This window comes from Papaver somniferum, chromosome 2, assembly GCF_003573695.1.
Source record: "Papaver somniferum cultivar HN1 chromosome 2, ASM357369v1, whole genome shotgun sequence".
Taxonomy (NCBI): Eukaryota; Viridiplantae; Streptophyta; class Magnoliopsida; order Ranunculales; family Papaveraceae; genus Papaver; species Papaver somniferum.
The window spans coordinates 104,220,863-104,292,951 of NC_039359.1; the positions used below are offsets into that span (position 1 = coordinate 104,220,863).

Below are 72,089 nucleotides of genomic sequence, written 5' to 3' on the forward strand. Positions count from 1 at the left end.
TGAGTATCAATTTGTTTCTGGTCAAATCATTAATAAAAACAAAAACAATCTCTTTGTGGACGACACTTCAAATTTGATAAGACAATTGATCAGTGACATGATAAAAATGGAAGTGGCCAAATTTCCTGACAAATATTTGGTAGTATATCTTGCTCCAGGAAAAGTTACATCTGCAATGGTTTGGCATATAGTGGAAGTACTTCAAAGAAAAATGGCATCTTGGAAATATAATTTACTATCTTTTCATGATAGATTGGTGCTAGTTAAATCTGTTCTATGCAGCTTATCTATCTACAACATGTCAGTTTATAAATGGCCTTCATCTGTGATTAAGATATGTGAAAAAATCATAAGGAATTTTTTGTGGATTGGTGATGGAGATACAAGAAAATTAAAAACTATTTCATGGAAGAGAGTTTGTACCCCTTATGAGGAAGGTGGTCTAGGTATTAAAAGATTAAAAGTAGTCAACCAATCCTTGTTAATGAAGCTAATGTGGAGAATTTTTAATTCAGCTGAAGAATGGGCACTATTTTTATCTGCAAAATTTAAAGATAGATATGGCCAATGGACATCCAATTGGAGACAATCAACAATTTGGAAAGGACTGAAATGGGCATAGAATACTTTAAAAGATGATATCATGTGGAAAATAGATGATGGCTCAAATATTTCAGTATGGTTTGACATTTGGTTGGGAGAAAATCCACTGATAAATGAAATTGGTTATACAGAATATGTCAAGCGAAATATTGGTCTGAAAGTGAATGCTCTACTATCTGCAGGTTAGTGGCACATTCCATTTGAACTACAACAAATTATCTCCAATTATCAATTGCCTGCTATTAATAATGGAGTTGATCAAAGATTATGGAATTCTGATAAAAATGGTAAATTCTCAGCTCATTCTGCAGTTGAAAAAAACAAGATATAAAGAACCAGTATTGCCATGGACAAAATACATTTGGCAACATTTTCTTCACCCTAGCATTGCCAGCAATGTATGGAAGCTGCAACAAGAAGTATATGTAGATGATGTTATTATGGAGAAGAGAGGATTTGAAATGGTCTCAGTCTGCTGTATTTGTTGTGCAAAGCAAGATAATATGAACCATACTCTATGGGAATGTGACTTAAGTATTGCACTATGGGATTGGTTGACTTTGGTTTTTGGATTTCCATAGACTAAATCATTTGAATATGTTTTTCAGGTGGCAAAACACAAAGGTGAAATGGTAAAACAGATGTGGATGAAAGCTGCTTGTGCTACTATGAAAGAACTATGGTTTCATAGAAATGCAAGACTATTTGGTGAAGCCTAATATTACTAGATTTGAAAGCAGAATTATTAAGCATGTTCATGAAGGTGGTTACAGAATGACAATAAGAAGGTATGGGCTACCATATGAGAGCCAAATTATGAACTTTTTCAAGATTTAAAATTTTGTTAGCTTGTTTTTCTTGAGTCTGTAATTTCTGATTTTGTTTTTGGAATAACTTTGAGTCAATCATGTATTTAGTCTTTTGATTTTGCTTTTCAATCAATAAAAAATGGGATTCAGCAAAACAAAAAAAAGTAACTTGGGAAAAAAAGACTTCTGGAACCTTCTCTCGGGCTTATCGGGCTTGATTAGCAAGATTTCCGACAATTTTATAGACGGTACAAACACCAACATAGAAATCATTTGATATATATATACCGTTCTCATTGACCTGTGATTCTTTTGGCATACAACACTGTCTTGGATTTCTCAATAATTGTTGTAAACATAATCCTTTTATGTAAATTTGATCCTCTAATCAACCGTCTCAGACACCTGAATCTCAATCTACACCTCAAACTAATGATATAAGTATTACAGTTGATGATGCCAACAAGAATTCAGACTTAAATATGATGTATTGATGTTCATTTCTTGTTGCAGGCAACAAACTTATAAAATGGAATGGAAGTGTTGTTTTTCCTTTTTTTATGTTGAACACTTGAACTTCGTTTACATTATTTAAACTTTTGTTGGTTGTGTATTGTTTTCAAATTGTTTAGGAGTTTCAACATTTAAGACCCTAAGTAGTTAAGAACCATTAGTATATGTGCATCAAAGTTGTAGGGGAAAAAATGGCAGAAAAAATATCAGGTGAAAAAATCGGTTCAAGTTAGTTGATCCAATCCCTGAATCGAATATTTATTTACAAGATTATCACATGTACAAAAGTAAAACCAAACCAGGCCGAACAAAACCGGACGATTCAGTCTTGGTATTATATTGAAAACCGGCTATAGGCCGGTTCGACCCTTGGTTTAGTCAAACACCGAGTTGAACCATATTGCGTGCACCCAAACTCCAACCATTGACCACTTAATGTTTTTTGATAAAAAAAATTTCTTTGGAAAACCTAACATAACTAAAATGAGTAACCTCAGGAATATTATGTACATAATATACAGAGTTCTCAGGAAAATGCAGATAAACTACAAAAACTCATATATTCACTTCAGTAAAGACATACAATAGTTGAGAAAGAATGTCATTATGGATTTGTTTGAGGGTGATAGTGGTTTCTCCTGATTTTGGTGATTTTGGGTGTGTGGGTGAGAAACAAATTTAAACCCTAAACAATGTAGTGCAAGGGAGTACTTTAGATTCGAGAGATTAATCTGTACAAATACGGCCTAAACCAAGAAATGTTCGTTCCAGACTTGCTTCGGTCACAAAGTGAAGGAGAAGGGTTGGTTTTAGGGAGGGAAGCGAAGAGAGTGTTGAGACCAGAATAGTTGATTCTGGAAGAGTAGTTGTTTTACGACTTATATCAGAAAGTGGGAAGCTAACTGATGGGAAAGCTAGCAAATGTTTTTCTGCCTGTTGTATGCTCCTGACCAGAACTTGTTGTTCGGTGGAAATAAATAAGACCTATTTATAATAGTCGAAGTGAAACGTACTTTGGTCTCGTAAGAAATGGAAAACAGATGAGTAAATTGGAGGAGGTGGTAACCGGTAACTCCTGGAATTGATGTTCCATAAAAGAAAGCGTTTTACCATTACTCCCTGTATTTACTAACCGCCTCATCCTTATGACACTATCTTGTAACGGGCGTAGTGTACGCCCCACACTGTAAATCGCCAAACCAATACCCAATGAGCATCCCCCAGTTTGTGACATATGTTGATGTCTCGAGTGTTTTCGTGGAAAACATGTAGCATGTTATTGTTGTTTGGAAAGTTGAGCTTGGGAGACTTGTCGTCTCGGTGGTGACCTTCGACGGTCGAGATTTTGCATCTTGAGAGGAAGGGTAACCGTTGATTATTGCAACCCTTCGTTTGGTAGCCAATGGCATGAAAGCATGGCCGACATGGCTTTAATATGGCCTAGTTTAGGCGTGGCCAAAATCTAGGGTTTTGGTATTGTTTGGGCGCGACCAAAACTAGGGCTTGGCGTCGAGCCAAAAGGTTGCCCTGCGTTAGCTGGTAACCTTGGACGGCTAAGATCTGCGTCTTAGATGGAAATGTAGCTGTCGATTGTTGCAAGCCTTCATTTTGGAAGTCGTGAAGGGAAGGCCGGAATGGTATGGTTTAGGCGCAGCAAGGTGGCTGGCACGGCATTCCATTAGCACATATGGCATGGTCAGCATGCCTTGGCGCGGTTTAGGCGTGGCCAAAACAAGGATTTTGGCGTTGGACCAAAGGTTACCATGCGTTGGTTGGTGACCTTGGACGCCTAAGATTTGCATCTAAGATGGAAGGGTGGCCATTGATTGTCGCACGCCTTCGTTATGGAATCCATGAGGGGAAGGCCTGCATGGTATGGTTTAGGCGCGGCAAGGTGGCTGGCACGGCATGCCATTGGCACATGTGGCATGGTCGGCATGCCTTGGCGCGGTTTAGGCGTGCTAGGGTTTTGGCGTTGGTCCAAAGGTTACCATGCGTTGGTTGGTGACCTTGAACGGTTAAGATTTGCATCTAAGATGGAAGGGTGGACATTGATTGTCGCACGCCTTCGTTTTGGCAGCCGTGAGGGGAAGGCCGGCATGGTATGGTTTAGGCGCGGCAAGGTGGATGGCACGGCATGCCATTGGCACATGTGGCATGGTCGGCATGCCTTGGCGCGGTTTAGGCATGGCCAAAACTAGGGTTTTGGCGTTGGGCCAAAGGTTACCATGCGTTGGTTGGTGACCTTGGACGACTAAGATTTTCATCTAAGGTGGAAGGGTGGTCGTTGATTGTCGCACGCCTTCATTTTGGCATCCATTAGTGGAAGGCCGGCATGGTATGGTTTAGGCGCGGCAAGGTGGATGGCACGGCATGCCATTGGCACATGTGGCATGGTCGGCATGCCTTGGCGCGGTTTTGGCGTTGGGCCAAAGGTTACCATGTGTTGGTTGGTGATCTTGGACGGTTAAGATTTGCATCTAAGATGGAAGGGTGGTCGTTGATTGTTGCACGCCTTCGTTTTGGCAGCCGTGAAGGGAAGGCCGGCTTGGTATGGTTTAGGCGCGACAAGGTGGATGGCACGACATTCCATTGGCACATGTGGCATGGTTGGCATGCCTTGGTGCGTTTTAGGCGTGGCCAAAACTAGGGTTTTGGCGTTGGGCCAAAGGTTACCATGCGTTGGCTGGCGACCTTGGACGGCTAAGATCTTCATCTCAGATGGAAGGGTGGCCGTTGATTGTTGCAACCCTTCGTTTTAGCAGCCAGCGGCATGTAGCGGGGTCGGCATGGCTTTGGAATGGAATCCTGGCTCGCATGGTTTGTCATTGGAACGGTGGCGCGGCTGGCATGGTTAGAACGCTTTGGCACGGAGACGTTGCTGGCATGGTTTTCCATTGGCACGGTGGTATGGCTGGCATGGTTGGCATGCCTTGGCGTGGAGACGTGGCTGTCATGGTTTGGCATTGGCACTGTGGCGCGGCTGGCATGGTTGGCATGCTTTGGCGCGGAGACGTGGCTGGCATGGTTTTCCATTGGCACGGTGGTGCGGCTGAAATGGTTGGCATGCCTTGGCGCGGAGACGTGGGTGGCATGGTTTGCCATTGGCACGGTGGTGCGGCTGGCATGGTTGACATGCCTTGGCGCGGAGATGTGGATGGCATGGTTTTCCATTGGCACGGTGGTGTAAGAATTTAGGTTTGGTGTACAAAGGTGATTTTAGTCAATACTAAGGGTTCTACCGTGGAACATGACACATATATATATGTATAAAAAAGGTACCCTGGTAATTCTTACGTAGGCGTGTTGAATGATTCAATAAATGCGCTAGTGGTCCTAGTGACGTCATGTCAGATGTAAGGTTTTACGATTTTAACCCTAAGCTAAAAACCACCATCAACATTAAGTCCATTCTTATCTCGGAACATGAGCATTGTTGCGAGGTAAGCATAAGATGGTGAAAGGCGAGGATAAAATCGAAATGACAAGTCGTGAAAAGATGGTCCAGAAGACCCGACTAACCTTTTTCGAGAGGTAAGGAGAGTTCGTGATTCTCGTGTTGGCGGCCTTGCATAGATTCTACTTGTGGTGTTGCTGGCTAGACCGTGAAGTGGTGAGATGTAGATTGTCGGCTTGGAATGGGAGCCGCAGGCATTGGTCGGCTTGGAATGGGAGCCGCAGGCATTGGTCGGCTTGGAATGGGAGCCGCAGGTGTTGGTCCGCTTGGAATGGGAGCCGCAGGCGTTGGTAGGCTTGGAATGGGAGCCACAGGCGTTGGTCGGCTTGGAATGGAGGAAACTGGCTTCGGTCAGCGGAATGGTGGAAACTGTCTTCAGTCCGCAAAATGGTGTAAACTGGTTTCAGAACTTCGGCTACCAAATGATGGTGATGACGCTAGAACTTCGGTTATGAAATGGTAGTGATGGCGCCTGGCAACTTTGTTGAAATCAGGGTTTGGGATGCTGAAACCCTAATTATTGCTCCTTACTAAAATCGTTGTAGAATTCTCGTACGAACTCGGATTTTGACGTTCCGCCCCTCCATCGGACCGGAAAAGAATTTCCTATCTCTTAACGCGGGGATATTTAGGTTTTGAGCTCGTTTAGGAGGTGAAAACGTCCCGATAGTGAAACTCAGGAAGAATTCAGGAGGGATGTTGCGGGCCTGGGGTAGCATAGTCGCGCCGAGTCATCTTTTCCCGTTCATGGAGCAAGAAGGGAAATTTATTCTGTGCAAAACTCTAGAAACTCTGTCCGTATGAAAATAGGTATTGACCTTCTTATATTTTTTGTTTCTCGTTTGTATCCGCGCTTTCGTCTGCAGTGTCTCTCCAGTGGATTCAAAAATTTACCAAACTCCATTGCATTCTTGGGAAGAATGGATGGAATATATACTCGGCAACGATCATGTGAGGGTTAATCTTGGAGATTATGGTTGTGGTGTCGGTTCATCCTCGGATTTAGGTTATTCAGTGCCTGGACCTTCTGATTGTGATGATGATGTGATGTGAATGCTTGTACGGTCGAAAACTTCTGGCGCCCCCGGATGAAATAGGGAGACGTTCCGTTGCCGATGTGCTGCTATCAAGTCTTCCATGACTTTGTTCCAAGCGACATCCTTCGAACCATCTTCTGAATCTTGGACTATCGTATGGAATGAGATGTGGTAAGAAGTCCCCAGTTATACTTCGGTTTGATCCGATGGAATGGATGAATATGTGAATGTATCTTTGTGGCGTTCTCTTGAAGTCTTCGGTGTACATGTACGGCTTCGTGTTGAGAAATTCCTGCGGCTCGTGAAACTTCGACAATGATGATGTTGAAATCAGAAATAACCTGGTTGAGGGGAGTGAAAGCATCTCATGCTGGTAGTCCCCATGTGTATCCTATTTTCATTACATCGTCTTGAATCCACGTCCACATGATTTGATACAAGCTTATCATACTCTTCTGGATGTGACGTTGGGATGCTTAGGATATCGCATAGACGAAATATTCTGGATAGTGAAGATGTAGGAATGAGAGAGTTATGTTGTTTATTATGGCTCCCTATGTTTCTTCAAGAAAATGTTTCAGCCGCGTCTCTGGAGTTATATCATGAGTATTTGATGGTCGTCGATGGACTGCGAAGAGAAGTCCCCAGTTGCATTTTTCTTCAGTTTCTGAAGTTTTTTTCCTCTGAGCATGCTTGGGATCCTCCGCGTCCTCGTAAAGTCTTGAAGGCGTCTCTAGACAGAGAGGTGATGATATTCTTGCGCTGCACCCTTGAAGAGTAGATGACCTTGTTACGGCTATGGCCTTTTGGTTGACTGTGTCTTCTGAGCTTTGACAGTGAAAGGATTCCGTGTATATCCTCAGTCCTCAAGTATGGTTTACATGTTTCCATATTTTTAGTGATTTCTGCTGTGGTGAAGCTCTGGCTGGTATCAACAGATGAGCGATTACAATTTTTGGTAGCACATGTAATCATAAGAGACTACATTTTCCTGGTAACAAAGTAGGTTGGCTGGAATTGTATGGGCATCCGTGGAAGTAAAAGGATTGGCTGGAGTTGTACGGGCATCCGTGGAAGTAAAAGGATTGGCTGGATGCGTAAGCGAGCAAACTGTCCATGACTACGAAGATTGGTTGGATGTGATCATGATCCTTGACATGGGGGCCGTGGTGGTACGACCCTTTGCAGGAAGAAGCGTCGTTGAAGCAGCTTCGGCTCTTGGATAAGATGTTGAAACTTAAGAAGCCGAACGCTGAAGCCTCGTCTTCGGATCCTGGAGAAGTTTATGGAGAGAACGATGAAACGGAGCGGTTGTCAGAGTGATCGTTGAAGCGGAGTCGCTGCTGGAGGATGTTGAAGCGGAGCGGCTGCGTTAATTAGTGTGCTGTCAAACTGGACACTCTTCAAGCGAACAATGGTTAGGAGTCCCCAGTTCCATCTAGAAATCGTGCTTTCCAGGAGAGGTTGGGGTTTGAGAACGACTTCTCTGGTTGGAAACAGCTGCTTCCCTGATGCAGTGCGGTTGAGGGCTGCAAATATGTCTTGATGTTGCGCCTTGGGGAAATATAGAGTCTCACATAAATGTTTCATCATAGACTGCACGATTTTACGGGCGAAGTCCCCAGAAATCATGCATCTCCTGACAGGGAAAAGAGTCTTTGTGAACTCAGGGGGTTGCTGATTTTTCTTTGCTTCGATTTTGGAGAAGTCATTCATGATCTTCTTGTGTAATGAAATTAGATTGCTGATTCCCTTCTACTGGGCATTCAAGAGCAACGCTGGAAGGATGCAAGCTGCTGGCGCAGGGAAGATGCAAGTTGTTGTAAATATGCAAGTTGTTAGCGCTATAAAGAATGCAAGCTGCTGGCGCTGGAAAGATGCAAGCTGCTGTAAAGATGAAAGCTATTAGCGCTGGAAGGATGCAAGCTGCTGGCGCTGGAAAGATGCAAGTTTTTAGCGCTGGAAAGGATGCAAGCTGCTGGAGCTGGAAAGATGCAATCTGCTGTAAAGATGCAATTTGTTAGCGTTTGAAGGATGCAAGCTGCTGGCGCTGGAAAGATGCAAGTTGTTAGCGCTGGATCGGCTTGGAATGGGCGCTGGCTTGACGCTGGCTTGGCATGGAAGCTGGCTTGGATTTGGTATGGCGCGGACTGTCGGCTGGGCATGGCGTGGACTGTTGGCTTGGCACGACGTTGGCTTGGGGTGGCGCGGACTTGTTCTTATGGGCCCAGTTGCCTCTTTCCATATGTAGCTCAAATAGGAAATCATTTCCTTATTCAAATTCCAAAAGTGTTATGCGTATGAAAGGGGTTGGCTCTCCTTTTTATCTCGTATCTTTGTTCTCACGTCCTGGTGTTAGCGGTAGCGCGGTAGCAATAAAGTGGGCAAGCATATTCCAGCTCTGTACTCCAGCGTTTCTCTTTCAATTTATTTTGTTGTTTTCTTGTGTTGGTGCAAATCCTAGCCATAGGTATGCCTTCCATAAATCTGTAGAAATATTGTTCTTCCGAACTGGTGTAAACCCTAGCCGTGGGTATGCCTTTCATAAACTTGTAGAAACACTTCGTCATAAACAATTCCTCTTCGAATATCACCGTAGTAACGTCGGCCACCTCATGAATAGTGACGGGTAATCATTATTATACAAAGTAGGCACGTACGGGTAGGTGACTGTTTTTTTTTGAAAGACAAACAAAGCGCTTGGTTTATGGTTTTGATTATCTGGATTTTTGGGTTGATAGACAAGTATTACCCCTGAGGGTTTTGGATTATTATTTGGAATGAACTGTTTTAGAATATTGATGTTTTTGGTTATGAATATAAGTGGCATGAGTACCCCAGGGAAGTCATGGAATTGTGAATGTTGTGCGATAGTATAAAGCATGAAACACGGAAAAAATATGGCTATCGGTTTTTATCTCCCCTATAAAGATTTGAAGTAGTAGACCATGTATTTTGTCTAGCAAGACTTACTCGGTTTTTCGGATCTCCTGATGAAAGGAATCTCCCGGGTGTAAGACCGGGTTTTTTGGGAAGCACCGTCGTGATTGTGTAAAGTCCCCAGTCATCCCTTGTTGTGTCATGACTGGTAACCGGGTCGTACGGTAACTGATCCTTCGATACCTGGGCGGGTCGTTTGGATTCTACCGTCCTGACATCTGGGTCGAAATATGAGATTGAGGATTGAAAGTTGACATTGTAAACGAAAGATCAATCTCCCACTGTGGTTGCCAATTGTTTGAGGGTGAAAATGGTTTCTGCTGATTTTGGTAATTTCGGGTGTGTGGGTGAGAAAAAAAATTTAAACCCTAAATAATGTACTGCAAGGGAGTACTTTAGATTCGAGAGATCAATCTGTACAAATCCGGCCTAAACCAAGAAATGGTCGTTCCAGACTTGCTTCGGTCACAAAGTGAAGGAGAAGGGTTGGTTTTGGGGAGGGAAGCGAAGAGAGTGTTGAGACCAGAATAGTTGATTCTGGAAGACTAGTTGTTTTACGACTTGTATCAGAAAGTGGAAAGCTAACAGATGGGAAAGCTAGCAAATGTTTTTCTGAGTGTTGTATGCTCAGAACTCGTTGTTCGGTGGAAATAGGTAAGACCTATTTATACAAGTCGAAGTGAAGCGTACTCTGGTCTCGTAAGAAATGGAAAACGGATGAGTAAATGGGAGGAGGTGGTAACCAGTAACGCCTGGAATTGATGTTCCATAAAAGAAATCATTTTACCATTACTCCTTGTATTTACTAACCGCCTCATCCTTATGACACTGCCTTGTAATGGGCGTAGTATACGCCGCACGATGTAAACCGCCAAACCAATACCCAATGAGCATCCCCCAGTTTGTGACATGTGTTGATGTCTCGAGTGTTTTTGTGGAAACATGTAGCATGTTGCTATTGTTTGGCAAGTTGAGCTTGGTAGACTTCCCGGCTCGGTGGTGACCTTTGACGATCGAGATTTTGCATCTTGAGAGGAAGGATAGCCGTTGATTATTGCAACCCTTCGTGTGGTAGCCAGTGGCATGAAAGCATGGCCAGCATGGCTTTAATATGGCCTAGTTTAGGCGTGGCCAAAAGCTAGGGTTTTGGCATTGTTTGGGAGCGACCAAAACTAGGGCTTGGCGTCGAGCCAAAAGGTTGCCCTGCGTTAGATGGTAATCTTGGACGGCTAAGATCTGGGTCTTAGATGGAAATGTGGTCGTCGATTGTTGCAAGCCTTCGTTTTGGAAGCCGTGAAGGGAAGGCCGGCATGGTATGGTTTAGGCGCAGCAAGGTGGCTGGCACGACATGCCATTGGCACATGTGGCATGGTCGGCATGCCTTGGCACGGTTTTGGCGTTGGGCCAAAGGTTACCATGCGTTGGTTGGTGACCTTGGACGGCTAATATTTGCATCTAAGATGGAAGAGTGGTTGTTGATTGTCGCACGCCTTCGTTTTGGCAGCCGTGAGGGGAAGGCCGGCATAGTATGGTTTAGGCGCGGCAAGGTGGATGGCACGGCATGCCATCGGCACATGTGGCATGGTCGGCATGCCTTGGCGCGGCTTAGGCGTGCTAGGGTTTTGGCGTTGGGCCAAAGGTTACCATTCGTTGGTTGGTGACCTTGAACGGTTAAGATTTGCATCTAAGATGGAAGGGTGATCATTGATTGTCGCACGCCTTCGTTTTGGCAGCCGTGAGGGGAAGGCCGGCATGGTATGGTTTAGGCGCGGCAAGGTGGCTGGAACGGCATGCCATTGGCACATGTGGCATGGTCGGCATGCCTTGGCGCGGTTTAAGCATGGCAAAAACTAGGGTTTTGGCGTTGGGCCAAAGGTTACCATGCGTTGGTTGGTGACTTTGGATGACTAAGTTTTGCATCTAAGATGGAAGGGTGGTCGTTGATTGTCACACGCCTTCATTTTGGCATCCATGAGGGGAAGGCCGGCATGGTATGGTTTAGGCGCGGCAAGGTGGCTGGCACGGCATGCCATTGGCACATGTGGCATGGTCGGCATGCCTTGGCGCGGTTTTGGCGTTGGGCCAAAGGTTACCATGCATTGGTTGGTGACCTTGGACGGTTAAGATTTGCATCTAAGATGGAAGGGTAGTCGTTGATTGCCGCACGCCTTCGTTTTGGCAGCCGTGAAGGGAAGGCAGGTATGGTATGGTTTAGGCGCGACAAGGTGGCTGGCACGGCATGCCATTGGCACATGTGGCATGGTTGGCATGGTTGGCATGCCTTGGAGCGGTTTAGGCGTGGCCAAAACTAGGGTTTTGGCATTGGGCTAAAGGTTACCATGTGTTGGATGGCGACCTTGGACGGCTAAGATATGCATCTCAGATGGAAGGGTGGCCATTGATTGTTGCAACTCTTCGTTTTGGCAGCCAGCGGCATGTAACGGGGCCGACATGGCTGTGGCATGGAATCGTGGCTGGCATTGTTTGCCATTGGCACGGTGGCGCGACTGGCATGGTTGGCATGCCTTGGCGCGGAGGTGTGGCTGGCACGACATGTCATTGGAACATGTGGTGTGGCTGGTATGGTTGGCATGCCTTGGCCTGGAGACGTGGCTGGCATGGTTTTCCATTGGCACGGTGGCACGGCTGGCATGGTTGGCACGCTTTGGCCCGGAGACGTGGCTGGCATGGTTTTTCATTGGCACGGTGGTGCGGCTGGCATGGTTGGCATGCCTTGGCGCGGAGACGTGGCTGTCATGGTTTGCCATTGGCACGGTGGCGCGGTTGGCATGGTTGGTATGCTTTGGCGCGGAGACGTGGCTGGCATGGTTTTCCATTGGCAAGGTGGTGCGTCTGGCATGGTTGGCATGCCTTGGCGCGGAGACATGGCTGACATGGTTTTCCATTGGCACGATGGTGCGGATGGCATGGTTGACATGCCTTGGCGCGGAGATGTGGATGGCATGGTTTGCCATTGGCACGGTGGTATAAGAATTTAGGGTTTGGTGTACAAAGGTGATGTCGGTCAATACTAAGGGTTCTACCGTGGAACATGACACATATATATGTAAAAAAAAAGGTACCCTGGTAATTCTTACGTAGGCGTGTTGAATGATTCAATAAATGCGCTAGTGGTCCTAGTGACGTCATGTCAGATGTAAGGTTTTACGATTTTAACCCTAAGCTAAAAACCACCATCAACGGGATGAAAAATAAATGCAGGTGGATGAAAAATATTTGGGAGCCTATCATCTTCAAAGTGATCATAGAGTCAATATTATTGATTTCCTTAAAACTTTAATATTAAAATGGGGATAGAAGCAACACTAATATTTGACTGATGTTAGCAGAACTATTCTGTCTAAAACCAATCTTTCTTCGATTCATGTTTTTTATGTTGTTTTCGTTGGCACATGCTTACCACCTAAAGGTGTGATACAACAGATAAAGAAAATTCAATGTTCTTTTTGATGGGGTCATAATGCAGATTAAAAAAATAAAACATTACATGTTGTAGGTTGGAAGAAAATACATAAACACAAAGGTGACAGAGGTATGAGAACTACACTTTTAAGGTCAATAAATTAATTATACAGTAATTTGGAGTTCTCCTTTGTTGTTGTTTTAGGGTAAAAACTGATTCGGCTGGTTTTGGTAAATTTGGGTGTGCCTCCGAGAAACGAATCTAAACCCTAAACAAATACACTGCACGGGAGTACTTTAGATTCGAGAGATCAATATGTACAATTATGGCCTAAACAAGAAATGGTTGTTCCAGTTTTGCTTCGGTCACAAAATGAAGCAGAAGGGTTGATCTTAGGGAGGGAAGCGAAGAAGGTGTTGAGATCAGAGTGGTTAATTTTGAAGGTGTGGTTATTTTATGACTTGTATCAGAATATGGAACTGGTTTGCGGAATGCAAGCTATCAGTTCTTGGTATTTTTCTGGATACTTGTGTTGATAACCAAAAACTCTGTTGTTGATTGAAATAGGTTGAAAACCTATTTATACAAGTCATGATTGAGCACCCCTGATCTCGTAGGAAGTGGAGACAGTTAAGTAGTGGAGAAGTGGAGTTATGTAAAAAGTGGTGATCATCACGTTTTCATCATGAGGGAAAAATGGTAAGCCTTATACCCACTACTTTTTTACTGCTACTAACTGTTCGCCCTTTACTGACACTTTCTCGTAATGGGCGCGTTGCATGCTGCACGCTCTAAGCCGCCAGACCAATACCCCAGTGAGCATCCCCCAGTTTGTGACATGTTTGATGTCTCGAGTATTTTCTTGGAAAATATGCAGCAGGTTGTTGAGTGGGTCTTGTTTGCAATACCTAGTTATTATGACGAATCACGCGCAAGTTAGGTAGCGGGTAGTCATGTGTGACGAGCCAAGTCATGAGGCTTGCCACAAAGAATAACATGTGACGCTATTAGGTTAAATAACTAAGTTATTTGTGAAGCTGATACTCATAAAATGTCGTATGTATTTGATGCATGTAAAGCATCGCTTTTAAGCAACCAGCTCAAAATAATTGATGCATGTAAAGCATCGTTGTATAAAGCTCGCTTAAATCAGTCGCGGAGCTTAATATCTTAAAGGAAGCGTGACCGAGAATTTTCATGAAGCTGCCATGAGCCATTCACGCGCACCAAAGGCAGGCCGGTCGGTCTCTATAAGAGAGTGATGGCTGGCGACTATGGTGACATCTCATTGGACGACCGAGATGATTTGCGGCAGTTAATGGCTGCCTTAAAATTCATGTAAGCGGCTCGACCAGCACCTTTTGGACGATCGTTTGGGATCCATATGGGGAGGTCGTGGCTTAGCCGATCACGGCTTATGGAAGGGGAGTGTCCGTTGAACATGACCTCATCTTATTGGCTACCTAAAATAGGAGTTAGGCCGGCCAATTCATCTAGCGAAGTTGGGCGTCCGAGATGATTTGCGGCAGTTAATGGATGCGGTTGATTTAATTTAGGTTTTAAAATGCCGCGCGGCCAACCTACTTTGGGTAAACTTTTGGTGGCTCTGCTTGCGGGTTGGAAGAATTCCGTTTGGCCAAGTAGTGGGACCGCCGGTGTGTATGGTGATGCTTTTCCGGTCGCGTTAGGGAGCGGCTAAGCTTGATAAATCGAGTGGCCAAATCGTACAGTGGTGATCGTTTTAAGACTGTCATGGGCAGTCTATATTAAATTCCTTAAGGAATTTAGGCGCATCGATCAGCCAACTTCCATTTTTATTTAAAAGTGTGTGTGGCGGGTTTAAAGCGATCTGGTTGGTCGATGGGAAAGGGGGTACGGCAAGCAGCAATATGGAACGTGGCCAGCCGGCCACAGGTGGCGCCTGCTGAAGCCAATCGGTCGGCCAAGTGGCGCGGCCACGCCTCCTTTTTCCACTGCTCTTACTTTCCGCGGTTCCTCTTTATTTCTTGTTTCCTGATATTGGTAAGATCTTGCTCCTACTAATCCATGGCGGATTAATTTCCTAGCTTATCTAGGTTTGGTCTCGACCAATAGAATTCGAGATATCGCTCGAGGCGCAAAAACCTAATTTTTGCAGATAGGTAAAATTAGGTTAGAAAATTGGATTTCGTGAGATGACACAAAATAAAACAATTTTCGATAAATTATCTGTACATTGGCACAAGAAATCTCTTTATCAGAGAGTGGTACAATTTGCGTGTTCCTGAGTATTTTCATGCAGATCTTAATACTGACACTTCGGGAAATTCATGCTACTCCGCTGCGAGTGAAAAGTAATTGTCATGTCGTGCCAATATTAAGAGTTCAGCTGGGGAACATAGCATAGGAAAATAATCGACAGGCTGTACATTAGTGAATAATGCAAGCGGGAGTTTACTAAAATATATAGAATATTTGGGATTGTTGTTACATGTACCATTCTGGATAAATTTTATATACATATACTGAATTGTTCAATACATATGTAAGTAAAGAGGCCTGGGTACTCATCACTCTTAAATGGTTTAGCTTCTTTGCAAAACGACGACGCATTAAATACAGGGTTTTACAATTTTAGTCCTGAACTAAAAACCACCATCAACAGTTGCAACAAGTATTTTCTCATTTTGGTTTCTTTTACAAATACTTTTAAAAAAAGAGGTGGCTAAAGATACTTAGTTTGGTCTAAAATTAATTCTGGGAAATTTACTGCAAAATCTCATTGTAAATTTCTAGCAAATGATATTCAACCTATTTCTGTTATAAAACATATCTCCTAGAATTCAGGTGTTCACATGGAAGCTATTGCATAATGAAGTTACAACTGAGTTTTAATATCTTCAAATTTGTTAACAACATTGATGTCAGTTGCACTTTTTATGGCCAGAAGTAACTATATAACATTTTTTTCTCTCCAGAAATCACTGTTCTAAAATGATTTTGATATGTCTCCCAGATTTCCAAATATCTCTGACAGTAGTGATCCGATAATTATCATACAACACTTTTTAAAAGAAGATGCATATCAGAATTTCCAATGGGTTCATCTATCCTTTGGAATATTTAGAAATCGTATGATGATATGAATTTCAAGAATGGTACTTTTTCCAATGATTATTAAGCTGGCCTTTCAAGACTTCAGTTTATTCAGTCATCATCCTCTGGATATATACCCAACTATATCCTTAAATGATCATCAGCAAAAACCAAAGAAATTTTATTTCAAGATCAATATTGATGCATCTTTCTCTACTAACCAAGGTGTTGTTGCATCCATTGCTTTTGACAGTCGCGACAGATTTTTAGGCTGAGGCTTATGCATATGATCACGTTGTTTACTTGACAAATAAACTTCAATTATCAAAATTTATCATAGAAGGATATATCTCCAATATCCCTAGTGCTATCGCTGGTGAGTTTTAGGATATCCCTGGAATAATTCGAGAAACTATTCGGCGTATTAGAAACAAGAGACACAGCTTTATAGACATTAAGTTTATTGTAGTTCCTAGGCCTATCGACTATATATCCCATGAGTTGTGTCAACTTGTATTTAACGAACATGTAACTAGAGATTAGTTTACACATGCCCCTCCATCATGTATTTTTTTCTACTTCCACTTCTTTGAGGAGTAAGTAATCATTTATTTAATGAACCTATTGATGATCTATATTCCTTTTTATCTCTCTCCTAAAAGAAAAAAGAAAAACATTGACGGGAAAAAGAAAAACATAGGCGTCTTCTTGTTCGGATCTGATCTTTGATCAGATCCGAGAATAGATTTCCCTGCATATTTTTAAGTTATTGTTTTAATAGATTTTTGTTATAATCCTGTTTTTATAAGAAAACCGATTTAGAGATTTGAAATTTGAAATTTTCTCATTATGACTTGAAAAATTTTAGGGAGGTTTTTATTTTTATTTTTTTTTATCATATATCTGTTTGTTTCATCAATATGTGTGACTGGTGCATTTGAAATAATTAGTTGGTGGCGGTGGCGATTCGTTTAAGGTTTTGTTATCAACTGCTAAACTTTCATTTCAAATGCATTTGTTAAAGCTTTAACTAATGACTACCAAAAAGATTTGGATGCAAACGGGTAGATCAGTTTTGATAAAATCCGATTATCTATAAAAGATTAAAGATTTACTCAACCATCTATAAGTCAAATCCTGATGGTGATTTCCATTAGATCTAGTCAGTATCAATTATGTGTGGAGCTTTGTAATCTTAGTCTAGTATATTTAGTTTCTCGTTTAGAGAATAATTTTATCTTAGCATATAGGTATTCTATACAATTCAAGGAATTTAAATCTTTTTGAAAGTATATTTCGTTGCTTTCATAGAAGAGCTTATATTTTTTCGAATTTTTTTTTTGTGTTCTTTTCTTGGAGGTCGGGCCTTATGCTCTTCTGGCCCTATTTTTTGTTTTTCGTTTCCTTTTATCGATAAGATTATCGTTTAAGGCAACCCTCCCCTTTTCTCTCTCTTTTCTCTCTGAACCAAAGAAGGGAGAAAAAATAACTACTTTATTCAAAACTTAGATCCTTGATTCGTCCGGTTTTGATTTGATTTTTCAAATTTATCGAACCGGATCGAGTCTGTTTCCTTGTATATATTTATTTTCCAATAAAAAAATATTTGTTTCTAAATAATTTTTACGGTTTTCTGGTCGGTCTGATGGTTTCACAATACTATCAAGACTTGTTTTCATATTCTCTAATTAGGTTTTTTTGGTGGACTTGGATTTGAATTGTTATCAAGCATGTTCGAAATAAAAACGATCTACTTCGTCAGATATGGAGATCGTTTCTAAAGAAATTAATTTGGGCATGTTACTTCCTTTTTACGGAAGCATCTGATATCTTTGATGATCAAGAAACAAAATAGTTTAAAACTATTATAAGGATTTACAATCTTTCAATGGGATGCAGAAGTTTAATACGATTTTCATATCTCGAATCTTTAAGTTTCGATTGTATATCTTGTACTATCTGTATTGCCCTGTTTATTGATCTAATTGATCATTGTAATCCTTCAAACTACGATTCGAATGAGGTAGTCTAATAAATAAAATTTAGGAGCTTCCTGTTTTCATTAAAAAAAGAAAAATATTATCGTTTAGAATTTCGTTTAAAATATGGTAATAAAAAGAAAAGGGGTTATTTTGTTTTTGGTACTCATGTTTTGTCCAAATTTTGAGTTTGGTCTAATATTTATCCAGCTTGGCGTTTGGTACTTGAAAAAAACGTTGACCCACGTTGACTAGGGTAGTGTTTGACTTCCGTTTGATAGTTATTATAAAAATTAAATAAAGTCTAATTAGTATTGTAGTTTACCGTTTTAGCCTCTTACATTACCAAAAACGTCTCCCCAACTACCAAAATTATTTTCTACTTCACTTCTTCCGCCTCCAGGCCTCCCACAAAGACACGAATTCTTCTCCTCTGCTACTGCTGTCTCGATTCTTCAGAATCTACACTATTTTTTTCAGAGACAAATTGGATTTAGTTATGGTACAGTTTGTATTTATTTAGGGTTTTGATGTTTTGAAAAATTGAGGTTTTAAATGAGAAGTTATATTACGGTTTCGATCCATCTTCGGGTTTCAATTTTGATTCATGACAGAATCAATCAAATGGGAGTTTCAGTAAGCGATTCAATTAGCGATTTTGTTTAAATAATATGAAATTAGAAATGTTGTTGCAGTCCTGAAGATGGGTGAGATGAATCTAAATTTGGTGAAATTGATTCAACAAATCTATTGGGAGAAGGTTAGGGTTTGAAGAATCCGAAGAAGATATCAGGGAAGAAATTGAGATGTTGTGATTTGCTATTGAGAGATAGGGATATTGTTCTTGAGAAGAGTTTTTGTGCAATGGATTTGCTGCTAGTAATTGGTCTGTTCGGAGATATGAAAGCGGTTTGTCGCAATGTGGTGAATCAGAAAGCATAAAATTGAAGAGATGTGATGGTGGATGGAATATTCAGATGGTGTTGCTGAGCTCATAAAGTAGATGGCAGTGTAATGGTTTCAGCTGGAATTTCAAAAGAAGTTGCAGAGAACAAGAGTTGGTGTTGCTGCAATGGAGAAGGAATGAAGTTGGTGATGTTGTTTATGAGTTGAGCAAATGAAGTTACAGGTTTCTGAATGATCGAACTGCAGGAGTGTTGCGAGTGCTGAATATATGAATGATAAGAGTTGTATATGAATGGTAATTTATAAGAGTTGTTTTTGAATGAATGATTGTGCAGGAAGGGATTCGAACCAAATGGCTTGGAATTATGGCCGGAATTGATCAGATTTCATATATAACTCTGTCTGATTTATGTATCGGCGAGTAGACTCAGTCGATTCAGCAAATGAAGCTAAGGGTACAAGAGTAAATTTGTTTCGTTATTAGATTTTATTTAATTCTTTTTGTAATTACTTAACAAAAGTCGATACTTAACATAGTCAACTCGAGTCAACGTTTTTTTCCAGGTACCAAACACCAACCTGGACAAATGTCAGACCAAACTCAAAAGTTGGACAAAACCTAAGTACCAAGAACAAAATAATAATTTCTTCCTTCAAAAAATAAAATAAAAAAAGATCTTTTTGATTCGGATTAAACATAGTTAGTTAAGAATTGACGGTCATGTTGGTTTTAGTTTTATGAGTTCAATTAACTGCCTTCCTCTTTTCCACTAAATTTTAGCAAAATGATAATTTATTTTGACGGTTACTTTCAGTTTAAGCTTAAACTACCATCCAATTCAAATTTCCCCTCTCCCTTTGTGAAAATCATCGGATGGTACTGCTATATGATGAAGAGGTTTGTGGGCATCCTCCAAAATATGTGGAGTTCTAGAGTGATTTCATTTTTATTCTTTGCTTGGCTTACTACTATCAACAGAAAACAATCTGACTTTCTCTCATTCTACTCCATGTTTATTCCGATTTACAAATATTGTCGATTTAAAGAAATGGGGGCAAACTCTATCTATCACCTCCTCTATAAAAATGTTCCAAGTTTGAATTAGAAGGTCTCTTGATTCTTGATATATTTCTTTCCAGCATTTGCTATTTTAAAGAAAATGATTCTCAATTTTGCCAAATTCTGTGGGCACCAAAGACTCAAATACCAAATTGGTTTGTCGTTAAGGAAATTCCACCAGGAAGTCATTAAAATTAAATGGGAAAGACCTGATATTGGATGGAGCAAGCTAAATTTTGATGGTTAGGTGAAATATAAATCCGGAATGGGAAGCATTGGCGGAGTTGTAAGGAACCATAAAGGCGATTTCCTACTTGGATACTCAGAACCAATAGGGAAAACAACAAGCACCATTGCAGAAATAACTGCGCTTCAGCGTGGCCTTGATTTGGTTCTTGAAAATGGCTTGCAAAATGTTTGGTTTGAGGGAGACGAAAAAAGATTGCTTGAAATTATTGCAAACCAGATACCAGTTGGACCTGAAGAAATACAAAGACGAGTGAAACTTATAAATTTGATTTTACCTGAATTGAACAGTTATAAGATGACTCATATTTACAGGGAAGGTAATAGAACTGCTGATATATTTGCAAGAATGGGCCACAAATTGAACAAACCTTGCATTTGGCGATCTCGTCCTCCTCAAGAGGTTTTGCGTCATGTTCAGAACGATGCTAAGGGCATAATTAACCAACGAATTAGAAGAAGATTTAACTAGATTTATGCAAGTATTAAATCTAACTAAGATGTACATTTCTATCTTTGATAAGCTTATTCGAATTCGCCCTGATGGCAACATTAATCAAGCGCCTAGGGGAAATTGTTAATTAAGTGCGCGTCCATATTTGTTTATAATGTGCATGTAAATTTGGATAAACTTCTGTAATAAAACAGACCGATGAAATATTTACACGTTTTTTTTCTTCTAATATATTATTACTCACTCAAGAATCACATAGCTAGATTGTCTTATCATCCAGAAAGGGTAACTGATCCCATGGATAAACCATAGAATAATGTATGTACAAGCCTTTAGAACCAATCTTGAAAAGGAATGGATGGCTTATTGAGGTGCAAGAAGAACCAATCCGATACTAGAAATCTGCCAATTCAATACTACAATTACATTCTAAACCAAAATATTTGAAGTAGGAGAGATTTTTTTTTTTTTTTTGAAAATTAATATATTGATGCAAAACAGAATTACAGAAGACTATCAAATATGTTGGTTGTCCTTATCTCAGTTTGAGAAACTGTGATACGAGAACCTTCCAACAGATTATTATCCTCAGAAAGTAAATACAAAGCATTTGAAACTAAAAAACTGGAATCATAAGCTAAAGCGCAGCGAATGAAAGATGGCATATGTCTTCAATGTTGTTTGTGATGCCCCTGATGTCTTGCTTGTTTTGCCAGTTCATCCGCTACCTTGTTACTACTTCTATGGTTGAAAGAAAAGCCCAAAAAAAATTCACATGACAGCAAAACCCTTTTGGCTTCAGAGATTATGCCTTGGTTCCTCCATTGAATTGTGTTTGTCTTCCCTTGCACAAAATCTATCACCCTTTTACAATCTTCTTCAATCCAAAAGTGTTTACAATGCATCTTTGTTGCCCATCTCGCTGCTTCTAGAAGAGTCAGAGCTTCTGCCTCTTCAGGGATGGAGGCATAGAAAGTCCCTGATCCAGTTTGGATGGTTGAGCCTGTTTCAGAACGAAGGATGAGTCTATACCCTGCAAGATTATTTTCATCAACTCATGAAGCATCGAAATTGATTTTATAACAGTTAGTGTCAGGTGGAGTCCATCTTTTGACAGTATTGGTTGTCTGAATCATGGATTGGACTAGTGTTGTTCCTAAGTTAGACATATTCCTTGTGTCTAGTTCAGAGTATGCATCCAATAAATTAGGTGATCAGAATCTAAGGTGTCGCTGCACTGCTAAAGATGTTTGTAAACTAGTGTTAGATTTGGTTTCAAAGATCCTCATATACCTTTCTTTCCAAATAATCCAACATTTCGTAGCTACAATTTCGGTCACTTTATCATTCGATTTTCCTGCAATCCAGTTAGAATATAAACTCATGAAGGGACTGTCAGAAGTTAGATTGAAATTTAATCCAGCCAGTGGAGGGAGCATCCAAACTGACTTAGCATAGTGACAATCAAAGAAAATGTGTTTCAGAGATTCACATTGATGATTACAAAAGATGCAATGAGTGTCTATGTTATCCCTATATTGACCAAGTAACTTTCTAACAGGTAAGACATTATTAATACATTTCCATAGGAAAATTTTGATTCTCTGTGAAACATTCAAATTCCAGAAAGCAGTCCAAAAAGTAATAGAAGATTGAGTATTCTGATTAGATTGTATTGTCTAATTTGTCTCATTGTTCTGCAATTTAGCATACAAAGATTTCACCGTAACCTTCCCATTCTTTGTTAAGAGCCATCTTAAGGTATCTGTTTTCATATTTCCATTTGAGTCTGGGAAAAACTTTATCTTTAAAATTGCATCTGAGAAAGATTGGGGAAAGTTATTTCTAACTTTTTCCGAGTTCCACTTCTGCGTGGTTGAGTCAATTAATTCAGCTACAAGTGTTAACGAGTTTAGTTTAGAGCCAAAAATAGTTTCAAGATTATCCTTTAAGCCTGGAATCCATTTATCTGTCCAGATATTTATCATGTTTCCGTCTCCACCTCCCAACAGCTAAATCTATGAATGAGTGTTATTCCTTGCTTTAAGCATTTCCATATCCAGCTTTCATTGTAGTGCTTTTTATTATGAAAAACTGAAGTATTTCTGAAATATTTGTTTTTAAGTAATCTAGCCCAAAGTGCGTGTTGCTCAGAGGCCAACCTCCAAGCTAATTTTGCTATCATAGACAAATTCATTTTATTTGCTTTTTTTGGAAAAATACAATCAACACCACCTAAAACCCATGTACTTAATACTTACAACTCCTCTGAAAACTGTAAGCACAATCACAAACCCTCACCCAAGCCCCCTGAGAGATCCAATTTACAAGCTAAATCTCAACAATAGAGCACTCGTACCTACACCCCCATAAACCGCGTTCATTCCTATATCAACTGCACTCATACCTGTATACACCCGATTTACACTAAAACCCATGCTATCCAAACAAATGATGAATCAATTGCTCTCAATCCTCTTGTTAAACCAAATATATCAACAACACTAGCTAAACCCCCTCTGGCTCATACCCAATTCTACCCAATTTCTTTCCCATTAAATGCCATAAGTATCTCTCCCCTATTAAGGAACGTCTATCCCATGTATGCTGAGGTAACTCTCAAATTTTCTCTGATATTGATTCAATCAATCTATTTTTTGAACTCTACCTCCTTTTAACTTTCTTGCTAAATTCTTTTTAATCCTAGCCAGAGTTGTTTCATAAATTTCTCTTACTGAACTAGTAATATGGTATTCAATCACAATGTTATAATCATGTTTTCTCAAACTTCAAATTATCTTGAAACCGTATTAACTTTAAGATTCAATATTCATAAACATACCATTATCCATCATCAAACCAAAATAAGCAAATTATCCAAAAAAGTGATGATGTCTGAAACAGCTAAAGCTTTAAGTAACACCCCTCAGGCCCTCACACCTCTCAGTACCTAGATTTGCAGTTTACCTGCATAGACAAAATTGGGTCTTCTTGGACCAACATTTCGCATCCTCAGGCGATCCCGAACTGCTTGTCTACTAGTTAAACGTAAGGAGGATAGTTGCGTGCCCTTCTTTCTCTTACAGGTACATGCTCTTCTGGTGCTTCTACCGGTGTCACTGCTGGTGCTGGTGGTATTGGTCTTGCTGATGGCTCTTGTGCTGGTCCCATGTGTGGTGGATTCATCTCTTTATAACCTGCATTTGCCACTGCGGCCACCTCAGATGCAATTCAACCAACTGCTGGACATAGCATGTCGAGTTGAGGAAACACTACTGCTTGAGGAGGAATGGGGATTGCTGCATTCCTACAAATCTCTGCTTGAGGAGGAATGGGGATTGCTGCATTACATTAACGGAGAATCATTGACGCACCCCTCGAGTAATAACATAAGGATATCCAACAAGCACAACACCCTCATTTACCACAAACTGACCAAGATATGGATGCATTGCATACACAACCCATCCATCATTTACGCTCCATGCTTTCCCTGGTTCACGACTTGCAGCCATTGGTGTTGGTGGGGGTATATCTCCATGGACACCAGCTAGTATGGTATCTTCATCATTGCTGATACCATTGTTGGTACCACTGCCACTCACAACCTCATGCACATTGTTCCGAAAAACTATCCTCTCTCTGCTACCACCACTACTACTTCATCCCTCTTCATGAATGCTATTCTGAAATACCATTTGTGGTACTAGTCTATTTCCTACAAGATTCTGCAAAACATAACAATATACGCTCCAATCAAAGATAAAGTTCAAGAAACTAAGTTATATTATTTCCTTCATAAAAGTTTCATTTACCTAAGTTGGATTGGGGATGTTGAATCTATGCTGCACCAATAGCTCCATTCCCTGGTGAGACTTGATCAAACATCTTCTCCATCTTTACTCTTCGATTATACCGTAAATTTTCCCAGTGCCAATTGAAATGCAGGTATAATTGATTGTCACTCGGCTATTTGGGAATGCAATTCCATATGGCAAACTGGAGAGGGAATAATTGGGGTTGTACCAACTCAATGTATGCTCCTCCAAAATCTCCGGTGTTTCCTTAACAATCTCACCCTCACTGTAAAATAGACGAGGATTTTTTTTCTTGATCTTACCGATAGAAGGAGATATCTTCTCTGGTTTTTTTTTTTGAAGAGGGTGAATAAGAAAATGAAGAGTTGGCTCTCCAAAATGAACTTTATATTCATCGGAGAGTAACATCCTCCAACTTTCTACTGCCAAGAGTAACTTCCCCACTTTACTCTTGCACCACCCTCTCCATACGACACATTAATCAGACACAACTTCTTTCAGTCGCGTCATTAGACTGCAAAGACCATCATTACGCCTATAAACCATTTTTAAAGACATACATTAAGCGGATGGAAACACTTTACATGCCTAAACACCACAATACATGCAACATCTACCCCCCTGCATGTACTCATGATGATGGCACGAGTCCAACCTTAGTAATTTTGGAACTTCTGCATAATGGGCCTGTGCAATCCGAGTATCCAAATAGCCCAAACCCCAGGAGCAGTCAACAAAAAAAGAATCGACAAGTCTAATGTAGCGAACCAGAGAATTTTTGCTTCCAACGGGTCGGGTTACGGTCCGCTTGGCAAACTCCAACTCTCTGATACGTCACTCGAGAAACTAGACTTTCGAAATTTTCAGACTAATTGGATTTTACCAAGCAAATGTTCATCGATTTATGCCAAGCTGCTTTAAGAGCAGGCAAACTCTGTTTCTATTCTAAGGGTCATCGAATCCATTGAACTGTAGATATCATTGCTAACAAGCCAAATAATATGAATCACCTTGTGTGAGTGACAACCATCTCCAAGCGAACACCAATGTTCAGAGACTGAGATTCTGCCGAACAGAAACCTCGTTTAAGGGTCATGTAAATGTCAGAATTGTCAGAGTAGTTCTGGATACCAGCCACCATCGGCCAGTGCCAATGGTCTTCCGGGTAGCCACCGAGGTGGTGGGGTGCCCCAGTGGGCCTGACAACACATCGTATCAGACGGGTAAGGAATGGCCAGTGCCAGTGTCAGGGTAGTTCTGGTTACTAACCATCGTTGCCGCAACGATCTTCCGGGTAGCCACCCATAAGTGGGGTGCCCCAGTGGGCCTGACAAACTCACATTACTCAGTCAAGCTCAACATAACATCTTTTACAAATGATATGAACTACTCAAAAGAGTTAGTAATAATTTCGATATTTATGGTATGAACTGGCACTAGACGGTAACCGTCCGTTCTCGGGTTCCGAGACAAATGATATGAATTACCGTGGATGGTAATAATCATCTCTCATTAGGTAGTATGAACAGTCATTACTGCAACCACCTCTTACTGCCAAGATTACAATCATCTCCGAATGAATGGTATGAACCTGAAATCAGCAACCAACTCCTTTCAGATGATATGAATAACCTCATAGAGTTGTGCTGAACCGCATAGCGACTGCCTACGTACCCTCTCCGTTGTTCGAAGGGATCAAGCACGACCGTAGTTCATCATTTTATTTAGATAATATGAACTATCCTCATCGGTAGCAATTATCTCTTACTTAAGCCAAATAATATGAACTATCCTCATCGGTACCCTCTACTCACTACATTGCCAGCAGTATTATAAAGATGGGATGCCGTGTCACCGCATCAATTGTTAGAAGATTCCATAACCGGAACACTACAAAACCCCTTTTACCATTATGGTCAACGACTGTCATGTTCATATATTAAAGATATACTACTAAAGTTCCAATTAATTTAATTAACCATGGTAATAACAGAGGATGAGAGGCGGAATAAAATGAAGCACTTGTGTTAATACATTAAGTAAAATATATACCTTTCTCCAATCCATAATACCAACATAGTTGTTTTGATGAAGTCCTACTGATTGAATATAATGCAAGTACCACACAACCAAGATGTGCTTAGTTCCACTATCTATTAATCAACCCCATCATTCCATAGTGTACACTGCAATCCGGATACGTACACAAAATGATATTAGTTTCGTTTTGAAAATGAGTCAAATGCATAATAGGTATGAAATCTTCTTTCCATCCAATGATACTCAAAGGAAATGAAAGTCTCAAACATTTCATTTTCATTTTAGAATCAGCAACAACTTATTTAAAGATTATTCATTTAATTAGTGCAACCCCTTGGCTATTGAACAATTGGTACTAATCGGTACAGGCTAGGGAATGAGCTACTGGCTACCATGTCATGTGTAACAATTAATACTTGCGTACCATATCCCCAATCTCTAAAATACATACAGATATTTCATTTTACCATTATGATATTCCAAACAAGTACTACACTATACGGCCGTATACACATGTAAATTACGAATACCAAGTGAACTGATAGTACAAAAATGAACTATTGCCGGTGCTTAATCAGTATATATGCACTACAATTGATGATGCATGGCACATGTACACCAATTATCCACCAATGCTTATAAACGGACCGAGGAGGAAAACAAAATTAAAACAACACACTCACACTAAATGTGGACCCCACCCCATGGAGATTAGCAGGGAGCCACTTTTGGGCCTCACTGTGGAGAGAAATGCGAGTGGTTGTTTTAATTTCGTTTCTGTGCTCGGTATGTTAAGAATTTCTGATTATCCACTATCCAACTTCTCAATCTTGACAACAAGTACCAATTATCATATTTCAAGTACAGACATTAAACATTCATGGAATCTCGTTGTAGTGTAAACACGATTCGAAGTGGTGATACTAAATTACACAGTACCAACAAGCAGGGCCTACTTAGACCAGTTGTTAGTCAAGGAACAACCATTAGCTACTCCTTACAACAAAAGCACCATAAGCAAGCCACTGTACCGTATGTGTCTAGATAAAAGGACTTAACATGTGCAAATGATTCTAAGTGAAACAATGATCAAGTTTTCATCATTATTTGCACTTCTCAGCACTCACCAAGTAAACATGCATTATGATAGAATTGAAGAGTTTCTCACTAACCCAAATCCACTATAAACTCATTACTTAATAGAGATACCCTTTTCAATTAGTGAATCATAATATATGATACCATCATTCACTAATCCTAGAATCATAATATATTAGTGAATCATAATATATGTATCAAAACAATACCAACAAGATGTATTCACAAGGGTAGTTCGGATTCCCTTTATTTCCAACAAGATGTATTCACAAAAATCTAGCTAAGTTAACTCAGTGAAATGAACAGAGGCCACAAACTTACTGGTCATTTGCAGACCCTTCATTTCCCATCATAATTCTAGCATAAAAGACGATCCAACCAAAATTAATGAATCATTAAATGGGAATTTTGTTCTTAATAAAAAGTAAAATTAAGAAGGTAGTTCCTCTGATAATATGTAAAATTAAAGCATCAGATCCATCATTCAACAAACAGTACTTTGCACTATTTGAATTCTATAATAAAATGTTTAGGTAGTTTCCATGAGAGAACTAAAAAACGCCCCTACTTTGTTACATTGGTTTGGACCAAAAAGTGAACATTTGAGTGCAACTCCTTTTCACACATACACTAAAGAAGAAAAATTATTTAACATTTTCATCTCTATAATCCACTTATGAATTATGCATCAGACCATTTAAAGGATTATTTTGTTTTTGATACACAAATTTTGTCCAATTTTTAAATTTGGTCTAACATTTGTACAGCTCGGTGTTTGGTACTTGGAAAAGACGTCGACTATCGATGACTCTTTAAAAACTCGACTTCCGTTTAGTATTTATGAATAAATTTAAATAAAATTTAATTACTATGGTTAATTATTATTATGCCCTTCTATTTTATTAATATGGACCAAGAAGTATACTCCCATAGATTTCGTCGTCCTGTCTCTTTCTCTTAGAAACTGTGAGAAAAATAGATGATTCTCGAAGTGACGGATCTGATGGTTTTAGTTTAATCGATAATGAAATCGATAAGAGGGTTAGTGAATGATGGTATTGTTTTAGTTGTTGGTGGTACTGTTTTGATACATATATTATGATTCTAGGGTTTTGTTGGTGAGGAAGAAGAGTTTGGGTTTTCTTAAACTGTCGCTGCATGATGAGTTGAAGCAGTGGATGAAGAGATGGTCCACAACAATAGGAAGAAGAAGAAGACATCCAAATCATGAAATGGGTAATTGTAAGAATTGATGATTTCTTTTGATTCAATTTGTGAATATTTTTAAGTTAGGATTCTTCAGTTCCTCATGAGATCAATTGTTTTGATTTTATTTTATTTATTCATTCTGATTTTGAGGTGATTGATTGAATAGAAGAAGAGGTGAATTGGGTTTAATTTGAAATCCACTGGAGCTTCCGAATTCAGTGTATTCAAGTTTCTTTTTCTTTTATGATTTGAATAAATTGACTCAATTCGAGACGTGGGTTTGTGTTAATTTGTGTGTGAATTTTTGTTTTGAACTTGAATCGAATCAATTGATTAATTAGGGTTTGTATGATTTAATCTGGGGATTTTCATGAATTAGGGTTCTTGAAAAATTAAGGTGGTTTACTGAAATTGAGAATCTGGTGGTGAATCTGAAATCAAGTTTGGGGAAATGGAATTGGGGAAGAACATGATAGATCAGGGTCAACTCAGTGGGTATACTTGTAAACTTAGTAATCTTCTGCATTTGAACTCATCTCTCTAGTCAGTTCAATTAAGAATCATAAACAGAATCAGAACAATGGGTTTCTGCAGATTTGTGTTGTTTTTTAGAGTACAATGGGTTTTGTTGAGCCTGTGGTTCATGTAAAAAGGGCTAAGACATGAGTTATTTCAGATTGGGATTGAACTGAGTCTTGATGTTATCTGTTACAAGAAAAACTTACATGATTACAAATAATGGGACTATCAACTTCGATCAGTTTCGGGATTCATGGTTATAAAATGAAGTTGGCTGAATAGTGGTGGTGCAGGTGACGGACAGTGACAGAGATCAAGAGATGGAGAAGAAGGTTTTCCAAACATGATACTTTTTTGTCAATATTTGTAAAGTAGAAGGATATAACAGTAAACTTGTATATTAATTAGATTTTATATAATATTTTTAAAACAAAATAACCCCCATTTAAAACAACCATCCAAATACTAGTTTAGTAGAAAACCTTAACCACAGTTACTACTTACTACTTTTCATGTCTTTTTTTTTACTCGGTTACTACTTTTCATGTCCTAGTATATATCTTCCAAGTAATCATCTTAAAATATATTTTGAAAAAGGGAAAAAGAAAAACAACTTACAAACCATCTGCAACCATGGTGTATACTGAACAACAAACTCAAATCCCGGAATCACACAGGTTCTCACCACCACCAGGTCTCAGCAGAACGAGCAACAAAATTACTCAAGAGATAAGACGATCAGTTGTATTTCTTGGCAAACATATTACATGGAACTTGGAGAGAGTCTTATTCGACCAGAGACAATAGTATCCAACCCCAATTTATGCATGCAGAAAGAATTGATCAAAACCCCTAAAAAGAATTCCCAAATCGAAAAACATGATGGAAGAATTTCTTTAATCCCATTTGTAAAATCAACCAACAACGATACATGGATGTACTCTTCTATCTGATGGCATGACGTTTCATTTCATTTTAATTTTTCTTTTAATCTTTAATCTTTTAGGAAGAGCTGAAAACACTTTTCCGAGAAGAAATCCCAGAGAAAAGAAACAAGCCCCCAATTTGAAAAATGAGAAACAGTAAGGGAAGAGGAAAAGGGAAAGCAGAGATGCAAATCTGAGATTTCCTCCTCCTGGCAGCGTACTGGTCTTAGCATAAAGAAGAGAGGAAACAAAACTAAAACCTCCCATTTTCTCCTCCTCTCTGTTCCTTCGTAACAAAAGATGTTTTTTTTTCTCTCAGAAAAATGAAAATTCCTAAGATATTAATTATTCCATACTGACACGCGTCCGCTTGCATGGCTTAGGTTTTGGGAACCTACACTTTGGTTAGGAGCTACCACTTTTACTAAGGTTGTGACAAGCACACGGCACTTAGGTTTTAGACTCGAGCACTCACCAAACTATAAAGACACCACATGTTATATTTCGAGCACCATAAATGATTCTAGAAGGAAATTTGTTCTTGTTACTTAACGGTTCGGTCGAACCCATGAAAAGGTACGGACTATGACAGCTAAGGTCTCATAAGAATTATTATATTTAGACCACCTTTTTTTTTTTTTTTTTTTTTGCTGAGAAACAACCATTTACTTTAACAAAGAAGGGCCTTACAAGCTTCCACAAGTTGTTCATTCCTCTCAGGCTAGTTCAAAAAAGGAGGAAAAGAACTCCAAACAACTTTAATACACAACTTCCTAGCCTAGCGTGTAAGTCGGTCTGCAAATTTATTCTTTTCACGCCTAATATACACAAGATTATACCCATTACTACTAGAAAGACAACTTCGACAATCTGCTAGAAGATCACTACTTCTCCATCCGGCCTAGCAAATGACTCCATTAACAAAATCCACAACCTGGAGGCAGTCACTAACAAAGAGGACTTTGGACAAGTTCAACTCCTGAGCCCAGGAGATAGCCAAAAACAGAGGAGTAGCCTCAGCACCAACTGCATCTGAAACTAATCCAAAATCAGCATGAGAAAATTTCAAACCACCTGCAACATCACATAAGATCATGTCAACACCCATGTTAAAGTTTTTGAAAGAGCCATCTAAGAAAATAATGTGATTAACATTCTAGAGGGAGTTTTAACAGCTTTCCAAACAGCAGGCACCACGGGAGAAACTATATAGGTATTTATCATTTGTCTAGTGTTGAGAATGACTTTATCCAAATTTATAGTTGCATTCTGAAAAGCTACTTCACAACGCAGCTTCCAAATGCACCACATAACAATAGCGGCAATGCTAGGCCAACCCACTGGAAATCGCGATTGACCTAGCCTCACATCAAACCATTTAAGGAAATACTCATCAGGCCAAGAGAAATCAGTAGAGAGCAAATGTTGTAAAGAAAGAGCAAACCAAATATACAAAGCCACGGGACACTAAAACAAAAGATGAAGAACAGTTTCCGAGTTACAAAATCAAAGGGGACAAGAGGTATCAATGGAAGTATTATAAGCATTCATAGTAGAGTTAACAGGCGGCATATGGGCAAACACCTTCCACATAAAAAACTTGATCTTAGGAAGACAGTGAAGAGATCAAACCTTTTTCCAAAATTTTGAATCTTCAGCAGAACAATACTCATTTGTGAAAACCTTATAAGCAGATTTTATAGAGAAATTACCATCTTTAGTGTGAGCCCACATAATATTAGCATCACAGAGAGCATTAAGACGAATAGAACGAATTTTAAAAACATCTTCAGGACAGAACAAAGCATTCAGAAGACCAACATTCCAGATACTATGCTGAGAATCAATAAGCTCACTAACAAAGGTAAAGTTATTGTAGTTTGGATTAATTGACAAAGGAGGGGTAGTAGAATTAGGCAACCAGATTGAAGACCAGATTCTAGTAGAGGTTCCATTGTTTATCTTGTAGACTACATTCGACTTTAAGAATCTAAGACTATTTACAATACCTTTCCAAATCCATGAGGAAGTTTCAGAAGCTTTATCAATTTCCAGTAAATTTTGATTTGGAAAGTACTTAGCTTTCAAGAACTTAGAAATTAAGTGATCGGGAAACCGAGTAATTCGCCAAGCTAGTTTAGAGGTAAAGACTCGATTCAGAGATAAGGAGTTTCGAATACCTAGACCTCCACAACTCTTAGATTTTCCAATATCAAGCCAAGATCGAAAATAAGCTACACGACGTGGGTTTTTCTTCGTCCACTAAAAAGTTCTTAGAATAGCATCAAACTTAGAAGTAAGCTTTTTCGGAAATGGAAAACAAGACATGTGATAAGTTGCAAGGTTGGACAGAACATGCTTAGTTACTACAGTTCTACCAGCACCATTCAGATTTGATTTTTTCATATTGCCCAATCTATCATAGAACTTGTCTATCAAATACTGAAAAGATTTTGTTTTATCTCTACTAATAAACAATGGAGTTCCTAAGTATTTTTCAGAACTAGACAAATATTTTATTCCCAAAGTTCTAGAAAGCAATTTTATGTGCTTATGCTGCATATTCACACTAGTGAAAAAACCATATTTTTCAAAATTAATCGCCTGACCTGAGGCTTGAGCAAACTTGTTCAAGATTTTCATAAGATTTATAGCATATGCAATTGAAGCTCTGGAGAACAACGTACAATCTTCAGCGAAAATAAATGAGTAATAGTTGGACAGTTGTTTTTAACCTTGAAACCTTGAATCAGATTGCTCGATTCCGTTTTGAGAATCATTTGTGAAAGTGATTCCATATAGAGAATAAAAATATAGGGGGACAGACAATCTCCTTGGCGAATACCTCTAGAAGGAGATAAAACTTCCCCCGGAGACCCGTTGACAAGAACTGAATACGAGACAGTACTAATGTATTGAAAGATTAAGTGACACCAAACATCCGAGAAACCGAGTTTCTTGAAGACTACTATGATAAATGACCATTATAATCTATAGAAAGCCTTCAAAAGATCAAGCTTAATAGACATATAACCTTTTTTAACTCTCTTATTCATTCTTTTAAAAGAATGTAAGATCTCATGACTTATTATAATGTTATCCTGTATTTGTCTATTAGAGACAAAAGCTGACTGAAAGGGAGAAATTATAGTATCAAGTAAAGGTTTCAGATGATTTGTTAATATTTTAGATATTATTTTGTAGACCGTGTTAGTTAAACTAATAGGTCGAAAATCATTCGGCGTAGAAGGATTTTGCACCTTTTGGATTAGGGCTATGAATGAGTAATTCAATTGCTTCAATAAAAACTTAGTCTTAAAGAAACTCTGGATATGCTCTACAACCTGATCAGAAACGATGGTCCAGTTATCACGAAAAAAAAACCGCCGGAAATCCATCCGGACCAGGAGAGTTCCAGGGTTCCATATTCTTAACTGTAGAAAAAATTCCATCGATGGTAGGAATAGCCACCAGAGAGAGGTTCAATTCATCAGAGATAATAGGCTGAACATCATGTAACACATCTTGAATATTGACAGTATTTGGATTAAAGAGCGGAAAACCTTTTTGAAATGAATTTCAAATAGAAAAACATTTTGCTCCCTAGACTCTAACCAGTTACCTTGCTCATCCCTAACCGTATGAATGGTATTATACATATTTCTAAGCTTTACTATGTTATGAAAGAATTGAGTATTCTTGTCATACTGAATAAAGTAATTTATTTTAGCTTTTTGTTTATAGAAAGAATTCTCAATTTCATACCAATAGTCAAGCTGCTTGGAGTAGTTTAAAATGAAAAAAGCCTAAATCGGGGGTATATGGCATCGATTGAAGTCTTTCGATTTCAGTGTTCAGTCTAAGAATGGTGGTTTTGATATGACCAAAAGAGTTAACATTCCAGAGACACAAATCATTTTTCACATTTTGGAGTTTACCAGCCATTATAAAACTCGGAGATCCCTTTACTTGTTTAGACCGAGAATTAGACAAAACTTCCTTAAAATCAGGGCTCAGCTGCCAACATTTGAAGAATTTATACGGAATGTGTAGCTTTTTTCCAAATGAAAACTGTTCAGGAAATTAGGACTATGGTCTGAATAGACTCTGCCTAAGTTTGTAACTCTGGTTTGAGGAAGAACAGACACCCACTTATCGTTAATAAAACCTCTATCTAACTTTTCTAAAATAAGCTCAGCAGGATTCTTAAACCTTCTATTGCACCAGGTAAAAGGGTTACCGAAAGAGAAGATTTCATTCATATTCAGATCAATCATTTTTTCTCTAATAAAATGTGGGACTAAGAAGTTTTCAGCAATACCTCCTTGATTTTCTGATTCATGTAAAATAAAATTGAAGTCTCCTAAAAGCATCCAAGGTCTGTTAGCATCTTCGTTTATACTAGTTAATATGTTCCATTGTGTTCTCCTACCAGAAACATTCAAAGATCCATACACAAAAGATATTAAGCAGTTTTTAATACAAGGAGTAATATCACACTCCACATGCATCATATTGAAAGAAGAACTGATAACTTCTAAATTAGATTTCTCAAAATATCTAAGAGCAAGACCTCCCGATTTTCCCACTGAGGGGACTACATACCAAGAATCAAATGGCAAGTGATGGCCAAATTTCCTAATTGTATCCTTATCAACCATGGTTTCAATTAGGCAGACAAAATCAAATTTATATTTTCTAAATAGGCTTAAAAGATGAAGTCATTTCCTATCAGAGCAGCAGCCATTGATATTCCAATACAGAAACTTCATGATAGCTCAGATAAAAAAAAATCAATGCAACAAACAAAAGGAGAAACAAGCAGAAAACAAAGAACAAAGCACCAGGGAAAAGAGAAGCACACTAAAAACAGGAAGACTAAATTGTGAACTAAACAAGATATTGAAAAGACAAGAAATTTTAATGGGAAAAATACAAGTTACTTACATGGTCATGAGTCACAGGGGGTTCCGCATCCACAGAGACAGTTTCTATCATCATGAGATCAATTTCTTTTTCAAACTCTTTATCCGTAACACCAGGCTCAGGTGGAAGCGAAGCCAATGGTACAGGTTCCAATACTAACTAATCCTTGAGATCTTCATTTTGATCAGCATTGAAAATAAATCCATTATCCTGACTTGAGTGCATCAAAACTTCTGAGGAGTGGTTCAGTTATGAGGCAGAGTTGAATATGCAGCCAGCTAAAGTGAACACAGACTGAACATATACAGTACAAGATGTAGACCAAATCACATTAGCATGAGAATTACTTTGGCCTGTAGTGAGACCTAAACTACCCGCATTGAAATATTTGTAGTACCAGCATAAATCAAATCCCAACTTTTAATATAGAGGAGTTGAAGATTTACTCCCACAAGCAACTAAACAGAGAGATTAAAGCCTACAACTCCTAGTTAACCTTCATACAGTAATAATCATAAAGTGAATAAAAACATCTTCATCTAAGATCATTCCCAAGATTAAATTGACAGAGAAAAAAAATCTTTGTAGTAGTAGCATAAATCAAATCCCTACTTTAAGTAGGATCTCAAGCACCCCAGGAAGAAAATCAAACTGAATAAAATTTTAATTTAACCCTTATCTGAATCAGAATCTTTTGCATTATGATATAACTCCAGTTGAGAAGTATCGGTGAATCATACCTAAATCTAAAGAAGAGTTGTCATCTCAAGTAAATGTTTGATTGATAATCTCATGATGACGCCTCTGAATCTCTATGTCTGCACCCCCATTAGCTCATGACCTAAATTTGAAAACATAGAGAAAAAACTTTGAATTAGGACCAAAACAGAGATAAGGTAAAACTAAATCAAAAACACAATTCTAAAGGATTATAAAGATCATAACGGGCTAAGAAATAGAATCAAAGTTTAAAATATTCAGAAAAATTTCTAGAGTTAGGTCATAATAAAAAACTTTGATTTGCAAAAAGAAATCAAAAATAAGAAAGAAAAAAAGTAATCAATCGACTAAGAATCAAGAAGAGGGCATGAAAATCTAAACAAAATTCAGAGAGAATTCATGAATTTGGAAAAAGATCGAAGAGAATTTTGAGGTTGACTAAGTCAGCGTTGCACGACTTTTTCGCCCCAGAGCAGCGTTACGAACCACGATTTGGACCACCCTAACCATTAATGACAAGCACTACAGTGAATTAGGCATGTCTCTCTCGCTATATAAGTCGCATGGCTTTTTTTCTTCTAAATACTCACCATCTGCATATGAAAAAAAAATAGAGTAATCCACCCTATGTCAATTAGTATTGACTTCAGAGTACTTGGAATACAACTTGTTATCATGTTTTGTTTCATCTCTATTATGTCTCACATGTCTATTCTCCGAGTACCATTAGCCAACAAACACCAGTCCACTCACAGGTCTATTCTCCAAGTACCATTAGCCAACAAACACCAGTCCACTCACAGGTCAAAGTCCTCTCACGTGTTTTTGTTCATATATGCCTATAAAATTTTGGAAGTGCTCAGCTGGAACCATACTATTGGAAGCAGTAACAAACAAAATTTGAACCACCCTAGACTTCACTTGTACCATCCCACGCCCATGAATCAAATTAAAATTAAAGCTTCCTTTCTCCCCCAAGAAAACTTGTATTTTCCTTACACTTGATATTGTATTAGTAACCATTACCCACTTTCCATACTTCTCATCATGGATTCATCTTCAAAATCCAACCCCAACTGCATTGACAGCTTAGTAGACAGAATGAAGTCTGCTATGGTCATGCCTGAGGATTTGTTCCCCAAAGAGTTTCTCAATCCTGATAACATCCAACCCAAGATTAAATTAGACCGGAAATGGTGTTTCATAGGAAAGTTGTGTAGTAATATTGTTTTGAAACATCAAGAGTAAGCAACTTTATAAATAGCAACTGGGAAATGTTGAGCAGAATTGAAGTTGATATTTGGAACAAAAGAAGAAACTTTTACACAGTAAGGCTCACACATGATGAAGATTACTCTATTCTAAGAAGAGGTGGCACTAGAGGAGTCTTTGATAAGCTTATGGTCCTTGTTAAAGTCATTGCTGCTGGCCCTGATCAAATTGATATAGAATTTTTCTCCAAAGTCATGGTTTGACTGCTGATCAAGAGAATCCCTAAACACATCATACCCGACATTAGAGGAATACTGAAACCTGCTGGTGTCTTCCGAGAGGCTAGGAAACCTTATGGAAGGGATAGATATGAAAAGATTATGGAAGTCAAGCTTACAATTGATGCCACTAGACCTTTTAAGTTTGTGATTGAAGCTTTTGAAACCACCACCATATCTCACTGGTTGGAATTTGCTTATGCTCTTAATGGTATCAAATTCTGCAAAGTTTGCAGAATTATTGACCATACAAACCCTCTTTGTCCTATACCAACAACTTAAACCTATACCAACACAATTCCAAGCCAGCCCCTCCAGTCACCTCTAACTCAGAGACAGAAAAGCATACTCGCTGGTAAAGCTATTATTCATAAGCGTTACTCTGATTTTGAAGTAAAAATGAAACATGCTAAGAAATTAGAGTTGAAGAGTACTATATCCAACTTAACCAATCCTTCAAGCAACCCAATCATCTTTGGATCTCAATCCCACCAAAATAAAATTGTTGAAACCCCTCAACACCTTGATGCTCTTGCTTGTCAAGTTAGAAACAAGAAGCTGGACATGGACAAGAAATTTCTTAGTAACTACAAGAAAAGTCAACCAAACTTGAAGGCTTCTACCAGAGCTAAAGGCCCTCAAACTTCTGTAAATCCTACTCAACCCATCAATACCAATTTTTCCCAGTCTTTCCTCCCACAAAACCCTTCCGTTTCAATGCTTTGCCCACTCTAGCTCAGATTAAAGCTAAGATGGATACTGAAATTGCCAAGAAAAAGAAGGAGGCCTGGAAAGCTAAAAAGACCACCACTTTGCAGCTACTGCTTGGAACTTCTGGACACTCCCATGACAGACCATCAAACCACTCCAACCCAAAGCTTAGCTAATGGTACTTTGGAGAGCATCAACCCTGAATGCAAGGTATTAATTGGGCCGACCGAGCGAAGCGAGGGAGGACCTTTATATGTAAAATCTAAGTGATCAATTGACACAGAAAGATTGGAAATGGTTAGGGCCGAAAAACCAAAAACGTCCCTCCCTTTTAGTCCAATTACTATAACTGTTTGTGTATCATATCTTTTCATGGGTATAATTGGAAAGCAAACTTTAATAAAACATATCTAAAAATCCGTTCCTTGGAATTTTACAAATTTTATCTCGTTGGAAAGGTTATAAAAAACTCTACGCAACAAATACAAACAACAATATCAAATTTAGAGTTTTTAAGAAAAATTCGGAGGTATTTATCATTTTAGACACAATTGTAGAAAATTAAATGTATATCCATTATGCAAACCACCACAAAGGATACATAATACTTTATGTAGCAAAATTTTGGTTTATGCATCAACTAATTTTCCGTTGCAACTAATAATACGATGTACTCCCTCCGTTTCAAGAAAAATGATACATTCATTTTAGGCACAATTCTCGAAAATTGAATGCATAGCCATTATGCAAACCACCACAAAGGATGCATAACACATCATGCAACCATATTTTGGTTTATGGATCGACTAATTTTCTGTTTCAGAAAAAGTGATACTTTCACATCCTGTCTCAGGAAAAGTGATACTTTCACTCCGTTTCGGGAAAAGTGATACTTTCGCTCTGTTTCGGGAAAAGTGATACTTTCGCTCTGTTTCGGAAAAAATGATACTTTCAGAAAAAGTGATACTTTTTCTGAAACGGGGCGAAAGTATCACTTTTTCCGAAACGGGGCGAAAGTATCACTTTTCCGAAACGGGAAGAAAGTATAACTTTTTCTGAAACGGGGAGAAAATATCACTTTTTCGGAAACGGGGTGAAAGTATCACCTTTTCTTAAACGGGACGAAATTAGTCGTAGACAAACCCCATCTTCAGATTCTTTTTCGGTCGGCCCCACATCGTGGCAATGGTCGTACTAGTCTATCTATTATCTATGTTTACAATTGATATCTATTTTAACTTGATAAATTATTTATTTCAATTTAATAAATTAATAGCACATTTAGCTAGCCTACCTGATATAAATAGTTTATTTATTTGCATAAAACACACAAATTTTTTCTATGACCATATTGTTAGAAGACTAATCTCAAATTATCCAAGTGTGTCCTACTTCTGGCAATTCTTTACAACTTTAGCTTGGAATTTCCAAGGTTTAGGCACCAAGGATGCCAAAAGATACCTAAATGATATGTTAAACAAGATTGATCCTGACATCATCTTCCTTTCTGAAACAAAACAAAGAAAGGATTCCCTTCAGAAGATCATGAAGGAGATAAATGTCAGTAACTTCTGGTGGGTTGAACCAGGAGGGGCAAGTGGCACTGCTGATGGTTTAGCTTTGATATGGAAAAGCAATCTCGGTATTGAGGTTCTTGAATTCTCCCTTAACCATAACAATGCTATAGTCAGCCCTGCTAATAGCCCCCCTTGGCTTTTCACAAGCTACTATGGTAGCCCTTATGAGCTAGCTAAAAAAGCCGAATCATGGAAAATGATTGAAACCACTGCTTTAATAATCAGCTCCCCTGGATGATTATGAAAGATTTGAATTTCATTATTCATGATTCTGAAAAGTTTAGCACCCACTCTCTTGACATCACTGAGGCAAACTTTTTTCAATAACAAAATTCTTGAGCTGGATATGGTGGACATTGGGTTCACTGGTTGTCCATTCACTTGGTACAATAAAAAAAAACTGGGCCTACTCTGACTGAGCAAAGGCTTGATAGAGGGTTAGCTACTAATAGATGGCTACTCCTATACCCCAAAACCAACATATATAACATGCTGGATATACGGTGTTAGAGCATATCTCGGTTGAATTCACCAAGCGTTGGTATGTCAAATTTGGTTGTCATATTTTAGTGTGTCAAAACTCATCTAAAGTCGCTTGATTAAATACTAAAGTCAACTTCTTTTAGGTTAGACTAGAAAGTCTAGGAATGTTGAGACATACAAGTATTACTCCGAAGACCTGAAGAATGTGAAGAAGTAGCGAACTACAGTTACGAAATCATCCTTCTACTTGAGGTTAATAACATTGACTTGAACCGTTTCATTCCTAACGTATATTTCAAGTCGTGCCATATTGAAAACATAACTGTGAATATGTATGTACTATACATATTGTATAATACTCTAGTGATGTGACGTGGTCATAATAGTATGATCATAGTATTAGGGAGTTAGACTACGGAGTATAACGCTTATCTTTTGAACTTCGTAGATATGACATCGACATAATCTAATATATATATTTATGATTATGTGAATGGGTTATGATTAAGATTTCATCCTAGGAAATAATGTTTTATATATGTTTAAAGGAAATACATTCATGAACTTGTTTTATGAATCGAAAGGGAATCATTAGGCTTATTGGTCCCGCTATTCATTTCAAATATTTGGATGACCAATATGTATGAGATGGTAGAACCGATCTGAACTTATGTTATGTATCTTGGTATAACTAATCACAATGCCTGACTTATGATTTGGTATGACTGGTTTTACTAATTAGTGAACCGATCCTAAGTAATCACCATGTGTTCGTATGACCGATTCTTATAATTGGTGTGATCGATCCTAGTAATTGGTGTGACCGATCACGAGTATGTGTCATTGATCCTTGTAATTGGTGTAACCGGTTCTGGTAATTGGTGTGACCGATCACAAGAAATACCATGTGCACATGGAACCGATCCTTGTAACTGGTATAACCGGTCCTGGTAACTGGTGTGACTGATCACAAGTATTTCCACATTGAGGTATAACTGATCCTAGTGATTGGTAGAACCGATTGAACCCATTATGTGATTAATAGTCTTGGAATACAGGGAAACCAATTCTAAACTTGTTTGGAAGTGTGGTATGACCAATTCCAAGGATGTAAATCCATGTAAACATGAAATAAGGATTTACAGTGAAAAGGATGTCAACATACTTTGAACATGAGCAGTAACTCTTTTCATTTATTATTCAAAGATATTCCTTAGTACTCAAGATGATCCTGTGCCGAAATAAATTAAGAATCTTTTAATCAAGGTTTTTAGTTTTATATGCTTTAATTACCAGGAATTAAATGCATATCTCTAGAGAATAAAAAATACTAATGTGCATTTACTAATTGAAGATTTCTTTCGAGAGATTTCAGAAATATTGGACAAGCATTTATTGGAATTATTAATACTGAATTTTGTTATTCACTGCATATCTTGAGAATATTTTCGGTTTTGGAAATTCCTTGGTGTCCAAACATACTTGGTCTATAAATACCTAAGTTTGAATTTCTAGTAAACTAGAATAAGATCCAGGCAAATTTTATTTCTTGTTGTTTCTGGTGGAGCCGTCTATTAGGAGAGGAAAGTATCCTAATTAGGTGAAATCTCTTACGACCGCCCGTTTAAAGAATTATGTGGGATCAAGAAGCTCCACGAGTACCGTTGGTGGGAAACTAGATAATTGCAGTGTTATTAGTTTTCAATTGATTTGATTGACTAACGGTTGTTGAAACTGCACCTAGTTTGTTTATTCTTGAGAATATTCTCTTCTGATATAAGATTCACTCAAACTAGATCAAAGTATTGATGGGATCTTTAGAACTGTTGTTAGATCTAAAGACATCTTGTGATAATCCATTGTTAACAGACTCCGCTCTATGCGTGATTGATCACAAGAGATTCAAGTGGTGTTTTGCAGGTTATTGAAGATTATATAAGATTTGAAGTCGAAGAAGATTTCTTATTGGTTTTCGTATCTTGTGAATTGTGTGCACAAACCTTGAACAGATGGGATCCAACTAAAATCAAATTTATACGATTGATTTATTGTGAATCTAGACTTGACTATTTCGATTGTTAAAGTTAGATTGATCTAACCAGGCAAAGGATTTTATTATATTAAACGGAAGATCCTTTGCTTATGAGTTAAGATATCTTTATCTTGAAAAGAATCTAAGGAGTTGTTACCAAACAGATTTGTTGTCCCTTTATTGTTTGGAATATGATCCAAAGAAATTGTACCAGTGTGTGACTCTTGAAGTCGGAAGCGTAAGGATACTAATGGAATTAAGTAGCTAGGGGTAGTCTGCTTGGTCTCAACTACACGAAGTTAGTTTATATTTTGTATAACGGCTTAATTTTCAGAGTATCCAATTCTGGATTAGGTCCCAGGGTTTTTCTGCATATGCAGTTTCCCCGTTAATAAAATCTTGCTGTGTCTTTTACTTTGATTTCCGCATTGTAATTGTTATTACAATAAAGTAAAATACACAATCGTTAACTCCATCATACTTGATAGTGATCCTATAGAGTTTGGTTATTACCGAATCTATTATCAAGTACCACACTTTGATTGTTGTATTGTCTCGATTTCACATCCATAGACGATCACACAAAGTGTGAATTTGTTGTATTGTCTTGACTTTGTCCATAGACGATCACTGGTGTGGTTTTAAAAGAACCTACAACTTAGACCTGCAAGTATACAGGGTCAGTTGTAGTGAGTGAGGTAAGAAGGGGTTTGTCCTCAGGGAAAAGGTGGGTGCTAAAGTTGCTTCTAATGGTCTTTACTAACTGATTCTATGCAAGAGTAACACAATTGTTGTTTGGTTGGGTGTCGATACGACGAAGATGATTGATAGTAACAGAAACAGTAAAGTAATATGCAAAGAAAGTAAATAGAGCAAATGATGAGAATGGTACTAGGGCCTTTGAGTCCACCACTAACTTACACTAGTTATTCTGCTCATAACACTAACCTTGTCCTTATATCTGATAACAAAAGGGATGTCAATCCTCTGTATATCTAAGGTCACCTTGATATGGATGATTCAATCACAACTAAGGTATTTCTCCTAAGCATTAATTGTCTTTTCAGGGAACAGCTAATCAAAAGATCAATATATGGGATTAAGTATGAGTTGTAGTTCTTCAGCACAATATTATTCTAACTACAATGGATACATGGCATACACTATGAAAGTAAAGTACTGAAGTCCTAAGATTGAATTTTATTCTAAAACAATTAAGCACAACAAGGTTACTGCCATTAACAGGAATAACTAGTAGCAAACTAGGGCTTCATCTAAACCCTAGCAGGTGAATTTAGAACAAGATGAAGATGATGAAATCAAACATGAACTACTGCTTGGTGCACCGGCTAGCCCGGGCATATCCCAATTACAACACCCACACATCAATTTATAGTTTACATGAGTTTCCCCCAAATACCTAATTTCACAGAATTTAGGGTTTCAAAAAAGTTGAAATCAAACTTTACCTAAACACTGATAGCAATCAAATTCGTCGACACATGCTTCTTATTCGTCTTCTCCTGCACTTCCCATGCCCTAATTGCAACTCTATTCCGACCTAATTTATCAATTTCACCTCTAGGGTTCCTGACATGGGTGAGGCGTGAAATTGAGAAATTAGAAGGACATAGAGTTGGTGAAACTGGTAATAATGATGGGGGTAGTGATGGGTTAGTTATTTGAGAGATCGTGAAGGGTTGGTGGTGGTGGCAGCGACAGGGCAGTGGAGTTGGTGGCGCTGGACATGGAGTTGCAGAAGAGAAGAAGGGGGAAGAAGAAAGAGAAGGTCGATGGGTTGGAGTTAGGGCTTGTTTGTTTTGGGGATATAAACCTAGGTGCTAGGGTGTTAGACGGGACATCAAATTTTGATGTTTTGATTGTGAAAAACGTAGGATGAAAAGGTGATAAAATGATCCAACGGCGCGATGGAGATGGATGTGGAGCGACCGTTGGATGATGGAATACATCAAAACTGACGGTCCAAGATGGAGTTAGGTGTTGTGGTGTGAAGCGGTTGTAGCAAATTTGATGTATCTGCGATGAAGCGACCGTTGGATTCAGCTGAGGATCCAATCTGACGGCTACAGGAGAAGTGGGCTATGGATTTTGGTTTTGGTTTGGGAGATAAGTTGGGTTTGGGATAATTCTGAGCGCATTTTTTCTTTAAGAACAATTCTTCCTTGTTAAGCCCATTTCAAGCCTTTTGGTCTTGCGCACAACATTCTTCGCAGCTTCCTTGCGTGATTCCTCTCGGCTTCCACCACTTTTCTGCTCTTTTCGCTCCGTAATTCCATCCAAACTTTATTTATAACCTAAAAATGCAAAATTAATTGAGAAAAATATTTATTCTTGAAAACAACGAAAACACAGAATATGGGATAAGATGGAGCGTTAGTGCACAAATGATGAGTTAAATGCCAATAAAAAGGTGCAAATATATACAATATTTGGCACTCATCAAATAGCACTCATCAATCACACTTGGTAAGAGGACTTATAGGTTGAAACAAAAAGATTGTGGTGTATTTGGGTACCTTCATCTTTTCATAGGGTCTGACCATCATCCCATACTGTCAAACTCCAATCCTCATTGGAAAAATGATAGCATCCTTTTCAATTTTTTGGGGCCTTGGCTGGAGCATGAAGATTGCAAGAACATTATAGCTGAATGTTAGAAAAATACTTTTGATGGTTCTACTGCTTTCCTCATTGTTAGAAAGCTCAAGGATATAAAACTCCAAATTAGAAAATGGAATAAATAAGTATATGGCAACATCAAAACAAATATTGAAGACTTCAAGCAACACCTACACTGGCTACACAATAACTACTTCAGAATAAACAGAGGGCAAACTATCAGGAATGCAAGACAAGTTCTTAATGATTGGTTAGACATTAAAGAAAAGTTATGGAAAACAAAAAGCAGGGATCAATTCATCAAGCTGGGAGATGAAAACACGTGGTATTTTCATAGAGTTACTACATGCAAAACTAGAAGAAACAAGATTGATTCTATACAGGATGAAATGGGTGTTTGGATTAATGACCCTCAAGAAGTGACCAACTGCCTCACTACCCATTTCTCCAATATGGAAACTGCTGATTCTATCCACATAAACCCTGATATCATCCAACTCATCCCAACTATTATCACCCATTAGGATAACCTCATCCTAAATAAGCACCCCGATACTAATGAGATCAAATCCATTCTGTTCAGCATGTTGGTGTTAGAGCACTGCTCGGTCGAACTCGCAAGCGTTGTTATCTTAATCTTGTTGTCAAGTTTAGTTGCCAAAACTGTAATTCTTGATTTCTAGTCTATTTATAGCTAAGTCTCGGATTTTGATGGAAAGTCTAGTTGAGCATTAGACTTCACGACGTTCATCGATTGAAGACGAAGAACTACTAAGGGGAGCTTGTGGAAATTCATCAACAAAAGGTATGTGGAGACTTGAACTCATCTATCACTCAAAAATCTATCTACTTTATCTCTAATTTGATACAAAAGTCATATAGCTATATAGACTTCAATTATACACATTTGATATTTCGAGCTGAGTTTAACTCGCTCACGTATTACTCGAAATATGTGTTCTTAAGCTTTCGCTTTAACCAAGTTCATCTTTTATTCTTGAAGAAAGTTAAAAGATAATCATGTCAAAATCTCTTGGTAACATCTTACATCATTTGTGTGAGACAGTCATTTGATGTAGACTCGAAATATTTCGTATTGATCATTCGATCACTTGAAAATTTCTTTGAAGTTAATAGTTTTTGTGAGATATCTATTCTCGTCTTCCGAGAATGTTTCAATGATTGAAATGGAGTTTAGAATACTTAACCATGATTGGATAAAGCATAGTATGCGTACTTGCATATATATAATCCAAATCAGGGAACCATAGTATGCATACCCGTATGCATACTGGTTGGTTTAGTGAAAGTCTGGGAACCTTGTATGCATACCGGCACGCGTATTGGCGTGAGGTTCAGGTCCGCGAATTTCTGCTAAGTTTGGAAGGTATGCGTACCAGTTCGCATACTGGCGAACCCAAACTAAGAACGTCTACTTAGGTATGTGTACCCGTTTGCATACTTGAGTAGGTTATGTTCTAAAATGTATTTGTTCATGAACTAATACATTTACATAATAAAGAATGCAATATTTTGAAAACCGTGGCTATAATGTTCATGAATTGATTCATGTGAATCAAAATCGATTTTTCTTCAATTGTGTCTTGTATACTTCTATGAGAATATAAACAATTGACAACTCTAGAACTAGCTTCATTTGAGTCATTTGAACTAGTTATGATGAATATGGTTGATATGAAAGTTTTCATATGGATAACCGGTTAACTATTGTTGAGCCAACAAGGTGCACACGTTTAGGTACGGTTATTCATATCTAAATGAATTCACTTTTCATTTGTGTGTAACAAGCTAAGTTCGATCTAACGGTTGAAAGATATTAGCTTGAGTCTAATCAAGTTTTCATCTAACGGTGAATATTGAATGCTTTGTAACCAAGGTAACATTGATTTCAAACCCTGATTTGAAGACTATATAAAGGAGAACTCTAACAACTGGGAAACCTAATCCCCACACCTCATGTGTGATACTAGTTGCGACTAGATTTGATTCTCCTTTAACCTTAGGTTTTTCACGAAACCCTGTAGGTTAACGACTTGAAGACTTCACCGGGATTGTTAAGCCAGACCCAACTATTTTCTTTGTAGTTGCATGTTCTGATCTTGCTGTTTTCTATCGTGATTGAGTATTATCTTATCTAATATTTGCTCGAGATTTAATCTCAGATAGGCAAGATAAAAAGTAGTCATAAACATCTTCGTCTCATCATTTGTGATTCCAGTATATCTTGTTTCGCTACCATACAATAAAGATTATTGTGAGGTGATTGATATTTCTAGGCTGTTCTTCGGGAATATAAGTTTGGTATATCAATTGATTCATGTTCACCTTGATTTATCAAAATACGGAACAAAACTCATAGGTTTATCTGTGGGAGACATATTTATCTATCCAATAGACTTTTCTGTGTGAGACAGATTTGTTTATCAAGTCTTTGACTTTGGGTCGTAGCAACTCTTAGTTGTGGGTGAGATCAACTAAGGGCATCAAGTGCGTTGAGTCCTGCTGGGATTCATAGACGTAAGGAGCGCGACTGTACCTTGATCAATTTGAAATTGGTTAGGGCTAAACTACATTCCAGTCTGAAGTTAACTTGGGGTAAGCTAGTGTCTGTGGCGGCTTAATACAGTGTGGTGCTCAAATCTGGACTAGGTCCCGAGATTTTTCTGCATTTGCGGTTTCCTCGTTAATAAAATTTATGGTTTCTGTGTCATTTTTTTTCCGCATTATATTTTGTTATATAATAGAAATATCGTTGGTTGTATGTTAAGTTCAATCAGTTCTTGAATCCGGCCTTTGGGTTGTTGAATGAATTGATTTACACTTGGATATTGGTTTGTGATATCGTCCAAGTTATTTCTCTTATTCAATCGGGCTCGCAAATTCCTATTTGTTTGATTGCGGATTGAATTGAGAAAGTGAGATATAACTCTTTGATATACTTTTCTTAAGATTGAGTCTGACTATCTAGTTGATTCTCTTGAAAATATATTGGAGTTAGTCCATAATGAAGCAAATTGAGTTTGATGATCACTGGTGTGAAAAGTTATATCAATGCATCTCTACCACATCCTCTGTTGTTCTCATTAATGGCTCCCCTGATAAGTTTTTCAAGCCTTCAATGTGGCTCAGGAAAGGAGATCCTTTGTCTCCTTACCTCTTCTTATTCTGCATGGAAGCTCTCATATCTACAAGAAGGCTCCCACTATCAATCATCTCCTCTTTGTTGATGCTGCATGGTGTTCTGCAAGGCTAACAGGTTAGAGAGTCAAAATCTAATGGATATTCTGAAAATGTTTGGTGAATTTTCTAGTCAACTCATCAACTTCAGCAAATCTTGGGTCTTCTTCAGCAAAAACACTGACCCAAATCTTATTCCTATTATCAACAATTATATGGGAGTTCAAGTTCTTCAGACAAATGAAAAATACCTAGGCTTTCCCCTCTTCACTAATAAAATAAAGATACAATCTTTTAATCATGGAGTGGATAAACTCAAATTCAGACTGTCAAGCTGGAAGAATACTCCTCTCAACCCAGCATGAAGACATGTTCTCATAAACTCTGTTACTTCAACTGCAAACTTCTACCAAATGAACTGCTTCAAGATGCCTAAACAACCTGTCAGGATCTGAACAAGATGCAAAGGGATTTCTTTTGGGGAAATCCTTAGATAATCCCAAAAGTTATTATCCAAAATCCTGGACTGTTGTCTGCAAAGCAAAAGACATGGGAGGTTTAGGATTCAGGAATCTAGAACACTTCAATAGCTCTATGATTACTAAGAATGGGTGGAAGCTTTAAACTGACAAAGACTCTCTCTGGTATCAACTAATGGATACCAAGTATCTTATAGGAATAAATGTTCTGAACATGGATACTACACCCAAATATGGAGATTCTTAGGTTTAGAAAGGCATCTTAGAAAGCATAACCAATATTCAGGAACATAGCTCTTGGAGAATTGGAAATGGCAAGACTATCAATATCTGGGATGACATTTGGATCCCAACTATTAAAGATATCACTCCAAAACCTGATAACTGCCCTGCTGAGATTTTCAAGGTTAAATATCTTATTCTCCCAAGTGGTTAATAAGATGTTGTTGTGATAAATTCTTGATTCAATACTCTTGCTACTCAAGCCATTTTTCAAACTCCCTTACATCCAGGGGAGGAGGACAAAACTATTTGGAATCTCACTGATACTGGAAAGTTTACTGTAAACTCTCTCTACAAAGATAAGATGGATAGGTTATACAACAATTGTCACACCAACAACTGGAAAACTCTATGAAGAATGGACATTGCACCTGTCATTCAGATCTTTATCTGGAAATGTACCCATGGGATCCTCCCCACTAATGTTAAAACTGCTAGCGTTCTACACTACATTGATCCAATTTGCCAACTTTGCAATACCGTAGAGGAAACTTTAACTCATATGTTGCTAAATTGCCCTGCTGCTACCTCTGTTTGGACCCTCCTGCTTGGTCCAAATCATGGGGTATCTGATCATACCACTAACTTGATGGATCGGCTAAACTCTTGGTTCAGTCCTGGAAATAACAACTCTAGTTGCACAATCTTTGCAACTACTTGATTGCACATCTGGAAAGCTAGATGTGACTTCACTTTTAATCATATTCAGCTAAATACCAGAGAAACCACCACCAACATACAACAACACCTATGCAATCATGATAAAATCCACCATAAAAAAACTCACATCCTAAATAATCTCTTACAACATGAAGGGAATGGGCTGGGATTGGGAAGTGTTGTCCAAAATAGCCTCTCTCCGAGTCTTGATAGTAGAGGACATTTTGGTATAACTATCAAAATTTGTACCTTACAGGATCCAGACAACCTAAACTATTTCACTGCTCTCACATCTCTGGATTTTATAGGAAACATCATTGGGACTAGAGGATATCCATGATACTTTGGAGCAGGAGGAAAAATAGGAGGAGCTGATATAGCTTTCCCTTGGGCACAGGACTGGCATAACACCAGCATAGAAGTTTAAGCTGAATCCATGGAAATCTTAGTTCGTTTCAACATGCTATACCACACTGCTGTTCAAGGACGTTTTCATCTTAGCTACCACCACATAATTAGGAGGGAGAAGAAATATGGAAACAAACCGGGACTTCACTTTATTTCTTTTATCTTAGTAGGCCTCAAACTTATTCATAGACTACAAAACTTAAACACTTTTAATTTGGCTATATTATGTAAAAACTCAAATAGAGGGAGTAGTTGCGCTTCTTTATTCACTAACTCTCTTGTGTATCCTTCCCTCTTAGGTCTTTTTTTAAATCCTAAGGCCGTGTTTGGTTTGTGTTTTGAAAACAGTTTTCTGTTTTTAAAAACAAGAAAAACAGAAAACAGGAGAAAAACGTGTTTGGTAGAGGTATTTTCAGAAAATGTTTTCGATTTATTTTCTGTTTTTGAAAACAGAAAAATGAAAATAACAAATAATTGTTTTCTGTGTTTTTCTGTGTTTTTTCTTTGTTTTTCCTTCTTCTTTTCAGAACAAAGTAAGAGCTTGCGGAAAGAATTGCATGTGCCAAAATTGTTTTTATCATTATCTCGACGAGTCTTTACATTTGATTCAGTTTAGTTGATTTTTCTTGATTTTCAAAACAATTTTTAAATTTCCTACCAAATAGCTTTTAGAAAATGAAAACAATGAAAAATGGTATATTTTTAAAACAGTAGAAAAATATCTTTGAAAACTGTTTTTAAAAATCGTACCAAACATGCCATAGGTTTTTCTATATATAAAAAAAAACTTTGGCACCATTTAATTATTGGCTATTTTGTTGCTTAATTTGACTAGGAAATATTTTGGTCCTTTTGGACCAGATCTGAGCAAAAAATCTTTTTCTTTTAAATTTTTGGTAGTAGGTAATTGAGTAAGATGTTTTTACATCATTTTTGGTGTCTTTTGAAATATTCTTTCGCGATTTTGGGGCGATTTTTCTTCGTCGTTGTGGGGCGAGTTCTTCGAATTTTAATGGCTGGTTCGTGGCTTGCTATTCTTGATTCAAAAACATCGACGATTCATCACGAGATCACTCTCATTCAACATCTGTGTTCGTGTGGATCGAAAAGTTTATCGGCAAATTACTCCTTTGTTTTATGAGCATCTCTTATTGAAGAAGAATACAATCAGATTAAATGGTCGGAAATTACTTCCGAATAGACCATCATCTTTCCTTACACATAAAAGAGAAATTGGATATCTTTGTGATTTATTGCTCTTTCTCTTCGCGATCTTCTTATAACTGATGTCATTATCTGTATTAGGGTTTTGATTACCTTGTTTGATGTTTTTATTATTTTTGTAAACGAACATGCAATCGCTATTATGATTTGAATGAATTGAAAAATGTTAATTGTCCAAAAAAAAAGTAAAATAATAATAATAATATTTTGGGTAGCTATCAATAAAACCAAGGGAACCCTGTCCACATTGCAAATATTGGAAAAACCAACGAGTCTTTCTCTCTCCTAAATTTTCTCTCAATTTTTTTTCATGAAACTTTCTCAAATGTCCGCGTAATCGCTTGTACTAGATGGAAGATAGGGAGGGTAAGGGTTCTTATCAGTTTTTAACAGGTTCACAGGTTTCGATCGATCGAGAGGGGCTAATTTTCTTCCCTTTTTCCTTTCTTTCCTTGTTTTTCGTTTTGAGAACTACTTTTCTTTCTCCGCTTCCCCTTTCTGCTTTTCTTTTCCTTTATAGCTTCGCTTAGTTGATCTCAGAACTTAAGTTCTTAGATTTCTCTTCATAATCATATAGGGATGGATTCCTTACGATTATGGTCTTCTTATATGCTTGTCTCTTTTTTTGAGATTCAATTTCATTTTTTTTAGTTTATCCTTTTTGACTTTGATTTCTAAATTATTTCAACCCCTTTTGTCTTGCTGAAATTCATCTTCGAGCAATTTGGATCATCTGAAATCCCTTTAATCTCGGTATTGTTATTCTCTCTAATCTATCTGCTTAAACCGGATTGGATAAAATAAGAGGTTCCTTTACTTTTTCCGTATGTACCGTCTCTTTTCCTTCTAGAGATAAGATAGTCAGAGTCTTACCAAAGCATTTCACACGTATAGATACGATAAAATGGAATTTAAGGAACTTTCCCGACCGACCTTCGAATGTATATCTCCTTTACGGCATCTTTTTCCGGCAGCCTTTGTTGTTTCTTCTCCTCCCCCTTTTCTTCACTGGCTTAATCCTACCGTTATCTCCCTTTTCTCGTTTCTAGTTTTTCTTTAAGAATAAATGATATATGTCCCTTATTTAGTCTAGTTACCCATTTCTCTTCTCCTGGTGGCTCCGAATGAGACCAGTTTTGGCTGCATCTTGGCAATTTTATCCCTCATCTATCTGGTTCGATTGGTACTAAATCTTTCTTTATTGCTAATTTTTTTTAAAAATTAGCAATCTAATCTTTTTTATTCCCTGGTTTTAAAATTTATAATTAAACATAGTCTATTTTTGAGTTTTGACCAAAAATTATGTCCCTCTTTCCAAAAATCCTGAGTAGTTCCTTTTGGGCTCTTATCAATGTTTAAAACCTTGTCGTACCTTCTCTGTTTTCTTGAACAATTCTCTTGAAGCTGTTGAATTTCTATTGGATCTCTTTGTTAAAGTAGCCAATCTCTATCCTTATTTCTGTTCTTTCGTGTGTTAGACTTTAGATAATAGAAATTTCAAATTATCTTTGTTTAATACCTTTTTATGGCTAAATCAAAAACTTTATTCATAATTTCTGCTTGTATTGACCAAACTGTCTCCCTTCTCCTTTCATCCTTACTTCTGATAGCATATGCTAGGCAAAAGTACCTTTCTTTTTAGCTGATAATTATGATTCTTCGGTCATCTGTAATCTGGGTCGATCGTCTGGCATCCATGAAATGTTGAGTTATTGACACGGGCTGATTCCCAAATACTGATTCACTTTAGGATATCTTTAACCCAGCTTTAATAAGAACTAGGCCATCTTCTTCTCTCTTATAAGATCTCTAGGGAGTCTTTAAAATTCTCTCTTTCAATTTAATCTGTTTCATCCCTTTTCTAAGGATCAGATCCTCTAGTCGATACCCTTCCTTCCGGCCTAATCTATGCATCTCCTCATCTCTTTTTTTTTTGCCTTTTGAACCAAATTTCAAAATTTCTATTCCTGTTTCCTTTTTTTTCTTCGAATTTCATCTCTGATTCCCCGATACTCTGGAATGCCCTCTCGATTGATCAATACTGATCGAATTTAAAAGAACGCCTCAATGGAAAAGAACCTTACTTACCTTTATCCTTCTCCCTATCCCCTCCATCGAAGCATAAGGAAGCGATACAGGTATTTCCCCAATTCTGATTTAATTTTAATTAAATACTACCAATTTTTTCTCTGTTGTTTCCTTCTAATTTTAAATATAGAGACTTAGCTAGAAACACTGTTTACAACCTTACAATCTTGATAGTAGAACAATTGCCTTTTAGGGTTTCAATTAGGGCTCGTAGTCTCATATTTTATAAGACAATCTTAAGTTCATTGTTCGAATTGTTAGTCATTTTCTCTTATATTCAAAATTATTAGGACAATTACACATCTTTGTTATTGTATTAGACTAAATTTTAATCTTGCTTGAATTGCCTCTTAGAATTAGACTCTATTGCATATTTCCTTTTCTTCATTCTTTCCTAGCCTTTTTTCCTGATAATTTTTATCTAGAGTATCTTGGTTGTTTTTGAAATTTCATTTTTCTTTCTTACTTTGTTGTTGTTGTTTCACTATGAAAATTTTAGCCTGGAATGTCCAGGGATGTATAAACCCATTAACTCAAAATCATCTGAAAAACCTAATTTCTAAAGAAAAACCTGAGGTCCTTTTCTTATCTGAAACTAAAAATCAGAAACCTTTAGTTAGAAAATTAGTAAATGATTTCCCTAATTATCACATTGTTGACCCAATAGATTTAGCAGGAGGTCTAGTAGTGGCCTGGATAGATGGTTTCCACTTTGATATAGTCCAATGGAATACCAACATGATAAATATTATAGTTAAAACCTCTTTTGACATTCCACAATGAATACTAACTTGTTTTTATGGAAGTCCATATCCAGGAAATAGGAAAGTAGCTTAGGATTTCTTAACAGAAATTAGTGATAAAATAACAGTAAGGAATTTTCCCTGAATAGTTCTAGGAGATTTTAATATGATCTTTAACCAATCTGACAAACAAGGAGGTTTATCTTTCAACAAAAATGATTGTGAATACTATTATAAAATTCTTGAAAATGCTGGTTTATATGACTTAGGATACACAGGAAACGATTTCACTTGGGATAATCATAGAGAAGGGATCCACAATATTCAAGAAAGGTTAGATAGAGCAGTTCTTAATGCCGAACGGCATTCCCAATTCCCTAATGCTTCTTTAACACATTTGCCAGCTGTAGGTTCTGATCACTGCCTTATTCTTCTTATTTTAGACCCCAAATTCTCTAAGCAAGAATGGGTTTTCAAATTCTATGATACTTCGTTAAAAGATTCGTCCTGTCTAAAAGTTATAGAACAATCTTGGAATCATAATTCTGATGAAGAGGTGGCTGCTACCTTAGTAAATAACTTGAGAATAACAGGAAACAACTTGCTGGATTGGAAGAAAAATAGTTTTGGTTTACCAACTAAGAAAATCAATAAGCTGCTTAAGGAAATTGAAGGTTTACAAAGAAATAGGCCCACAAAGTCCAATCAGAAAAAGCTTAAGAACAAGCTAGGAGAATTAGAAAATCTTTATGATACACAAGAGGTTATAGCTAAACAACAGTCTAGAAATAGTATTATAGCCTTAGGAGAACGAAATACAAAATATTTTTATAATATCACCCTAAGGAGAAGGAAAAGGAACAATATACATAGTATGATCAATGATCAAGGAGTAGCTACTAGGGATAGAAGGGAAATCAGTTCTATCCTAACTTCATATTTTGTTTCTCTCTTTTCGGAACCTGTTGTTATCTTCCTCACCCCTTCTCAGTCACCCAATCCAATTTTTGACAACATCTCTCCTATTATATCCGCTCAAGATAACTTAAGCATTCTGCATATCCCTTCCCCGGAGGAAATCCTATCTATTTAAAAAATATGAAACCTAATAAATCACTGGGACTAGACGGATTCATTGTGAGTTTCTTCATACACAATTGGAGCCTAGTAGGTCCTGAAGTTATTTAAACCATTCAAAACTTCTTCATCTCTAAAACCGTGAATCCAGATTTAAACAAAACTCATCTTTTCCTAATACCTAAGACGAAACATCCTGAAAACCCCATCCAATTTAGACCCATAGGGCTATGCAACACTATTTACAAGGTTATAGCCAAATATCTAGCAAATAGAATGAAACGTTATTTAGAAAAGATTATATCTCCCTTCCAACCAGCCTTTCTATCATCTAGGAAAATATCTGATAACATTATAGTAGCCCATGAAATTATTCACTCTTTTAAAAAGAAAAAGGTTAGAACAGGTGGTCTAGGGATTAAGATAGATATGTCTTCGATAGAGTAAATTCGAATTTCTTGCTAACTGCTCTTCACACCTTTGGTTTTAATAATGAAGTATGTCAGCTAATAGAGCAGTGTATCTCTACAACTTTTATCTCTGTTTTGCTTAATGGAACCCCTGGTGCTTCCTTTAAACCCTCTAGGGGTCTTCGTCAAGGAGATCCACTTTCTCAATATCTTTTTATTATTTGTATGAAAATTTTCTCCAGGCTTCTCCTAAACCAAGAGCATAAGAAACTTCTTCATGGAGTTAAAATAGCTCCTAAGAGTGAACCTATTTCTCATCTGTTTTTTGCACATGACTGCCTTCTGTTCCTTAAAGTTGATCTTGTAGAATGTAGAAACCTCTTAGATACAATATACATATTTAGTAAAGCTTCAGGTCAGATTATTAACTTCGAGAAATCAGGTGTCTTCTTCAGTAAGAAAGTTGAACCAAAGCACAAAAGAATGATGTCCAAACTTTTGAAGATTAACCAGATAGATTTAAAGGACTCTTACTTAGGTGCTCCTCTTTTTCCGGATAGATCCAAAATAAAAACCTTTGCCCCTACTTGAAAGAATGGAATCTAAATCCGAAGGTTGGAAAGGTCTGGTGCTCTCACAACCAAGTAGGCCAGTCCTCATCAAGGCAGTTATGTCTAGTATACCCACTTATCAAATGGGATGTTTTCTGTTACCTGAGAAAACCACAAACAAAATGAATGCATTACAAAGGGACTTCTGGTGGGGAAAAGATGCTGGTCATAAGGGCTACTACCCTAAAGCTTGGCCTAGTCTTTGTAAACCGATGCTCAAAGGGGGGTTAGGCTTTAGAGAAGCTAGGAAATTTAATCTAGCAATGTTAGCAAAATTAGCTTGGAGACTAGTCAAGGAACCTATGGCTCTTTGGGCAAAAACAATGGGATCAAAATATTTCAGAAATGAATCGCCCTTTAGAACTAAGCATTCAAAAGACTTGGAATTGCATTGGACAAGGAATCGAGCTGGTTAGGCAAAATAATATTTTGGAAGTTGTAAATGGACAAGACATCAACATTTGGAATGACATCTGGATCCCTGAATTAGAAGAATCTTTAGAAACCCTTAAATCGGATAGTAACTATAACCTAATCTGGGTCTCGGACTTACTAGACAAGGAAACTGATAAATGGAACCTTTCCTTAATCTCTAACACTTTCCCTGCAGATATTGCCTAGAAAAATAGTAATATTCATTTGTTTAAGGATAAGTATCATAACTTTAAAAAGGATCAACTTAGATGAAAACTCACAAAATCAGGAGATTTTACTGTTAAATCTATGTATAATAAGTTAAATGACTCAGGACTGGACATAACTAGCCTAGATTTACCTGAATATTTTTGGAAAAGTTTATGGAGTTTAAATATCTTGGAAAAAATCAAGCTCTTTCTCTGGAAATGTCTCCAAAATTCCCTGCCAACTAATGCCCAGTTATATAGGAAAGTAAGGGAGGTAACTCCTCTTTGTACTATGTGTCACACTAAAACAGAAACCAATGAACACCTTCTATTCCACTGCCCCTTTGCCAAAGAAATTTGGAATCTGCTCCTACCCCAGCCCATTTAACGTTGGATAGTTCCTTCACTATGGTAGATCTCTGTAAAATCTGGCTAGCTAACCCCAGAACTGACATTTCCTTAGAATCTCTTCTGACTAAGATGTGGTTTATTTGGAAAGAAAGGTGTGATAGAGTTTTTGAAGGCAAATCTAAATCAGTTGGTAGTCTTGTAGCATAAATTCAAAGACATTTAGATTTTTGGGCTATAAGAAAACACAAAAATGTGAAAAACAAAGGTTTGCTTAAAAAGAAGAAAAGGAATACATGGACAACCCCTAAAACGAATACAGTAAAGATGAATGTGGATGAAACATGGGTCTCTAAGATTTACCTTCCAGTTATGCAATAATTTTAAGGAATGATGCAGGTGATAGCCAAGGAGGAAGAACATGGCAATCCTCAAGTACAGATCCACAAGAAGCAGAAGCAATAGGAGTTCTTCGGGCTTCAATTTGGGCTAAGGAAAAAGGGATAAACAACTTCAGCATAAAAGGGGACTGTGAAAGCGTCTTCAATTATTTACAGGGTCATTCTCAAATCATTTCATGGTATGCTAAAGCCTATCTAGATGAGGCTGACAGAATAACTAAACTTTGTCCAAACTTTTTTGGTTTTAGTTATGTTCCTAGATTAGGTAATCAAGTAGGAGATGTTCTTGCTAAATCTGTAAGGTCTTTAAATTCAGAGGTTGAATGGGATAACTCACCTCCAGTATGTATTTAAAATCAACTTTCAGTAGATAAATCTAATGTGGAGAGGTCTCAAACTCTTTCACATTAGATGGCTCTACTTCATTTGTACTCTTGGCTCCTAGGGAGTCTTAGTTTTCTTTATAAAGTTTCTTATTTACAAATTTTTTTTTTGGAGAGATTGGGGATACCCAATTTTAAAGGGACTCTTTTGAAGGATTTTAAGGGAAGTCCTAATTGGTAAGTTACAAAAATACCCTTACCCTTTATAAACCTATTACCCCAAATCAGTTTTAATCTTTTCATTCCATCTTCCTTATTATCTTCTTCTTCTCCTTCACAACCATACCGGCTCCATCACCACTACCACCATCAAAACTCGTCGATTAATTCATCGAAATCGTCGATTCAAAAACTATGATTAATCTTCCATATTGGATCTGCCAAGACGTAAGGGTACTTGTATGACAGAAGCTAATCGAAAACCTAATGAGTACAACTCTGGAATTGCAAGTTTGGTTGCTAAGAAAGTGAAGAAAAAAACGGTTGAAGAAGAAGAAATTGAACCCGCTCAAAGAGAAGAAATGGTGCGATTAAGAAAGTAAGGGCCTACTTAAACTCAGTCGAGTACTTCAATTTCATGTTTGCTTGTCGAATTAGGTCAGAAAAATCGAAATTGTGCATTGGCAGTTGCGACGCCGGCAAGGTATTATGTTATCGAACTTGCCGACTGTTCATATTTAGGGTTTGGCCGGCATTCTCTAAGGTTGAAGATCTTGCCGGCCGTTGAATACCTGTAACTGGTACTTGCAGGGTCGGAAAGTTACTCAACCTAGGAGTGTGCCGGCGTTAGTTTTTTATATTTTTTTCCGTCGGCGTGTTATAGTTTTTTACCCTGCCGCTGTTTAAAAATAGTTTGCGTCTCCTGATGTCTTGAATTTTAAAGTCGGAATGGTATTTGGATAAAACCAAGCCGGCTGTTTATTGGTCGGCAATGTGTTGGTAATGGACCCTTTCGACTGGTTTGGTGAAAAATCCTTGTATCTACTGTGTTCAAATTTTTTATAAGCCGGCAGGTTATTTGAATAATAGTCTACCGGTTATAGTTTAGCCGGCATGATTGTTTAGTCGACCCTTCTGACTGTTGTGTAGCCGACAAAGTTGTATTTGTCGACCCTTCCGACCTATAATTTTTTTTCTTAATCATTCTTGTTCAGGTTGCAAAAGGAAAAGAAGAAAGCTCTGAAAGCTCTTAGTCCTCCTTCAAGACCTCCTCGTGTTGGTGAGAAACTCTTGACTTGTACTTGTACACTATAACGGCCAAATTTGGGAACCATCCTAAAAATATACTACTTATCTCCACAAAACAACACACAACTAGTTGCATATACTCTCCAAAGCTCATATCATCATACACTCCATCTAACTCACCCAATAGCTCTCTACATATAACAATGACTTCATTTGATTCTAATGAAGATTTGACAATCACCAAAGCTTGGTATGCGGAAAAACGACTTAGACGTCGATCCTCCGAAAGGGTGGATTCCACAACCTTTTGGGCTAGGGTACACAACAAATTTAGCCAAGAGTTTGGAAATCCAAATGCAAGAAGTGTTCAACAAGTGCACGATAGGCACCTTGTCATCGAAAACGCGATACTTGCGTTTTTAGCTCTCCAACCTCGGATTTTTAACACTCGCCCCTTCACCTTGTCCATTGCACAATTTGTAAGTAATTTTGTGGTTTTTTTTTACGTAACCATGTTGTTTTATCTTCCAATGAAACACCACTAACAAATGTAAGTTTGTTTTTGTAGTATGAAGTTGATGTATTTTCAAAGTTGTTGTAGTAATATGATTCGTTCAAGACTTGTGAAAGCGGATTTTTAGATTTTTTTTTTTTTGATAAATAAAAATAGCGAACTAAATTAAAAAGATGTTGTGAAAATTATGGAGAGAATAGGGTTAGGATTCCACCATTGGTTGATATTAGTGATTTAATAAAATAATAATTATGCAACTCAACATTCAAATTGATTCTAATAGTATTGCCTAGACATGTAGATTTCCAAAAGAATAGAAGTTAATCCAAGCATAGAATATCAAAACCCTAAACCAAGCATATTCTATCAAGAGAAAATACACCTAACTAATCAAAATCATATAAACAATTTTTAGTTCAATGCAAAAAAATCATAATAGAGTTGTTGTAATTAATTAATAGAAGTATATCACTTTTACCGAAACAATGGCTTCCTCCATAGCCCCAAGGATTGGGTTTAGCTCATCATGATGTTGGAAACACGCTCAAAAGTTGATTTCATTGCTCAAAGTAGGTGTACAAATGATGAAATGGAGAAAATGATGAAAATTGGGTGTTTGCAACGTTTATAATTGTTGCAAAACACTGTTACAAAGAACGATAGAAAAGAACTGTTGTTGTTGTAACTCTTGGACCCTCGTGTGGCTGTCGTTGTCACTGTTGGTAAACAACTGCCTCTGGTGGTCTTTTGTTCTTCGTGTTCTTGGTGCAGCAGCAGAAACAGAGTTCTGAAAACTCTTGATTCACGCCTCCTGAGCTCTCCTCTCGACCCCAAACTCTCCGTCTCCCTTGTCTATGATCCCAGCAATCTATTTATACTCCTCAGCCTCATTTAATCACGCCATAATTCTCAATATTCTTCATTGAACTCGGGCAGTAAAGAAAATATTCTGGGAATATTTTCTTTTCTTCCCTGATTTAGCTTCTCACGCGTTTCTACATCTGCAAAATCTCCTTATTTATCTTTGTCAAGGTCCAAAGTGTTGCTCGAGTCATCAAACATGAGCAGAACATGTTTAAATTCTTCAAAACTCATGCAATCCCGTGAACTGTTCCTCTCATGCACGTGCTGCCCTGTTTTCTTCTCACGTATTTTTCAGCCAAATTTGATCGAAACAAACACCCATACCAGCTCTGTTAGGACATATCACAACTACCCATAAAGTTTCAGCGATTGAATCGCACAAAAACTCCTCCAAAATCCGATCAAAAAATCTGCCAGTGAATGGAAATATTTTCCCGCAAAAATATTTTTTTGAAATGTTGAAGATGAAGTGCCCCTATCCTTTTCTGGAGTGCGAATAGCAGATGGGTGCTGAGGACAAATTTGGGTGCTGAGGATGAATTTGGGCTACGCATAACCTTGAGTGTCCCTTAGCCAAATCTGGGGTCCGTATAGCAAATGTCCTCCAGGGGTCCAAATAGCACTTTTTGAGCAACTTTTTCCGCACAAGTGTATTTCTCCAAAAACACCAACACAAACATAAAAACACCTTAATAAGTACAAAATCAAACACTGGCAATAGAGACACTGAGGACAATTCAGACACAAAAATGTGTCTATCAAATACCTAAACTTATTATTTGCTAATCCTCGAGCAAATCTAATATAGAAAATAAAAATGACTACACTTAGCACGTGCAGCAAGCCGTTAAACCACTAGGTGGCCCTAGTGGCGGAGTGTTGTCTCCGGAGGGTTTACCAGAGGTGTACCCACAAAACCTTTACTCCAGACCCTAGCTATCTACGCAGAACCTTGGAAGGCACTAAAGAGTCTCCTTGGTTGGCATACTCTCATTGACTACAGGAGGAAGTACCCGTGATGCGAAATTCCATTTGTTGTACATGAGTTTGCACTCAGCATACTAAAATTCATATATAAGTGACAGAGCTCTACTCAGATAATTTTTGTACATCATAACCGGAGTCAACCAATCACATGGAAAGATTAAGAAGATGGATAAAGAGATGGTTAAAAGTGAAAGGTGTTTCCCATATCTGTCTGAAGGCCTCTGCCAAGGTGAACCTATCCTAATGGACTGAGATACCGGTCTGACTAATATCAACATAACTGGCATATACAAGGGGACCAGTGGTCGATAAACCTAACTCTAGGTCAACATAACTGGCATATACAAGGGCACCAGTGGTCGACTTTATTGAATTTATTCCGGTTGATCTAATGGTCTGGTCTTTTTTTTTTTTTTTTTTGTATCTCAACCACTCTATTCCACCCTAGCAAAAGTAACAACTTGAATCGTGTGCCCCACCAAATCACTTAAAAAAAAATAGAAGGATTATGATTCAACGAGATATGGCGAAACTACCATGTTTTGTTTTTTTTTAATTCTAACACCTGAGCTTTGTGCTTTTATGAATAGACTCTTTAGATGTTTCCATCTAATCAGATTGGTTCCTCAACTCGTATAACTAAGATGTTCCCATCCACTTAGATTGGTTAGTTCCAACCTTAATAAGCATAAATTTCTAGGCTCTGGAGTTTATTTGTTGCAGCTAGGAGCTAACAAAATGTTTCTTCCCCGCCCCCAAACTTAAATCTAACATTGTCCTCAATGTTCTAAAGATGAAATTAAAAGTATGAACAATAAGAAACTGTTACCACTTGATGGATGGAAAAAGAAATAAGGAAGGATATTACCGTAAGCATGAGTACCTCCCAGGAAATGCTAAATTTAAAGTCTTTAGCTAGACATCAAATAACTCAAAAAGAATTGTCACCTTCCAAAGTCATATATCAATAGTCGAAACAATTGTGGGTCCATAAGACCAAATAGAGCTGACACCAGTATGAGACAACTGCACTGATTCAGAAAAATGAAAAGAAGGAGCACGTCCTCATCTAAGGTTTCTGTCAAGACAACTGGGTTTATCTGCGGTGCATAATTGAACTTCATATGTGTGTCTCAATAAATAGATTCATCCGAAAAACGGGTCTCTAATACCTGGGTTACCTCCTGGACAGTATCAGGAGGATCGGGTTGCGGAGTCTGAAAAGACTCAAGTAATATCTCAGATGTACAAGGCTCGAGTCCCAAGTTAGGGACTCTAATTAGGGATACGATACAATCACAAGAACCATCACTACCCCCAAACTTAGGGTTCACAGACAAACCTCTAACTATTTCTTGAATTTCCGGATCTTCAGAGTCCTTAAAATACTCAAGAGATTCTTCTAGTTCTCTACCCCCAAACTTAGGGTCATCATTATTCTCAGAAAAACCTAAAACTATTGCCTGAATTTCTGGGTCCATAGAATCTTTAAAATACTCAAGAGCTTCTTCTAAAGATTGATCACATATCTGATCTAAGAGAATAGTTTCCTCAAAAATCATCTAAAGAATCTACCAGTAAAGTGTCAAGCCAATTATCCTGAACCAAATCCTGAACTAAACTGCTAATCATATTCACTTCTTCTAAATCATCGTTCTCAGAAGGTTGTCTAGTAACATTAAAGGCATTTAGTTCAGTGGTCATATTACCAAAGGATATGTTCATAAGCCCAGTCCTACAGTTGATGACAGCGTTAGCTGTGGCTAAAAATGGGCGACCTAAAATCACTGGGATTTGACGACTTGGGTCCTGAACAGGCTGGGTGTCTAGAACAACGAAATCCACAGGATAAATAAACTTATCAACCTCAATCAGAACATCCTCTGTGACACCATGAGGTACTTTGACAGACCTATCAACTAATTGTAGTGTCATTTTAGTCGGTTTCAACTTACCAAGACCTAGATGGGTGTATACATGATACCAGAGTAAGTTAACACTAGCTGCTAAGTCAAGTAAAGCTTTATCGACCATGTGATTACCAACCGCACAAGATATGGTGGGGCATCCAGGATCCTTATACTTAGGGGGTGTTTGGTTCAGAAGAATGGAACTTACCTGACCAGCTAAAAAAGCTTTCTTATGGATATTAAGCTTACGCTTTCGTGTACAAAGATCTTTAAGGAACTTGGCATAAGCAGGCATCTGCCTAATTGCTTCTAATAGCGAAATGTTGATGTTCACCTGCTTAAATGTTTCCATTATCTCGTTGAAAGTCGACTCCTTCTTTGTTGGGGCTAACAAATGTGGATATGGGGCTCTAGGCACAAAGGTAGACCTATCAGGAATTTCTTGGGAATCCTTAGAGACTGTTTCAATTTCCTTGTCTACGGGCTCCTCTTGGGAAGTAAAAGGTGGAACTACAGTATGTCCACTAGGCATGACTACCTTATTGTCTATCGTTTTACCACTCCTAAGGGTTGTTATCCAGTTCACATGGTTTGATGATTTCTCACCAGCTAAAGATATTTGATGGACTCCCCTAGGGTTGGGTTGTGGTTGACTAGGAAACTTTCCTTTTTCTCTCAATGTCTCATTTATCTGACTAACCTGGGTTTTCAACTCGGAAATAGCCTGAGAGTTAGCTTGTACCATCTTTTTATTTTCATCTAATCCTTGTGCAACCGATTGCTGAAATTCTAAAGTGTTCCGAGTTAACAAGGCAAGAGACTCTTCTAAACTCATGATTTTCTTATCTGAAGGGATCTGAAACTGTGCCGGAGCTGAAGGATTCTTAGTATAGCCAAAACCTGGGGGAACCTGAGCATTACTAGACTGACCTTGATTCTGGCCCTTGGACCAAGAAAGGTTTGGATGGTTTCTCCAGCCAGGGTTATAGGTTTCTGAATATGGGTCAAACTTCTGTCGGTTATCAAACCTAGTGTTGTTATAAAGAGCATTGGCTTGCTCTTCAACAGCATGGCCTTCCCAAAAAGGCTCATTTCTTCCACTACTACCACTAGAATGACCTAATTCTAAGGCTTCTAACCTTTTGGCTATAGCTGCTATTTTGGCATCTGACTCATAAGATCCTTCTACCCTATTAACATTTCCTCTACTTAGAAGAATTTTTTCTGGGGTTCCCTACTATTTTCCCATTGTTGGGTCTTATCGGCGATTTCATTCAAAAATGTCATCGCTTCATCAACAGTTTTATTCTCAAACCCACCTGTGCATAAGGACTCAACCATGGTTGTTGTTGAATAATCTAAACCCTCGTAGAGGATCTGAACTAACCTAACCTTCTCCAAACCATGATGAGGACATTGAGATATCAAGTCATTGAACCTTTCTAAGTACCTATATAAAGATTCTCCCTCTTGTTGGGCAAAAGTATATTTGTGTCCTAATAGACGATGTTTTATGCCTTGGGAAAAACTTATGTATAAAGGCAGAAGTAAGTTGGTCATAGGTTTCAATTGACTCAGAGTCCAAACTACACCAAGATTTGGCTTTATCTTTTAAGGAAAAGGGGAATAACCTAAGTTTCAACGCATCATCACTTAGGTTTTTAATTTTCAGAGTACTACAAACTTCCTCAAATTCCCTAACATGAAAATAGGGGTTCTCATTCTCCTTCCCTAAAAACATTGGGAGCATCTGTAAAGTCCCAGGTTTCAGTTCATAATTTGCCTCGGTTTCAGCTAACTTGATACAAGACGGACGAGAGGTCCTAGTTGGGTTTAGCAAAGCTTTCAAAGTTGCCATTTCTGGCACTACCAAAGGACTAGGAGTACTAGGGGTACTTTCCTCACGAAGAGACAGATTCTCAAAACTGAAGTTTCCAAAAACGGGGCTCTCAAAAGAAGAGTCTTCGAGCTCCCCGCCTTCACAAGAAGAACTACTAGGTTTTTCACTCAAACGACCTAGAGTGTTTCTTTTCCAAGCCCGTTTAAAAACTTCGGGCATACACTAGAAAAACAAAATCAAAAAGAAAAGTCCTAAAAAGGAAGGGATGTTCTATGCAAACACAACAAGGCTGACTCCACCACAGCAAACCTACTGATTTCTAGCAAACAAAAAGCATGATGGCTCCACTTAGATTGTTTCTAGACCAGCTTCTAATCCTTCGAACGGGAATTCGTTACAATTTAAGCAAACCCCTCTGGAATCAATCCGAGTTAAAGTAAGTTGAATAGAGGCGAGGGAAGCTCGGTGGAGCTTTGATACCCAAGGCCTCACCGGTATTACAAGGCGGCGCAGTCACGCATTCAACTTACAGAAACCGTCAAGAACTTCGAAGTATGCTTAAAAGAGTAACCAATATTTTTCGAATGACTTTCCTGTTAAGCTCGTTACCCTATCGGTCTCGTTCTAGTCAAAATTTTAGGCTTAGGTTCGCGTTTGGTGTCGTTTTCCTAAGGCGGGCAAGAAGAGAACGGTGATGAAATCCGAACCCTTATCTTGTATGGCCAGTCCTTTCCCTTTACTAGGAAATTAAAGCAGTCGTTTTCAAGTCCTCAACATATATGCATACGAAGGAAGACACTAACTCGCTGACATGGGATTCGCGAGTGTTTCGACAAACTTACCTCCCGTACCAGACGGGGGATGAACCTTTGTAGTCGACTCGGGCCACGACTCCTATGTCATGTACGAACCCGAGGGGCCGAGGTGATATCGTAATCACCGTCCTTCTCTGCAAACAGTTTATATTTAAACTACCCTTCCGTAGGGTTTAAAAAAATAATGTCCCAAAATTTAAAGTCCAAAGTCCAAAAATAAAAGTGCAAAAGAAAAAGAAAGTCTAAAAAAAAATAAAAATCTACAAAAATAAAAATGTCTCTCTTTTTCTTTTTTCTCTCTTTTTTTTTTTTAAAAAAAATCTTCTTCTTTCGCTCCTTTCGCTTTGCCTTTCACTTGAAGTCTTTAAGTATTCACCAAAAGCTTTGGAAAAATTTTCTTTCGCTGCAAATTCCGAATTCTGTAAGAAAAAGACAAAAACCCAAAAACGTAAAGAAGAACAAATAAAATAAAAACCTAAAAAAAAATAATCTAAAAACTCTAGCCTAAAGACAAGTCCGCGTCGGCGGCGCCAAAAATTTGATGTATTTTCAAAGTTGTTGTAGTAATATGATTCGTTCAAGACTTGTGAGCAGATTTTTAGATTTTTTTTAATAAATAAAAATAGCGAACTAAATTAAAAAGATGTTGTGAAAATTATGGAGAGAATAGGGCTAGGATTCCACCATTGGTTGATATTAGTGATTTAATAAAACAATAATTATGCAACTCGACATTCAAATTGATTATAATAGTATTGCCTAGACATGTAGATTTCCAAAAGAATAGATGTTAATCCAAGCATAGAATATCAAAACCCTAAACCAAGCATATTCTATCAAGAGAAAATACACCTAACTAATCAAAATCATATAAACAATTTTTAGTTCAATGCAAAAAAATCATAATAGAGTTGTTGTAATTAATTAATAGAAATATATCACTTTTACCGAAACAATGGCTTCCTCCATAGCCCCAAGGATTGGGTTTAGCTCATCATGATGTTGGAAACACGCTCAAAAGTTGATTTCATTGCTCAAAGTAGGTGTACAAATGATGAAATGGAGAAAATGATGAAAATTTGGTGTTTGCAACGTTTATAATTGTTGCAAAACATTGTTACAAAGAACGATAAAAAAGAACTGTCGTTGTTGTAACTCTGCGACCCTCGTGTGGTTGTCGTTGTCACTGTTGATAAATGACTGCCTCTGGTGGTCTTTTGTTCTTCGTGTTCTTGGTGCAGCAGCAGAAACAGAGTTCTGAAAACTCTTGATTCACGCCTCCTGGGCTCTCCTCTCGACCCCAAACTCTCCGTCACCCTTCTCTATGATCCCAACAATCTATTTATACTCCTCAGCCTCATTTAATCACGCCATAATTCTCAATATTCTTCATTGAACTCGGGCAGTAAAGAAAATATTCTGGGAATATTTTCTTCCCTGATTTAGCTTCTTACGTGTTTTTACATCTGCAAAATCTCCTTATTTATCTTTGTCAAGGTCCAAAGTGTTGCTCGAGTCATCAAACATGAGCAGAACACGTTTAAATTCTCCAAAACTAATGCAATCCCGTGAACTGTTCCTCTCATGCACGTGCTGCCCTGTTTTCTTCTCACGGATTTTTCAGCCAAATTTGATCGAAACAAGCACCTATACCAGCTATGTTAGGACATATCACAACTACCCATAAAGTTTCATCGGTTGAATCGTACAAAAACTCCTCCAAAATCCGATCGAAAAATCTGCCAGTGAACGAAAATATTTTCCCGCCAAAATATTTTTATTAAATGTTGAAGATGAAGTGCCCCTATCCTTTTCTGGGGTGTGAATAGCAGATGGGTGTTGAGGACAAAATTGGGTGCTGAGGATGAATTTGGGCTACGCATAACCTTGGGTGTCCCTTAGCCAAATCTGAGGTCCGTATAGCAAATGTCCTCCAGGGGTCCAAATAGCACTTTTTGACCAACTTTTTCCGCACAAGTGTATTTCTCCAAAAACACCTACACAAACATAAAAACACCATAATAAGTACAAAATCAAACACTAGCAATAGAGACACTGATGACAATTCAGACACAAAAATGTGTCTATCAGAAGTCGTGAAAGCGCGCTACTTGGAGGTAAAGGGGGAAGCATGCACGTTCGATGCAAGCTATCACTTCTTGGCAGAAAGAATCTCGGAGGATAACCCGGACTACTTGGATGCTGTATCGTCTTCGGAGGAGGAAGATTGATGGCTTTAGAAGTTTTTGTATAGGTTTTGTGGGTATACTTCTATGTAAACCCTCACGAGACTATAACTCGTCCACTAGGGTCACCTAGGGGTTCAAAGGCTTGATGCACATGCTAAGTGCATTTGTTTTTCCATCGACAAGGAGTTGTATTTTATGTTTCAATCAATGTAGTAACCAAAATTGCATGAATAAAGTGAATTACATCTTCCCATATTATGTTTTCGGTTTGGTATAAGTATATGCCGGCAAGGTTAGAAATCCTTAGCATGCCGACTACAGGTCAGCCGGCAGTGTTAAAAATTATGTGCATGCCGACCATATGATAGCCCGCATTGTAGGAAATATTTACATGCCGACCGTAAGATTACTGGCCCAAGATAGTCGGCGTGTTCTTCATCCGAGGACCATGCCGGCTCTTCTTAGTCAGCAGCTTATTCGAAGTAGAACTTGCCCACTACTACCGGTCGGCACTTTATTCAAACCTCGACCTTGACGACCTTGTGCATTTTCAAAACAAATTTTTTGATCGAAATCGAACTCATAAGACAGATGAAAGATTTAATCTATTGAATTCATAATTACAAAATTTTAATTTAAACTCAATTAATTTACTTAATCAGAATTTTTAGTGTTAGTTAAACAAGGACTTATTAGCCATTTAGAAAATATAAGGTTCGTTGGGACTTGGTTTTACTTCAAAATGACCAAATTTTGTCTCATTAGGTATATCCCAATTAATCTGGATATACCCCGGTCTAGTCAGGAAAAAAAAATCAATAAAACTATAATTTTTTTTTGTTAATGTACGTGTACTTTTCCGGTCTGCGTTGAAAACGAAAAAATTGTCACTTCCTTTTTTGAGAAGGAAAATTGTCACTTCATGGAGCAACAGTGCTAGATCTTTATCCAACAACCATGTTTTTACAAGTTGGCACGGATATATTATATCTAGAGCTCGGATAAAGATAAACAAGAGCAAAAGTAACTGACATTTGCCGGTTACAAAATGGGACCGACTTCATTTGCCCCTAGTTTTAATTCGCCTCCTGGAAAAAGTAGAGACGTTTTCAAGACCATTCAGCTCCTGGTTTCTTCGTAAACCATGAACCACATGAATAAAACTACAGTTTTTCTAATCTTTGTCCCCACGTTTCTTCTTTCTCTATATAATCTTCACCTATCCCTTCACCACAGAAGAAAAAAAAGACTACATCCCTTTTCAAAAACTATATCTCTTTACCTAAAATCTTTGTCTTTGTTTAAGCACTAATCATTTCGTATTAGAATCCTAAGCCTTAGTCTTTTAGAAGTTTCCACTTTGCATCATGTGTCGTGGGATGAAAGAACCATTGCCGAGTTCAATGTTGGAATCTTCGGCCGCCACCAAAAGTCTGAAAGATTACTCAACTTCTTCTTCTTCCTTGGAGAATGAAGATTCATTTTCAGTGTTTAAGGGGGTTATTAGGAATAAAATTAACGAGATCAAGTTAAAACAGGCTGAGGAGTCACTTAGGAAAGTTATGTATTTGAGCTGTTGGGGTCCTAATTAAAGGTCAATTACTTCAGTTTCTGTTGAAGTACTAGTTAAACTTGACTGTGTATATATTTCCGTCGGTACTTGCCTAGTAGCCCGTAGGCCCCGTACTTCTTGTTTCTTGATCTAGTTGTAATAATGAAAAATAATGAAAACTTTGTATACATTTAATCTCAATATTCAGTTTTATTTAACTTTGATCCGCTTTATTTCCTGCAAAAATGGGATTAAGGTCATGACGTTAGTAACCGACTTAAATGCGCAAGACCCAAAAGCAACTGGTCCCAGGTTGGCTATTGGCGATCAACAACAATGTCAGTTATCTGCCTCACAGTCTGAATCATTCGAAACTTGGTTAATTGGTTAATCTGACCAGTTATATTGATTGTATTATTTATAGTGTTTGTGCAGTTTTCATAACTAATGTGCTAGAAGGGCAAGTGAGTTGTGTGTATATATTTCATCTGAAATGTTGTTTAGCGGTGGTGCTGGTTGTGGATTAAAAGCTTGATGTTGACGGCATACTGGAAATATTTAATCTTAAACTATGCGCCTAAACGTTTTCCAGTACCCCGTAATCCGTTTATTTAACGTTAGATTTTTTTTCTGAGAGAATGCCAGATATACTGAAAGTCCAAAGAATTTGAGCATGATATAAAAATTCTATGCTTACCAAATATAGTATAGATTAAAAAAATTCCCACAATGCTTATTATACAGAATAAATCAGATTTTTCTCTTTTAGATTTATTTTTATTCTTACCTACGTGATAGGGATAAGTGTAATCAAGGCGCTCACTTAGTTTTGCCCTTTACTTAAGTTAGCTTTGGATTTCTAGAAAATTTATGTTTTTGAGGAGTAAATATGCAATGCACACACTGGGAATTGCTGATTAATCCGATCTAGAGAACCCGATTAAGGGATGGTCCATTCATCCAAATATTTTACTCGCTAGTTCGGAAACATGCTTTTGGACAAAGAAAAAACTTATTTCCAGTATCAAATACGTGTGGGCCTGTATAAAACGTTTTCCTAAATGCCAAAGTTATCCTTTTATCTATAGTCTTTGATCTAAATAGAGAGAGAGAAAGATAGTGAGTTTTCTTCTTAAATATTTCTGGTTCTTCGATTGTTCAAATGATTATAATACCGAGAGCTACCCAAAAAGATCGTTTGACGCGAACTCAACCTTAATTCTTTGTATTTGGTAGGTTGATTTCATTTATTACCGATTTTAGTTTACGTCTTCTTCTCGATTTTTTCTTATTATTTTCATTGTCAAGGGTTTTCTTTTATAATTGTTCAATTGGTTGATCTCAGAAAAATTTAGAAATATGTATATTTTTTTTTCTTCTTCTTCATCGTTATTTTCTCTTGCTTAATTTTTGAATATGGTGCTTTTCATCATTGATATAATATGCTTTGATTAATTGTGGATTTTCTTTTGTTGATTGGAACTTTAGGGTTTAGATTTTGCATTTAGGTTGTTCGAGGAAACGACTGAATAAGGTTTCTTTTGTTTTGTGAAATTCGAAAAAGAAATCCGGGGTTTTGTGTTTGGTGGATGGAAAATTTAGGAATTTGTTTGGCTTTTAAAATTACTAAATTTAGAGAAAGATTTATAAGAAAATTGAGAGTAGTGGTGTGTGATTGGGATTTGTGTAGTTGGGTAAGTGTAAGTTTGTTTTGTAAATTGGAAATTTGGGTTTTAGAAAACTAGGTAGTTATCACTACTTCAGAGAAAACATCCATAGTAATTCTGTCATCCCTTTTCATAGATCACCTGAGGTCTAGAGTAAGATCTACTGTAGACTCATTTGATATAAAGATATATTGAATAATAACAACTTGAATGTAGTGAAGAAATATAGCTCATGAACTAGAGAAAATATTGCAAACTGTCTTAATAGAAGCGTGTTGCAGACTACACAATCCCATTTGGTGGATCGTTTGACCTATGTTATAAGGAAAAAGAAGTCTTCAAAATAATGTGATCAATCGAACTCTGAAAGATTATTACATGAACTATCCTATACTGAGAATCATTTCAACCTATTAAATGATTGCCGAAGATGTAATGCAGTTAAGTTCAAAGATATTTTCGACGTCAAGAGTGTTTCAGACTTGACTCAAAGTGAGAGTGCAAGTTGGTGAAGAGGTAAAAAATGACTAAATGGTGAATTGTTTCCTATTAGTACAAATAACGAAATTAATAAAAATTGTGAAGGCACAAGTAAAGAGTCGTGAGGCGAGATGCGACACAAGACATAACAATTTATGGGAAGAAGATCACTATCTAAACTGAAATTTTTAGATGAAATTTTACCTATACAACCTATGTCAAAGGAACAAAATGTAGATGCACTTATGTAGTTCAACATACATTTGAAAATCTCAAACAAGGGCGATGAGAACTAATTGAAAAACATCTTTGAGGATATTCTGGAGGACATGCAGAAATCGAAAACCGAGAAGGAACTTTCAAGGATAAATGACATGGAGAAATTAACGACTCGAATCTTGCGCCAAAAAAAAAACACATGGCTAGAAGAAGTTTTGTTTCTGTGATCAATCCTTT

General features: G+C 37.8%; 1 protein-coding gene and 1 long non-coding RNA gene across 2 annotated transcripts; both read left to right on the plus strand.

The window, feature by feature from the left end:
- Positions 1 to 20,068: 20,068 nt before the first annotated feature.
- On the plus strand, positions 20,069 to 23,699 carry LOC113351714. Its single transcript, XM_026595651.1, has 2 exons — positions 20,069 to 20,369; positions 23,590 to 23,699. The coding sequence occupies exons 1-2, from the start codon at positions 20,069 to 20,071 to the stop codon at positions 23,697 to 23,699; spliced, it is 411 nt and encodes a 136-aa protein (XP_026451436.1).
- A 27,508-nt stretch (positions 23,700 to 51,207) lies between these two features.
- Positions 51,208 to 57,728, plus strand: LOC113348657. Its single transcript, XR_003359750.1, has 2 exons — positions 51,208 to 53,081; positions 57,243 to 57,728. It is a non-coding gene; the product is annotated as an uncharacterized LOC113348657 (long non-coding RNA).
- The last annotated feature ends 14,361 nt before the right edge of the window (positions 57,729 to 72,089 follow it).

Excerpts from the sequence above, each read along its gene's own strand:
- LOC113351714 (XM_026595651.1), top strand. The coding sequence starts at position 20,069 with ATGGGAAGCATTGGCGGAGTTGTAAGGAACCATAAAGGCGATTTCCTA. Across the intron at positions 20,370-23,589 it reads GACTCATATTTACAGGGAAG|GTACATGCTCTTCTGGTGCT; the intron begins GTAATAGAACTG and ends TTTCTCTTACAG.